The following is a 60,948-nucleotide window of genomic DNA, read 5'->3' on the forward strand; positions in this document are numbered from 1 at the left end:
CGTCCATTTTTGGGAAAAATGTTTAAAAAGGCCTTTTTTACAAGCACACTGAAAAATGGACCAGTGCACGCCCAAAACCTGCGTCTATACTACCGCAGGCCGTTTTTCAGCGCACCTTAGTAAAAGGACCCTTAAATGACTAATATATACCTTAACATATATATGTTATATTTTAATTATATTACATCATAAAAACACACATACATCTATACCAAATGTTCAATATATCCCTATGGACTCTCACCTAAAAGATCTCATTCACATCATAGAAATACTCACACCTCCTAACTACTATTTATTTATATTTTGCTCACACCCTTTTCAGCAGTAGCTCAAGGTGAGTTACATTCAGGTACACTGGATATTTCTCTGTCCCAGGAGGGCTCACAATCTATTATCGTTTATCATCTACTGTATTTATTTATTTACTATACCGTTACTTATTGCATAGCAAAGCAGAACGGTTTACAAAAGAAATGTTACAAAATCTTGAAAATAATGTTCATTTAGGAACTCCATTAAAAGATAGGAAAGAAGACAACTGTCTCATTCAAGATGGTAGATCAAAACAAAACATATAATTAGCATTCATACGTCAAACACAGAGACAATCATTGTACCTCAGATTCCTGTGCAATCAGTTTACTGAGATACTGCATCATTCGATGGTAAAAGCCAAAAAAGGTTCACTAAAGTGCATGGAAGAAAGTGAATCTTCTTTTTATCTTTGGCTATTGAGTGCATGGAACGGAGGAAAATTTCATAGAGGTGATATCGATGTAACTTGATTTGTTATCAACTAAATCATCATCAACCAGTCTCAGCATTTTTTCCCATGGATTAGAGTTGAATATGGATGATTATAACACAGTGACGTCAGCGATGATATGACAGCAATGGGGATATTGGCATGAGATCATTGGAAGAATTACTGGAAAAGACATTGGTGTGAGAACATTGACTGTTTTGTTGTGACTATTTTAGTTGTAAGAAGTTTTTAAAGAGTTTCATCCGCTTCAGTTAATGAGGGCTATATATGTATGGAAATTGACATTTTAATTGCTTTTGTAGAACACCAGATAAGATAATAAAAGATAGAGGGGCCCTTTTACTAAGCCGCATAGGTGCCTGTGCGCGCCCAATGTGCGCCAAAATGGAGTTACCATCCGGTTACCGCATGGCCCTTGTCGTAATTTCATTTTTGGTGCAAATCTGCTACACGCGTCTGAAAAATAATTTGTATTTTCTGACGCACATCAGCTACACATGTCAAGTGGCATTCTACATGCGTAAGTCATTACCACTCTAACACGTGAGACCTTACCACTAAGTCAATGGCTGGTGGTAAGGTCTCAGACTCAAAATGGACACACGTCCATTTTCGGCAAAAAGTTTTACAGGCACGCTGAAAAATGGATCTGCGTGCACCCAAAACCTGCACCTATGCTACCGCAGGCCATTTTTCAGCGCACCTTAGTAAAAGGGCCCTAGAATGATTCTAATCAAACTGGTTAGTATTGCAGTAAATAATGTAATAGTAGTTAGGAGGTATGTGTATTTCTATGATGCGATTGGGATCTTTTAGGGGAGAGTCCATAGGGATATAGTGAACATTTGGTTTAGATGTATGTGTGTTTTTATGATGTGATATGATTAAAATATAGATTGTATATGTTAAGGTATATATTAGTCATTTTGTGGGAAGTATATTGGACATTGACTAATGTTAATAGAGACAGCCCTTAAATCTATTTAAGATACATATTCATTAGGGATATCCTGTAAACCAGACTCGTTAGTGGGAGCGAAGACCAAGGATTCTAGTGGGCCCTAAAACTTTTCTATAACCACTCTCACCACCGCCAGTAAGATGTTATTTCTCCAATGAAGACCAATGAGGCTTCCATTGAGATACTTCCATAAGTGATGGAATGTAGAATTTGATAACTCCTTTTTGTCAATTTCAGGATATTCTAATTTTTCTGTAGGCGTATGGACAGTAGAGTAATTACAGAATGAAACTGCAAAGGTGTAAATTTTTTTTTTCAAAATCTGTTTGATGAAGAAATGGCCCATTATGCGTTCTTTGAGGTCTGAAAGTGCAAAACGACTGGACATTTTGGTAGTACGGTGGGTTATGCGATATGCAAAGACAAAACAGGCTGCTTTTTCAGTAGCCAGTCTACTGTTACGGAATCATTTGCCAGAGTATTCACATCTGTGTGTAAATTTGACACCGTTTGAAAAGTATTTGAGAACATATTCATTTCTTCCTGCCTTTTCTGATTAAGAAGTATGGCCAGTATTGATTCTGGGGTGCAACAATGTGCTTTTTGGAGTTATGTATGTGTTTTATAATCCTCTTTTTGTGTTGGTTTTATGCTTGGTATTACTGTACTCTGCTTAGCTGTAGCCAGACTAAAAATGTATAAAAATAAATAAATGAATAAATAAATAATCAGATACAAAGAATATACCCAGACAGCCACAGTGATTCTAACAAACAACATACACATTAAACACACACTTTTATACCTATTTACAGCTTAAGGCACTAGACTGGTTCTCTAAGGGGTCCTTTCACCAAACCACGGTAAAACGTGGTCTGCGGTAGTGTGGGCATGTGTTTTTGGTGCACACTGGGCCATTTTTTTTTACCATGGCTAGGAAATAAAGGCTTTTTTTTTTTTCAATGGAGGCAGTAAATGGCCCGGCACTAGAATTAAAGGTAGCATGCGGCTATGTATTGCCTGAGCCCTTACCACTACCCATTGACCTAGTGATAAGGGCTCAAGCCCTACATGCACTGTACTCATGCAGCATGTGCCAACGTGGACGCACTGCCGATTACAGCTGGGAATGCCCTCATGGTAGTAAATAGAAAAATATTTTCTACCACGGGAAACAGCGTGCGCCAACTTCAAAATTACTGCCAGGTGGACGCGCTAACCGGGTGGTAATGTCAATTTGGCACACTCTACACTTTCAGTAGCCCTACTGCCAGTTTGTAAAAGGGCCCCTAAATTTGGATGTTAATAGATGAAAAGAGGAATCAGAACTAACATTTAAAATGGAACAAGCAGGACGTGGGGAAAAAACAAACAAACAAACCCTATCCCCATCTCGCTTTGATACAAAGAAGAAAAAAAAACTATGAAAGCCTCTTGGACCTGGTGGTGTACTGGCATAAGGAAGCTGGGTGTGAAATTACTATAATCCATATCCAAAAAATGTTTAAGAATGCTGATTTATCACTAGCCAGTGCTCCAATGACAGATGCAATTTTAAAATATGTCGTAACGCTAAGGAGGCCATTGTAAATTGGTTGTACAGCATCTTCACATGTAAATGACAATTTTGTGATGTCCCTATTTGCACATGTAAATGCCATGAGAAGCAGAATTTTAAAAGGGCTGTGGTTTGAGAAGTCCAAAAATATATAGGTGTATCCCCATTGGCTTTGCACTTCATCTGAGGCACACAGAAGTGTCAGCAATCTGCAAGTTTTGGCCAGAGATTTAGAAGAGTGATTGAGCAAGCAATTATGTCTAACTCTCTGATATTTAGAATGTCCTTGAAAATGTGTTTTTGTTTTTTTTTTTAAATCCTTTTATTTATATAAAAATTTCTAATCCACACCATTTACAATTCTGGGCAGAGTACAAAAATCATCAATAAGCAAATACCATACAATAATTAAAATTAAATACATAACTCACAAAAATAACACAAAAACATAATCCATATTAATACAAACAGAAAAAATATGATCTAAGAACAACAGTTAATAGCAGAGACTCTTTCCCTGAGGAAGTATTAAACACTCACTGAGACAATAAGCAACCTATGAACAACAGTTAATATCAAAGACTCTTATCCTGAAGAAATATTGAATGCTCACTGAAACAATGACATCTTAAAAACCTTTTTAAGATCATTCAAATTACTCGTAGCTCTCATTTCTTGAGGTAAGGAATTCCACAGGTTAGGCCCTATAGTATGGAAGATCGAATTTCTATACTCATCAAGATACACCCTCTTAAATGATGGATCTCAAAGATCTTGAGGGCAGATGCACATACAAAATGGAAGTAATCAGAGGAGAAATTTTATTTGTCAAAATTAAAAAAAAAAACAATAACAGGATGTTATACTGTATTCTATATTCAACTGGAAGCCAGTATAAATGGATAATTTATGGCTTTTTGATTGACTGCTCTTATATATGGAATTGTACAGAATATGATAGTTCTACATGTAAGGACCAATACATACATGAGTAGGTAATGAATAACCATCATGGGCCATATATAAGCACCTGTGCTTAAACTTATAAGTCACTTACTGCCCTTTAACAAAGACATGCTAGCGTGTTTAGCATGCGCTAAATGTTAGAGATGCCCATATATTCCTATGGGCATCTCTAGCATTTAGCGCGTGCTAATCATTAGCGTGCACTAAAAACACTAGCGCACCTTTCTGAAAGACCCCATTAGGAACCCTATGGTAAAGTGAAGCAGGCAAAGCCGAGCACACAGGGGGTTAAGGTGAACAAAATAATATTTATTTACCCCCCCCCCCGCCCCATTTACTAAGCCGTATGGCAATTCCTACACAGCCCATTCAAGGTGAATGGGGCGTGTCGGCTTTAGTGCATAACAGCCGCTAGCGCAGCTTAGTAAACAGGGGGGGGGGGGGTTAGTATCCTATAGACTCCCTCACAGGCCCTTTTACTAAAGCTTAGCGCATGCTAACGGACATAAATAAATGCTGCATATCCTCTTTTATACCTATGCCTGCGTTGGACTTACCGCCGCTCTGTAAAAGGGCCCCAGATCGAGGAAACATTCTAAACGTTATGGAATTAGAAAGACTAGATGCTACATGGACAGCTCGAAAAGAATATAGATGCTTCCAGACATGGAAATCTGTTTTCGAAATCTTGACTAATGAGAAAAGGGCAACTAACAGAAGCTATTTGGCTCAGTAGATCTAGATAATAGTTAGGGGGATATTTATTAACAAGTAGCATATGCTAAAGCCATTATCACCTGTTCTTTAACGCTGTTATCATCTGTTGTCTAAGATGGGGCCCATTTTAAGCAACCGCCCTGTGCTTGGTGTATGTGTTGTTGAGGAGACAGTGTGAATGGGGGTTGTAAGTTGCAGGACTGTCCTGAGCTCTAGCCATGTGTGACTTGCCCACTGGTGCCCCCCATCCCTGTCCTGACCTCCTGCTTCGCCACTGCCAATTGGATGAGCCTCTCCATATGTGTGACCTGCTGTGGAGGAAGCAGCTTTCCTACAGCTCTTGGCATGACACAGGTAAGTGGGATGATTCAACAGAATGACTTGTGGCAGGAAAGTTCGAGGAGCCGCAGGGGAGCGGATTGAACAAGAAAGTGCTCTAAGTGTGACACAATTCAATCAGTCTAAATACTTCTGTTATGGAAATACAACCTTGTTATAGTTGTGACTGTTACTTGTTGCTGTGGTGTGCATTTCATACTTTGCAAATAAAAGTTAAAAGAAAAAAAAATATGGGATACAGACAGAGGATCCCTTGTTGCAAGGAAGTGAGGAGAAAGTCACAAGTCAGCTGCGGTCTGTGATATTGTACCAGGAGTTCAGCCATGTTGTCTGCTCTGAGGTTCTGCATTCTGGTTTGTTTGTTTTTTTGTAATATTCTGTTCCCATATTAGCAGTTCAATTAAGGAGATGGTAGACTATTTAAGGACATTTGGATTTAGTTCACAGCTCATGGTTAGTTATATTCAGGTACAGTCATAGGCTTTGGAATGGGCTGGGCCATCGTGGCACCAGTTTTTTCCCAACACAGCATCAGCAAATAGAGGAGTCATAGTAACATACATTCATAGTAGATGACGGCAGAAAAAGACCTGCACGGTCCATCCAATCTGCCCAACAAGATAACTCATATGTGCTACTTTTTGTGTATACCCTACCTTGATTTGTATCTGTCTTTTTCAGGGCACAGACCATATTTTATTAATACGCATAGGTGCCTATGCGTGTACAATGCACGTCAAATTAGAACTACCGGCAGGCTACCACGTGTCCTGGGTGGTAATTCTAATTTCTACGCGTGTCTAAAATGTGTGGCAGAAAATAATTCTATTTTCTACTGCTTCGCGCTAACCGGGTGGTAATCGGCAATGTACGCGCACTGACAAGTACCGCCCAGTTAACGCGTGAGACCTTACCGCTATGTCAATGGGTGACGGTAACGTGTCAGGCCCAAAATTAAGGCGCGTTGATTGTTATTTTGCCACACGTCCATTTTCGGCAAAAAAAAAGGCCTTTTTTGCATGTGCACTGAAAAATGGACCTGTGCGCATCCAATACATATGTCCACACCAGCACAGGCCATTTTTCAGCAGACCTTAGTAAAAGGGCCCCAGAGAGCTTGAGAATACTGCCAGAAATTGATTTTTTTTGGCCCCTCCAAGCAGTGGCGTAGCTACAGATGGGCCTGGGTGGGCCAGGGCCCACCCACTTTGGACTCAGGCCCACCCAAAATTGTGACACTTGCTGTGGCTGATGGGGATCCCCAAACCTTGCCATGCTGAAAATTTTCTCTCCTTGGGCAGCCAGCGCTCTTCCAAGTGTCAGCCAGCAGCACTTGCCTTGAGCTGACACAGACTGGCCCTTCTGCACATGCTCAGTTTTCGCACATGCAAAAGTACTGAGCATGCACGGCCTGCCTGCCTGCCAGCAGCAGCATCAGTTTGCGGCAAGTGCTGCCGGCTGCCGTTTGGAAGAGTGCTGGCTGCTTGAGGAGGAGGAAGAAATCTTCAGCTGACAGGATTTTGCGATGCCCGCCAGCTCAAGCATTTAATATTTGGGGGTTTTGGGCAGGGAGGGGTAGAGAAAGGAGCAAACTGGAGGGGGACCGGGGGAGGCGGTGAATTCCATGCCCGCCCACCTTGGGCTCTGGCCCACCCAAAATTGGCCATCTAGCTACGCCCCTGCCTCCAAGTAAAAAAGGTGCTCCACTACCCCTGGATATAGCAACATTTCCCTGTCCCTGAGAATCCTTATAATCTAAGTTTGTAGCCAAGGCAGGAATTCCCAACCCAGTCCTCAGGACACACATAGCCAGTCAGGTTTTTAGAATGTTCACAATGAATATGCATGAGATAGATTTGCATACCGTGGTTGTACTACATGCAGATCCATTGTGGATATCCTGAAAACTTGGCTAGCTGGATTTGTCCTTAGGCCTGGGTTCAGAGCCCCTGACCTTAGGCAACAGAGAGATAATTTACTTGCGCAGCATTGGGATTTGAACCCTGGTTTCCTGCTCTGACCATTAAACTACTCCTTTACCCTTTATGTACCTTGAAACCTCTATGAAAACATAATTAGTTTTAAAATTACATAAAACAGTGGTTCCCAAACCTGGTCTTGGAAGCACCCCAGCCAGTCAGGTGTTTTAGGATATCCACAATGAATATTCATGAGACAGATTTGCATGCAGTGGTGGCAGTGCATGCAAATCTCTCTCATGAATATTCATTGTGGATATCCTAAAAAACTTGACTGGCTGGGGTGCCTCCAGGACCAGGTTTGGGAACCACTGACATAAAATGAAATAAAAAGGATAACACAGAGGATCAACAAGCTGGCTAACAATAAAAGAGGGGATCCCTTTTCATTTCAGCAAGTTGTTCTGGCCCCGATGCTCAAAAGTAAACGCAGGCGCTAGAGGCCATTAGCGCTGTACTAGAGCCCACATTTACATGTGCCAGGGGCGTAGCAGGACCTCGGCGGGAGGAGGGTCCAGAGCCCGAGGTGGGGGTGCACAGTTTAGCCTGCCACTTCCGACCCTCCCCCGTCGCCGCCACTGCCGCCAGGTACCTTTGCTGGCAGGGGTCCCGAACCCCCTGCCAGCTGAAGTCTTCTTCAGCGCCGGTCTCCGGCGCCTTCGCTGATCTGTTTCTGACTCCTGACGTCCTGCATGCACGTCCTGCAAGGGGCTACATACAGGACGTGCACGCAGGACGTCAGGACTGACAAAAACAGATCAGCGAAGGCGCCGGAGACCGGTGCTGAAGAAGACTTCAGCTGGCAGGGGGTCCCAAAGGTACCTGGCGGCGGCGGGGGAGGGTCGGCGGCAGCGGGAGGGGGGATCGAAAGTGGCAGGGGAGGGTCTGCGGTGGGGGGAGTTGGGGTCAAAAGTAGAGGGGGCCAGGGCTAAATCTGTGGGGGCCCATGCCCCCGTGGCCCACCTAGCTGTGCCCCTGAGTCCTGAGCAGAATGTTCAAAGGGGTCTAGCGCAGGAAGCAACAAGTGCACCAGGCATGCAAATGTAGCCAAGCTCATATAAATTAGGTCATTTTGTATTCCTCCCCCAATGTTCTGAAAAGAGCATCCGAAACAAAACTGCCTTACCGCTGTGAAAAATAACACCAGGTCGGATGCTCATGCTTCTCTCATGCTTCTTTCTGCAAAATCTGCTGGGCTTGATTGCTTTTGGAAGCAGAAAGAAGCCCGTGCAAGCCCTTAAGCGCTGGTCGTGAGAAACAGCAGACCCAAGTGAAAATATACATTGGCATCTGTTTCCTGCGTTGAAATTTAAAGCATCCATGCTAAAAAAAAAAAAAATTGAAAATACCCAAAGTGAAAGAACGCTTTGGAGTCTGTTTCCTGCATCTGAATAATTAAAAATGCTTATATTTAGGCCACAGAAAACATGCCAATGTGTGCTTCATGGTCGGGTTTCAGCAGGCGCATGCGCACAGGAGCTGAGTTCACCACAAAACTCCTCTGCGCATGCACCAAGCAAAATCCTCCCGCCGAACTCGCTAATGCTGAATGCTATGAGCAAGCCTATAATTGCATCTCATTAGCATTGAGCATTAGGGCATTGTTCTTCTGGTCTCTTCCAGCGGTATTTTTACGGTGCTATTCAGAACAGCGCTGGAGTTTTGAGCATCAGGGCCTCTGTGCTTCAGAAGAGGTGTCCAGTTGCATAAATAAAAATGTGCCATCTCTCAGACTGAGAACACAGAACACGGGCAGCAAGGGAAATGCAAGCTGGAAGTCGGAAAACAGCCATACAAACTAGAAAAAAAGAGCATAGCCTGAAGTGGCAGGTCCGCACCCTGTCTCCTCCTGTACCAGAAAAAAAGACTTGTAGCAAACCCTCTAGCACAGGCCTTCAGCCAAGGCCAGATCTCCCTCCCTCCCTCCTCATCACAAAGCAGAGGCAAGAATTCTCAGGATGGAATCAGAGAGAGAGAGAAAAGTTTACTGCAGGTTAAACACTAACTATGAAAGGATATATTTTCATTTAAATACCACGAGTGAGATTTATCATAAAGACCTCCCAGATCAGGCACACCCTCATGTTAAAGCACTGGTAAGTGAAATGGCTGCAGCTCTACCTTCTACCCTCAACTTCCCCAACCAGGGCATTAATTGCCAGCAAATGCCCTCCCTGTTGGTCATCATTATTTGCTCCTGGCATTAAAAGTCTCATCATTTTGCTCACTTAATTAGTTTTGCAGACTAGGACTGAAAACCACAGATGCCGTATTTTATTACATATGTCACGAACCAGGAAAAGTAATTTCCCTTGACCTTTATTCACCATTTCGTTTTTTTATCTCCTTGTCTCAGAGAAACAACCTTGAAGGGGATGTTTCTGTCTTTTGTATTTACTGTCTTTCTACTTTCTCCTTTTGCAGTTAAAATTTTTAACCTCGCCATTTTCCTTCCCTTATTGGATTGAATGATTTATGTGCCTCTGTCAACCACGGCCTCATAAGGTAATTGAACCCAGGCCCTCCCCCTCGCCCTCTTGCTTTCATTCCTTCTTCCATACAAAATTGAGCACCACAGTTATTTTAGACTTTCCCCCCTCATTCTATAATCTTGCACACACATTTTCATGCTTAGCACGCGGGTAATAGAATAGTACCAGTTACGAACATAAGTTAATTGGCAAATTAGGGGCTCATTGGCACTAGCAACTAATAATCATTAATTGCAGTTCATTGGCACTAATTTGAAGTTGCATGCATAACTGAACGTAGTGTGCTATTCTAGAGACTTAGGGGCACTTTTGCTAAAGGGTTGGTGCACGCCAATAGGTTTGCAATATGCCAATCTGGAACTACTGCTGGGCTACTGCAGCAGCCCAGTGGTAATTCTGCCCCCAGCGTGCGCCATTTTCAGCGCTACAGAAATTAAGTTCTGTATTTTTACGGTAATTGGTGCTGCCCGGTTAGCGCAGGAGCCCTTACCTCAACCTCAGTGGGTGGTGGTAAGTGCTCCCCCCTGATATGGCCACATGACAAGTGTGAACTTACCATGTGGCCATTTCTTTTTTCAGCCTTTTTACCCTCTACGGTAAAAGGGGCCTTTTTGTGTGCCCAAGGCCCCCTTTTACTGCAGCTTGGTAAAAGTGCCCTTACCCCTGGATTCTACATATTTATTTATTTAGATTTTGCTTACACCTTTTTCAGTAGTAGCTCAAGGTGAGTTGCATTCAGGTACACGGGATATTTCTCTGTCCCAGGAGGGCTCACAATCTAAGTTTGTACCTGAGGCAATGGAGGGTTAAGTGACTTGCCCAAGATCACAAGGAGCAGCAGTGGGATTTGAACTGGCCACCTCTGGATTGCAAGACTGGTGCTCTAATCACTAGGCCACTCCTCCACCTAGAGTAACTCTAGGCATATTCTATTACTATGCACATAGATTAATTGTGTTAACAAGCTGTTAAGCATTGATAGCACTTAACAAGCAATAACGAGCACATACATTGCTAAGCGTATTCTGTAATGCACTGCGCCTAAATTCTAACATGTGCAGGCAAAAAGGGGCATGGAAATGGGCATTTTGTGGGCATTCCAAAATCTACGCACGTTGTTATAAAATATGGGCCAGTGCACATAAATCTACATGCAGGGATTTACGCCAGCTTTTCATTGGTGTAAATAGATGCGCATAGATTTAGTGGCATGAACTACACCTAAGCATATTCTAAATACTGCATGTAGATTTACGAACAGAATTTAGAATACACTTAGGCATAATTACCTAACATGTGTTAATTTTAGGTGCCATATATCGAATCGGGCCCTTAGTGCAAAAGCCATACAACTAGATTCTATAAATGGCATCTAAAAAAATCGGTGCCAGAAGAAATAGCACTTAGCACTATTCTATAAACCATGCTTACAGTCAAGCGCAGTTTATAGAATAGCGCCGGGACTCATGACCATTTACACCATTGAAAATCTGGTTTAAATCCCCACGTGTAAATTAGGTACAGATCCCCTAAATTCTATAACAATACACATAAATTAGAGAATGTCCCCGCCCCGCCCATGCTCCTCCCATGGCCACACCCCTTTTGGGGATCTGTGCACTAGAATTTATGCACACCTCTTTATAGAATACGCCTAAAAAGATGCACACGTAAGTTCTATTTATTGCCAATCAGTGACATAATTGGTTGCTTTTGCCCATTTATCAGCGCTGATTGGCTCATTCTTCAATGAAGTTGCACATGCAAATTATGCACACGCCCAAATTTACATGAGCAACTCAAAGCACCATATATAGAATCTGGGGGATTGTGTGTAACTGTAAAGGGGGGGGGGTGCACGTGGGAGTGGCAGGGGGGGGTCAGGACATGTCCAACGCTTACTAAGATTCTAGAATACTATCAGTTATGTTCAACTGCAACAGTTACCAGACACAAAGGACCTTCAAGGTTAGGGCGTCAACTTAGAAGTTTATTGATTAGACCCACAAATCAAGTGATGTAAATGTATAAATAAATAGGAGTATAAATATTAATAATAAATAAATACATAAAATAACAACTGCAATAGTCATTGTCATTTAAACCAGCCATTGACATGACATATTTGTCAATATTGAATACACACCTACTGCCGGATTCTAATGTAGCATGCCTAGAGTTCCATGCCAAATTCTAAGCGTATTCCATAAGAATGTACGTAATTTAATTAGCTTAACAAGCTAATCAGCATTGCTAACATCGGTTAATAAGCAATAATGAGCACTAATTGGCAATAAATAGAATTTACTTGCTAAGTATATTTAGTAATGTACTGCGCCTAAATTCTAATGCATGCAGTTCAAAAGGGGCATGGTCAAGAGCAGGGAATTGGGCATTTTGTGGGTGCTTCAAACTTTACGCGTATTGTTATAGAATTTGGCACTCTCAGCCTAAATCTACGTGCTGGGATTTACACCATGTTTTCATTGGTGTAAATGGAAGCACGTAGATTTAGGAGCTAAGATGTCAACTAAGTGTATTCTATATACCGCGCCTAAATGTAGGCACCACTTATAGAATACGCTTGGCCTGAATTGTTTTCCACGTGGATATTTTGGACACCATATATAGAATCTGACCCTTAGTGCGCAGCATCCTAGCACCTAAATTTCAGCAACCTTTCCCCCAGATTCTATATATATGGCGTCCAAAATTGCGCACTGAAATTTCCATAATTGTGCACACAGCTTAATTGACAAATGAGCAGTTAATTGGCAATAATTTGCCCTCTAACAATCAATTATTGGTGCTAATTGGCTACAATTAAAATTTGTGCCTACATCTTGCTAGTCAGAATTCCATAAAGATGCGTGCGTAAATTTTCTGTGCAGATCTGAAAAGGAGGTGTGGTCATGGGAGGGACACGGGCAGATCAGGGGCGTTCCTAGAAATTGCACAGTGTTATAAAATATGGCAGATTGCGCCTCACATCCAAAATTGGGCATGGGTCCTGGAGCTAAGCGCTATTCTATAAACATTCAGTTTTCAGTTTTTTTGGCGTCCAAATTTGGTCACCAATTACAAAATCCAGAACCTCTGTGTATAAAGGGAGCAATTCTACATATAAAGTGGCTCATTAAAGGCATCATTAATTGTCAGGTGCCTGAGGGACCCTTTTACAAAGGTGCGGGAGGGCCTACACGTGTACAGCATGCGCCAAATTGGCACTACCGCCCGGCTAATGCATGAGCCAGGCGGAAATTCTGAATTTGGTGCGCGCTGAATCCTGCGGTAGACAATAATTTTATATTTTCTCCACAGGCCGCTTACCCGGCAGTAAACAGCAGCTGGCACGCGCTGCGTAAGACCTTACCACTAGGTCAATGGGTGGCAGTAAGGTCTCAGGCCAAAAATGGACATGCTGGTTTCAGTTTTAATGCACATACATTTTCTGGCCCCTTAACCCATTAGTGCCCCATGTTCCCATAATAAGCTCCCATATGGGAACATTGGGTACTAATGGGTTAAAAAAAGGCCCTTTTCCCTAGATGCACTAAAAAATGACCTAGGATGCACAGGCCACTTTTTACTGCTTAGTAAAAGGACCCCACTATGTGCCCTCCATAGTATTTTATAAGGTTATATAGAACGTAAGCTGTCATTATTTAGAGTAGTTCAATATATGTTTGCATTTTATTTAAGAGTTTACAGACTATGTGAATATATTTTGAGCCTACTCTTTTTGGTTTCAGTGGACATCTAAGGATGTAACAAAACTTGGCCATGTTGGAGGATGTTCTCACTGTGTTAGAAGCTGCTTCAAGTTAAGTGGTGCTGGTCACAAATTTTTATAAATTCATATAGTTCTAAAAAAAAAAAAGAAAAAAAAAGTTTAAACTACTAGATCGATGAAGGTTTGCACAACATTGCCTAAAATGGTTGGATAGCGATGCTGTTGCTGTGAACTCTGATGAGCCTAATACCATCATTATGAAAATCAGTGAAAGTACTATAGGATTTTCAAGTGATAATTCTATAAAAGTTGCCATAAATTGTGCGCAGTTTAATTGAATAATGAGACATAGTGCCAATAACTGGCTTTTTAACAAGCAATTATCGACGCTAATTGGAATTAATTAAGATGCACATGCGTACATTTAGGAACGCGATCCGTGCCTAAATTTTACATGTGTCCCAAAACCGGGGGCATGGAAATGGGAGGGTCATGGTTTGTAATTTATTTCAGGTTGAGGTTTAAGATTAAGTTGGTAATATCAAACATCACCTGGTTTTGGAGATGATGTGGTTATAGTATGATGGTGATGGTATGAAAGTTATGTAGTAAATCTGTTAGATTTGAGTGTTAATTGTCATCTGCTATTGTCTGTGTATATGTGTTTTATCGTAAGCCACACAGAACATAAGGCAGAAGAGCAACATCTAAATTAAATAATCACATTTTGGTTGCTGCTGTAATATTTCCTGTTGTGGGGACGGGGTGGCAAGACAACTGTTTTCGGTTCCTATGTTATGAATCTCGGCCTGAACAGAGCCTCTCTTCATAAATCCCTTGACACACTGCCAGCCTCCTGGTGGACCTTACCATCTAACTGGGGTGTGTCTCACTAGTATCTATAAATATATTGGCTCCATTTAACCACTGAACAATCAACAGAGGGTCTTAAACATATGCCTCATACCCTCACTGCTTACAGAAGACAACTTACGACCCAGAACTCATTGTGTCAGCTCAAAAATAGTGCTCTGATTCTGGATACTCGGTGACTCACCACTGTCTCACAGAAGATTAGAGAGTCACGGCTTTAACAGGGGCCCGCACATGTTTTTTTTGATAATTCATTTTATCTTGTAACATTTAATTTCAGTGTAGAAACATCAACTGTCTTCACGGTCATCTGGACAGAGTCTGAACCGAGTGGGAGGAGGGAGTAAGAAGCGGTGAGACTGCTGCTCCTGATCAGCTCAGTTATATAAATTCATCTAGTTTCTGAAGAAAGGGCAGCAACAGCCTCTGTTTTGGAAACAACTTTAAAGCAGGGCTTGTTTTCTGTTTGTTATAGGTTCTAACCTGCTTCTATTAACTGAGCCTGAGCTGAAGATTTGAGGCCCAGCCAACTCCTAGGGTCAGTGGTCTGCCCAGATATTCGATGCTGGGCTGTTTCTGGTGATCGGCATTGAATATCCAGGTGTTTTTCTGGCCGGTTTAAATTAAACCAGCCAAGCCGATATTCATCACTGGCAGGTTAAGTTTAAACTGGACAAAGATATTCCTGCTACTTCAGTGGCCTAATTTGATCGCCAAACTTAGCAGAGGATGCACTGAGTATTGCTGGATAGCTGGTTAAGTATTATTTAATTATTCTGGAGCAGTTCCTGGCTGGTTAAATGGATTTAAGTATTCCGAGGAGGGGGGGGGGGGGGGGGTTGTACATACACTCCTCTGCTGCTCTTCCTTCCCATTTGCCCTGTGATGAGTTTAAAAATACCCCTTGAACACATTCAGTTACAACTTACTGCCATTAAACTAATATTAATTGTTTGGTTAAACAGCAGCCAGGTGCTCCAAAATGTATCTCCTATATTCATAGCAAGATATATTTTTTTAACCTTGCAGCATATCATGTGCGAAAAGTCAGCTAGGACCATTATTATATTGTGCATGGGGAGGGGAGGGGAGAATGAGAGAACCATTACAAGAGGCCAGATAAATTGTCAACAATCGGAGCAGAAGTTTCACATTATTCATTGTGAAAGTGAAATCCAGCGCTCTGTTTTTTTTTTTTTTGTTGCAGCCGGCAGCACTGGCTGTGCTGGTTGCAGCTGGGCTGCCAGTTGGCATCTTTTCAAGTCATCTGTATCATTCGTTTGCTTCTGTGTTTGGATATCAGGAATCAGAGTGACACTGCACACAGAAGAGGGGTGTGCCTGATGGCCTGGCACTGCCACATTGGGAGGATGCCTGGGTTAAATTCTTGGACTCAGCTTCTGCTCTTCAGGTCTGCAGGGGATGGAAATGCTGCCGAGATGGCACTCAGCCGCCAGAAGCCAGGAACTGAAATCATTTTACCTCAGCAAGATAACCGAGTTGTAACAAATCGTATTTCCATCATTTACAATGTATTGTAAGCCACACTGAGCCCGCAAAAAGGTGGGAAAATGTGGGATACAAATGCAATAAAAATAAATAAAATAAAGATAGGAAATTAGGGGGCAGTGATTTGAAGTCTCTGCAAAGAGTCAAAATGGGTGAAAATTGACAGGTCACAATTAAGCTTGCCAACCCACTCCAGGTTATCTGGACAAGTTGATCCAGATCCAGTTATGGTTTTGCCCTATTGATGAATTTGTAGCTCTGATTATCTAAGGTTGGGCTTCTCAACCCAGTCATCAGGGCACACCATCCCTTCTGGTTTTCAGGATATTCATCATGAATATGTGTGAGATAGACTGGAATGCACTTTCTCTTTGGTATGCAACTTTTTCACATAAGAACATAAGAATAACCATACTGGGTCAGACCAATGGTCCATCTAGCCCAGTATCCTGCTGGCCCAACAGTGACCAATCCAGGTCACAGGTACCTGGCAGAAACCCAAATAGTAGTAACATTCTGCATATTCATTGTGGATATTCAATAAACCCAATGGAACTTGGTGTGCCCTGAGGACTGGGTTGAGAAGACCTGATCTAAGGGAAATCAATGGGACAGTCAAAACTACATATCCATGCATGCAATGGAGCAAACCCAGGACTGAATCAGTCTGTTTGGCTGAACTGGGATGAATTAGCAACCCTACACTGATTAGCATGAGATACTGAGGGAGAGGGAGAGCAGTGATAAAGAAAAGAGCATCCCTCTCACTCTACATGGTGATGAGAGCTAATTCCACCCTCCTGTCATAAATCACGCTGCTTCTGAAATGTAATCTTACTGGAGAGAAAAAAAATATTGCAAAAGCAAGAATCAGCAAGTTGGAATGCTGTAACTCGTCAAACGAGCTTCTAGTACAATCTGCTGGTGGTTGGTTTCATGGCGTGTCCTCATGTTTTGGTGTTTTCTGAAAGATTAACCATTCCACCTTACTCATGTTTTATTTATTTATGTTACATTTGTACCCCGCGCTTTCCCACTCATGGCAGGCTCAATGCAGCTTACATATTGTATACAGGTACTTATTTGTACCTGGAGCAATGAAGGGTTAAGTGATTTGCCCAGAGTCACAAGGAGCTGCCTGTGCCTAAGGTGGGAATTGAACTCAGTTCCTCAGTTCCCCAGGACCAAAATCCACCACCCTAACCACTAGGCCACTCCTCATAACATTCCTCTTGCATCCCCTCTCAGTTGTCTCTTTTCCAAGTTGAAGAGCCCTAATGGGAGTAATTTTCTAAGAGGGCACATATGGCTGCCCAAGTTTTGAAGAACTCTTTTCCACGAGGAAAAGAGGCTTTCTACAGTTACCCCAGTCTCTTTAGCCTTTCTTCATAGGGGAAGTGTTCCATCTATTTTAAGATTTTGGTCACTTTCCCTCAAATTCTATATATGGCGCTTTAACTTGTGTGGACAAATTGCACGCACAACTTAATTAACAAGCCAATCAGCGCCAATAATTGTTACATAATAACCAATTAGCAGCACTAATTGGCTTTAATTAGAATGTACGTGCACAACTTTCTAGGCTTTTTCTACAACGTGGTACATATAAATTCTAGTGTGTGCAGTTGAAAAGGGGGCATGGCCATTGGCGTCGAATGGGCAGGTTGTGGGCATTTCAAATACTTTTGCGCACTATTATGGAATACACCTGATCTGCGCCTAACTTAGGTGCAAATATTTAGGCCTGGTTTTAGGTGGCTGAAATGGGTGCGTGCGCCTAAATTTTAGTCACAAGAATGGCACATCAGCATATTCTATAAACTATGCCTAACTTTAAGCATAGTTTATAGAATCACGCTAACTGGCGTTTTTAGTGCGCATTAAAAATAGGCGTGCGCTAAACGCTAAAGATGCCGATGTATTCCTATGAGCGTGTTTAGTTAGCATTTTGCAATTGCTTATTTTTAATGTGCGCTAAAAACTACTACTACTACTACTACTTATCATTTCTATAGCGCTACAAGGCATACGCAGCGCTGTAAACCATACACAAAAAGACAGTCCCTGCTCAAAGAGCTCACAATCTAGATAAGACAGGCAGACAGACAGAACAATTAAGGGTAAAGTAATAAAGAGGTGAGGATAAAAGGACAGGGCAAGTGAGCAGTGGTTAGGAGTCAAAAGCAGTGGTAAAGAGATGGGCTTGAAATTTGGACTTGAAAACAGCCAAAGAGGGGGCTAGACGTACAGGCTCAGGAAGTTTATTCCAGGCGTGAGGTGCAGCAAGATAAAAGGAACAGAGTCTGGAATTAGCAGTAGAGGAGAAGGGGACAGATAAGAGAGATTTATCAACAGAACAGAGTACCTGAGGGGTGGGGCGTAGGGAGAAACAAGAGTGGAGAGGTACTGGGGAATGCCAGCGCGCCTACATAAAACACCCCCACAATGCTCAAGATGTGGTCATACCAAGGACCTATACAGAGACATAATGGTATTCTTAGTTTTGCTCTCCATCCCTTTGTGAACAATCCCTAACATTCTATTTGCATTATTCACATTGCCCAGCATTCGGAGAATGTCAACGTATTACACACAATGACTCCTACATCTTTTTGTTGGTGATGACTCCTAAATCAGGACTCAGCGTTTTAAATTTATATGTGGGATTATCTTCCCCTATGTGCATCACTCTGCACTTGTCCACATTAAATTTCAACAGCCGTTTAGATACCCAGCTTCCTAATCTCACCAGATCCTTCTGTAATTCATCACAATCTTCTGACTCTGAATAATATTGTGTCATCTCTCAATGTCATCAGCTCATTTGTTGCTCCTTTCTCCAGATCATGTATGAATATGTTAAATGGCACAGGTCCTAGTAAAGACCCCTGGGGCAATGCCACTATTGACTCTTCTCCATTTGGGAAAACTAACCATTTATCCTACTCTCTGTTTCCTGTCTTTTAGTCTGTTTCCAATCCACAACAGGGCATTGCTCCTATCCCATAAAAGCTAATTTCTTGAGCTGTCTCTTTTGAGTGACTGTTGTCAGTACCTTCTGAAAATACAAAGACACTATGGGCTAGATTCAGTATATGGTGATGGAAAAATTGTCACTAAACAGTCTTTATTTGGATAGCGCATAGCGTCGGAATCCACATCCAACTTTGGGTGTGAGGATTTACACCAACTGAAACCAGGTGTTTATCCTGGCATGCAATTAGGTGTGGATCCCCTGAATTCTATAACACTGAATGCATTTTAAGGGATCGCCCCTGACCTGCCAATGTCCCTCTCAAGGAGCCGACTCTGTGGGTGCTGTGGGTGCTTGAGCACCCCCAATATTGAGAAAATTCCTTGTATGTATCCAAGGAAGGGTTATTTCCACTGGGCTTAGCACCCCCAATAATTTTGAAAAGTTGGCTCCTATGCCTCTCATCATTACACCCTCTTTCAGATCCACGCTGAAACACTTAGGTGCTATTGCATACTGTAACTGGTAGGTCGATGATCAAAAGCAAACGCAGGTGCTAGAGGCTGATAGTACCATACTAGCACCTGCATTTGCTATGCCCCCCATGATCAGAGCCCCCGAGAACATGAAACAATGCGCTCACAGGCTTGGAACGCAACTAGCATGCAAATGCATGCTAAACCTATTCCTCCCCGATGATCAGCAACCAGCGCACCAAACATTGGCCTGCTGGCTGTGGCAAACCCTACACCAGCTTGGAGCTGCCGTTAGGGTTTGCAGACCATTGGGGAAGAATGGTGAGCCCTGTCCAGCATGCATTTGCATGCTAGTAGGCCCCCCATTCCCCCCCAATGCAGCAGCTCCCCCTCCCCGCAGGAGCAGGAACCTTGACTCAACACCCCCCCCCCCCAGCAATGGGGGCCGGAGGTCCGGCAGACCTGCAGTCCCCCCGACCCCCCTGACACAGGTTCAGGGGGGCTGAAGATCCAATGGGTCTCCAGGCCCCCCTAATCCCCCTCCCCCCCCCGGCATCCCCTCTGATGAATGGAGTCCTGCTGGCCCAGTGGGCCACGAATCGATTCCCCCCCCTCCACCCCACTCCTGGTGGTCTTGGCAGCCATTCCCCACACCCCTACCTTCGGTGGAGGAGGGAGGTGGCCTCCCTCCTCTTCCATTGGCACCGCCTCGAAAATGGTGGCACCCGGCCCTGCTCGTGCTGTTGTTGGTTTCAAAATAGTGCTGGTGATACCTAATGGGAGTCTCATCATCTCATGGTACTGCCAATAGGGGTCAAGTTGTCATATAAAGGCATTATAGCAGCTTGTCCCCTAGAGGTAATATCATGAGACTATCACATTTTGAACCTGGCGCCAGCAAGGGACAAAGTGATTGGGGATTGCTTCTGCCTCGACCCCATGAGACACCATGAATTACTAAAAGTAGGCCCTGAAAGGTCCTACAGGAGGGTTGAGGTGCTTTGGGTTATTGAAGGGGGCTTTGAGATTGGGGCATTGGGAGACTGTATTTGGGTGGCAGTATCGAGAGATGATCTTTGGGGCAGGGGGCATCATGGGTTGTAGTCAGGTGGTGGTGGATCAGGAGGGGGTTTTGGGATACAGGAGCATCAGAAAGGTGGGATGTATTTGGGTGGTGGAGGGGCATCGGGGGGGGGGGGGGGTGATGGGTGCATTCACAGTTTGGCCTGCTCCTTTAAGAAGCAGCTGAGAGCATTACACCATGGCTTTGTAGCAGGATACTGCTGGGATGGAAAAATATCCCTGACTTTTTGCTAGCTGCATTATTCAATTTACATAGTAATGAGCTTTATTGCATGCATTTGCATCTTATTACTGTGTATCTCATAGTACCTAATATTAGATGATACGTGTTATTGCCCTTTAAGAGACATTAAGAGACAAATAAGGTGTAATAAAACTATAACACATGTTAATAACTACGCCTTTAAACTTTTCTGCTGTTACCTGAGCACTCCTTTTACCCATTCATCATCTAGCAGTCCAACCAACTCCCCCACAGGCTTTTTGTTTCAAATGCACTTTAAAAAAGTTCTTAGTATTAGTTCTTGCCTTCATAGCAAGCTTCTTTTCAATTCCTCTCCTGCACTGGCTTATTACTTTTTAACATCTAACCAGTGCTTGTTCCCATTCGTATTTTCTTCATTAGGATCTGTTTTCCATTTTCTGAAAGACACCCTTTTGGTTTTTACTGCTTTTTCCACCTCACCCTTAAACCAAGCGGACAGTCGGTTGTTTTTGTTATTACCTTTTTTAATGCATGGAATACATTTTATCTAGATTTTCAAAAACAGCCTTTTAAAATCATATCTAAGGGCCCAATGCACAAATCTTACCGGGATGGTAACGTTTGCTTTAGACTGGTTGTAGCCAGTCTAAAGCAAACGTTATTTAGCGAGGAATGCACAAAGAGGTTTTCTATGTGCCCTTAGCAGCCACCAACAACCCAGCTCCAAAGTGCCTAGTTTTAACAAGCTAGATTTTATGGCAGCTCTTGAGCTGTCAGAGAGGAGGGCAACACAGACAGGCAGCTGCAAAGGCTGCCTGCTTGTGCTCCCTACCGCTCCCCTTCCGACCATCCCCCACTCCCACAGCCAAAAAAATCCCTGGTGGTCCAGTGGAACGCCACCTGACACCCCCCCCCCCCCCCCCCCCCAGTGCCTGTATGTCCCCCAGAACAAGAAAATCCCTATTGGTTCAGTGGACCCCTTTTCGAGCCACCCCTCCTCTCCTCTCCCTTCCCCACCCCATACCTTAAAAAGTTGGAGGCAAGAACAAAACCTCCTCCCTCCTGTCTCGGGCCTCAAAATGGTGATGCCCAGCCCCTGCCCAGTGCATCTTGGGATGCACTGGGAGGGGGACTAAGAACCATATAAGGAGTTTTTCCTTATATTCTCCTTATTTACAATTAGCGTGCGCTAAATGCTAAGAAGCCCATAGGAATAAAATGGGCTTCTTAGCATTTAGCACATGCTAATTGTTAGCGCGTGCTAAATCCATTAGCGAACCTTAGTAAAAGGAGCCCTTTATATTTTGCAAATTTGGAGGGCTAAAACATGCAGAAGGAAATTTGAATTACACATTATTTCACTCCAGTGGCGTAGGAAGGGGGAGCGGTGGGGCGGTCCGCCCCGGGTGCACGCCGCTGGGGGGGTGTCGGCTCCGCTGGTTCCCTGCTCCCTCTGCCCCTGGGGCAGAGAGAACAGGGAACCAGTGGAGCCGACGCAGCTCCCAGCGACATGCACTCGGGGCGGTTTGGCTCTCCCGCCCATCCCTCACCGCTTTCCCTTGTAAGTACGCGCTCTGGAGGGGGGTGCGCTACAGAGTGGGGAGAGTGTGCCGTGCTGCACCTGGGGGGGGTACGCAGCGGCGACCCGCCCCGGGTGTCAGCTGACCTCACTACGGCACTGTTTCACTCTCATCTGAATTTTCTATTTCCAGGATTCAGACCCTGCCTCTTACCTGGTCTGATCACCTTCTGGTCACCTGCTTTATTTCTCCTACTGCCTCCCTTCTGTCTTCATCTTCTTCCAAGCCGGATCAACCTAAAGCTTCCCGGTTTCTTTATCATGACCCAGACAAGGTCACACCACTTTCTTCTTTATTTCCACCCAACGTTTTGTACCTCCCTCTTGAAGAGAAAGCATCAGACTAGAACTCAATTCTCTCCACCTTCTTTATCAACTCCTTTGCTTCTGTGACCTGTTCTCATCCTAAACAATCTCCCTGGTTCCACCATGGATTGTTACTTCTCAAGTACCAGCTCTGGAGGGCTGAGCATGCTTGGCACAGACACTGCCCTAACAGCTCTGCACAGCTCTTTAGATCTTGTCAGAATCTTGTAATAGGAAACTTAAAGATGCAAAACACTCTTATTTTTCTAATCCGATCTCCAAATCATCAAGTTCTACCAAAGCGCTCTTTTCGTTCTTCTTTCAACTTATAACTAGTCCCTTCTAGGGACTCCCAGCTGTCTCCTTCTGCTGATTGCCTAGCAAATTACTTTTCCTCCAAAGTATACTTATTACTTAATTACTTGTCTTTCAACTCACCTCCTTCCCCTTCTATTCCTGCTTCTCATCCTTCTCTACTATCGGCAACATGCCCTTCAGTCTGGAACATCTTCTCCCTCCCTTCTGTTTCACAGATCACACTTTTCCTACGCTCCATGCAGCTTACAACATGTTCCTTAGATTCAGTTCCTTCGAAATGGTTCACTTTCCCAGCTTATGGACTTCTGTCTCTTAGTCTCCATTTAATATCACGTGGAGGGGCATAATCAAACGGGGCGCCCAAGTTTTCATGAGGACGTCCTCACAGGATGGCCCAGTGAAGGAGCGGGGAAGCCCATATTATCGAAACAAGATGGGCATCCATCTTTCATTTCGATAATACAGTCGAGGACGCCCAAATCTCAACATTTAGGTCGACTTTAGAGATGGTTGACCTAAATGTTGAGATGGTCAGCCTTAGAGATGGTTGTCCCCGGTTTTCGGCCATAATGGAAACCAAGGATGCCAATCTCAAAAACGACCAAATCCAAGCCCTTTGGAAGTGGGAGGAGCCAGAATTCGTAGTGCACTGGTCCCCCTGACATGCCAGGACACCAACCGGTTTCCCTAGGGGGCACTGCAGTGGACTTCACAAATTGCTCCCAGGTGCATAGCTCCCTTACCTTGGGTGCTGAGCCCCCCCCCCAAAAAAAACCCCCAAAACCCACTCCCCACAACTGTACACCACTACCATAGCCCTAAGGGGGTGAAGGGGGACACCTACATGTGGGTACAGTGGGATTCAGGGGGGGTTTGGAGGGCTCACATTTACCACCACAAGTGTAACAGGTAGAGGGGGATGGGCCTGGGTCTGCCTGGCTGAAGTGCACTGCACCCACTAAAACTGCTCCAGGGTCCTGCATACTGCTGTCATGGAGCTGGGTATGACATTTCAGGCTGGCAAAAAAAAAAAAAAAATTTAAGAGTGGGAGGGGGTTGGTGACCACTGGGGGAGTAAGGGGAGGTCATCCCCGATTCCCTCCGGTGGTCATCTGGTCAGTTCAGGCACCTTTTTGAGGCTTGCTCACAAGAAAAAATGGACCAAGTAAAGTCGGCCAAGTGCTTGTCAGGGACGCCCTTCTTTTTTCCATTATCGGCCGAGGACGCCCATCTCCTAATCACGCCCCAGTCCCGCCTTCGCTATAGTGCTGACACGTCCCCGTGAGCTTTGGTTGTCCCTGCGACGGGAAGCAGTTGAGGACGCCCAAAATTGGCTTTCGATTATACCGATTTGGGCGACCCTGAGAGAAGGATGCCCATCTCCTGATTTGTGTCGGAAGATGGGCGCTCTTCTCTTTTGAAAATAAGCCTGATAGCCTCAACACTGGTGTAGTTCCCCTTCTTTGGAAGAAAGCCATTGTTACTCCTCTTCTGAAAAAAACTTCCCCTGACCCTTCTTGCCCATCCAATTTCTGTCCCGTCTCTAACCGGGTCTTCATATCTAAACTATGCAAAAAAAAAATCATCTTTGACCAGTGACTTCTTACACCCTCACCAGACTGGTTTCAGAGACCACTGTGACCACATTCCTTAGTGAGCTTCGCACTATCCTTGATAGGGACCAAATTGCTTTAGCTGTTTCACTAGATCTGCCTGCTGCATTTGACTTGGTTAATCATTCAATTCTTCTCTACCATCTCTGGCTTGGTACTCAGTTGTTTTACCTCCTCTCTCTCAAATTGCTCATTTATTGTTAAGACCTCCTCTTCCATTTCCTCTGAGCATTCTTTGGCATGCGGGGTACCCGAGGGCTCCGTGCTCTCTCCACTGCTCTTTAATATGTATCTGAGTCCTTTAGACACTCTAACTCAGGATTATAACATCCATTTTTTTCTTTTATGCAGATGACATTTTGCTAATTTTTCCAACTTACCATATATCTCTTGACCTCGCACAGCTTCAAACCTGTTTAGAAGCACTGGCACTCAGGCAGAATTGGTGTGTAGAGCCTGAGTTCTTTCATTAAAATTGGGGTCCATGGGCTCTTACTGCTTACAAAATAGGTGTCGGCAAGTGTTCCTGTGGTAATTTTTTTAAATGGCCACGTGCTAACAGTAATATTAGTACATGATCATTAATGGAAAATATGCTGAGAAGTTCTGAGAGAAGAGGACATTTCTGTGGGCAAGTGACATTATTTTATTCTGTCCTTGGAAACTTAAAGATTGGGTTTAAAAGAGGAATTGTAGGAATTGTAGATATTAATAAACACAGAATTAAAAAAAAAAAACTTTATTATGTAGTCTCCATACCCTTTTCCCCGTAGTTTTAAAACTTAAAATTTCTGACACAGTAGGGCCTAGTTCAGTCTTAGAAAATAAAAATAAAAGACAGAGAAGCATTATTAACTAGCTTCCATAGTGTGCAATTCTTTTTCCCATAGTTTTAAACTGAAACTTTCTCTAGAGATAGAAATTTAACAGTCAAGTGTATAAAAAAGATTGTAGCAAGGTTTATTTTCTGTTCTTGCTTGCTTGCTGGAGAGGTAGCACTGCTACTGACCTTAATTAGGTGTTAATTAAGGTGTGACGAAGTAGAATATTTGTAAAGGTTACCTAGGGCAACCTGAATACTGGGCTAGTTTCAAAGGGTTGTTTAAAACAGTCTCCTTAGAATCCAAACTAGATAGAGAGGAAAGGTCCCAATTAACTTTCTTTCTAAGAAGTTCTGAGAGAAGAGGACATTTCTGTGGGTGACATTATTTTATTCTGTGTTTGGTAATTTAAAGATTGGGTTTAAAAGAGGAATTGTAGAATATTGATAAACACACAATAAAGAAAAAAAAAGAAGAAGCAAACTTTATTAGCTAGTCTCCAAACCCTTTCCCCCATAGTTTTAAAACTTAAATTTTCTGCCACAGCATTAACAGTTCCTTACAAATCTAAAACCCTCCTCCCTGCACCATTGCCTCATCCACATATTGAGACTCCGGAGCGCTGGCAGTCTCTTCTGTGTGGAACGGATAGCACTTCAGAAAATCCTACCATAGAGGATCAAAAGCTTAAAATTGGCTTCCAGAACCCCTCTCCCACATTTTCCTATATCATTAGTACCCACATGTACCAAGACAGCCAGCTCCTCCCCAGCACTATCTAAAATCCTATCTAGGTGACAGGTGAGGTGCTATGTGTTCCACGCGCTGGGCCCAAGAGACAGGCACAGCTCCGTAGTCTCAAAGCGTGGATGAGGCAATGGTGTAGGGAGGAGGGTTTTAGATTTGCAAGGAACTGGGCAACATTCTGGGGAAGGGGGAGCCTATTCCGGAAGGATGGGCTCCACTTTAACCAGGGTGGGTCCAGGCTGCTAGCATCGGCATTTTAAAAGGAGATAAGAGCAGATTTTAACCTAGAACTCAGGGGGAGGCCAACAGTGTAACAGGTAGGGGGGGATGGGACTGGGTCCACCTGGCTGACGTCCACTGCACCCACTAACAATTGCTCCAGGGACCTGCATACTGCTGTGATGGCATTTGCTGTATGGCATTTGAGGCTGGCATACAGGCTGGAAAAAAAAGTTGTTAAAGTTGTTTTTTTTTTGTGGGAGGGGGTTAGTGACCACTGGGGGAGTCAGGGGTGGTGATCCCCGATTTCCTCCGGTGGTCATCTGGTCATTTAGGGCACTTTTTTGGGACTTGTTCGTGAAAAAAAAGGGTAAAAAAAAAGTGACCTAAATTCTCACTAAAAGCGGCCTTTTTTTTTCGATTATCGGCCAAAGGCACCCATCTCTGCTCGGCCGATAAACACGCCCCCGTCCCACCTTCACCACACCTCCGACACGCTCCTGTCAACTTTGTTTGTTCCCGCGACAGATTGCAGTTGCAGGCGCCTAAAATCGGCTTTCAATTATACCGATTTGGGCGCCTATCTCCCGATTTCGGTCGAAATATGGGCGCCCATCACTTTTGAAAATAAGGCTGATAGTAAACATTTTTGTAGGTATATTAAAAGCAAGAAGCCGGCAAAAGAATTGGTTGGACTGCTAGATGACTGAGGGGTAAAAGAGGCAATCAGGGAAGGCAAAGCCATAGCAGAGAGATTAAATTAATTATTTGCTTCTGTCTCCACCGAGGAAGATTTGGGTGAGATATTAGTGCCAGAAATGGTATTCAAAGCTGATGATTCAGAGAAATTGAATGAAATCTCTATAAACCTGGAGGATGTAATGGCACAATTTGACAAATTGAAGATTAGCAAATCTCCTGGACTGGATGGTATTCATCTGCGAGTACTGATAGAATTCAAAAATGAACTTGTGGAACTATTGTTAGTAATATGTAATTTATCTTTAAAATCAAGCATGGTTCCAGAAGATTGGAGGGTGGCCAACGTAACGCCGATTTTTAAAAAACGTTCCAGAGGTGATCTGGGAAATTATAGACCGCTGAGCCTGACGTCGGTGCCAGGCAAAATGGTACAGACTATTATACAGAACAAAATTACTGAGCGTATTCAAAAGCATGGATTAATGAAACAAAGCCAATATAGATTTAGTGAAGGGAAATCTTGCCTTACCAATCAATTACATTTCTTTGAAGGGATGAACAAACATGTGGATAAAGGTGAGCCGATCAATATTGTGTATCTGGATTTTCAAAAGGCGTTTGACAAAGTACCTCATGAAAGACTCCATGGGAAATTGGAAAGTCATGGGATAGGAGGTAGTGTCCTATTGTGGATTAAAGGATAGAAAACTAGGAGTAGGGTGGAGGAGTGGCCTAGTGGTTAGGATGGTAGACTTTGGTCCTGAGGAACTGAGTTCGATTCCCAGCACAGGCAGCTCCTTGTGACTCTGGGCAAGTCACTTAACCCTCCATTGCCTGCCACATTGAGCCTGCCATGAGTGGGAAAAGTGCAGGGTACAAATGTAACAAAAAAAAAAAAAAAGTCAGTATTCTCAATGAAGAAGGGCAGATAGTGAGGTTCCCCAGGGGTCTGTGCTGGTACCGCTGCCTTTTAACATATTTACAAATGATCTAGAGATGGGAGTAACTAGTGAGGTCATTAAATTTGCTGAAGACACAAAGTTATTCAGAGTTGTTAAATCGCAAGAGGATTGTGAAAAATTACAAGAGGACCTTATGAGACTGGGAGACTGGGCATCTAAATGGCAGATGGCATTTAATGTGAGCAAGTGCAAAGTGATGCATGTGGGAAAGCGGAATCCGAAGTATAGTTTTATAATGCAAGGTTCCACGTTAGGAGTCACCGACCAGGAAAGGGATCTAGGCATCATCGTTGATGATACATTGAAACCCTCTGCTCAGTGTGCGACGTCGGCTAAGAAAACAAATAGGATGTTAGGTATTATTAGGAAAGGAATGGAAAACAAAAATGAGGATATTATAATGTCCTTTGTATCGCTCCATGGTGCGACCGCACCTCGAATACTGTTTGCAATTCTTGTCACCGCATCTCAAAAAAGATATAGTGGAATTAGAAAAGGTACAGAGAAGGGCGACAAAAATGATGACGGGGATGGGATGACTTCCCTATGAGGAAAGGCTAAAGCTAGGCTAGGGCTCTTCAGCTTGGAGAAATGATGGCTGAGGGGAGATATGAGAGAGGTGTATAAAATAATGAGTGGAGTGGAACAGGTAGACCTGAATCGCTTGTTTACTCTTTCCAAAAATACTAGGACTAGGGGGCACGTAATGAAGCTAGAAAGTAGTACATTTAAAACGAAAAAGAGAAAATATTTCTTCACTCAACGTGTAATTAAACTCTGGAAGTCATTGTTAGAAAATGTAATAAAAGCAATTAGCTTAGCTGGGTTTAAAAAAGGTTTGGATGGCTTCCTAAAGGAAAAGTCCATAGACCATTACCAAAATGGACTTAGGGAAAATCCACTGCTTATTTCTAGGATATAATACTTAGATTAGTGGACATCTTCTTGTGTATCAGTACTTACTAATGGGAAGGTCTCATATAGTCGTGGGGGGGGGGGTCCTCTTTTCTCTTTCTCTATTTACCGCCAATGATGGCATACCCGCTATTACGACAAGTATAATCATAGACCTCCCCTGTCTCCTCCCTTTTTCTCTTGTGTCGTTCCGTTTCTTATAACTTCTTTATTTATATTTTTTTCTTTTACTTAATTCATTTAACTCAATTGTAAGTACATGGGAAGAGCAAACTCCTAAACTCAATCTTAACTTTTCATGTACTGTACACCCTTCTGCTGGGATCGAGCTTTAAATATTTACTTAAGCTATGCTTCTTTTGTTAGAATAAAGCATAACTTAGCTTAATTATTCCAGTGCAGATGTATCCCCGACAGGTGCCTGTTTCGCTCAATTCGGCTTTTTCAAGGGGTTGATCTTACATGGGCAGCATGTCAGCCTTTCCTCTCTTTAGCGGTAAATAGAGAAAGAGAAAAGAGGACCCCCACGACTATATGAGACCTTCCCATTAGTAAGTACTGATACACAAGAAGATGTCCACTAATCTAAGTATTATATAGTAGATATGACCATAGTGGAATTTTGCAATATAGTTTGATCATATTTCTAGGATAAGCAGCATAAAAGATACATGTGACGTGGATTGGTCAGTGTTGGAAAACAGGATGCTGGGCTTGATGGACCTTCGGTCTGTCCCACTATGGCAATACTTACGTACTTCTTCGAAGCAATTTAAGCAGGCAGAAGTCCCTGTTGCCTGGTTAAATCACTTATCACCAGCCAAATGGTGATATTCGTTGGCACTTAACTGGACAGTGATGCTGAATATCTCCACAGACTGCCCCAAAAAAAGTGAGCAGGTCAGGTGCAGTACAGGGGAGAGCATTGGGGAGAAGCCAGGGGTTATGCGGATGCCTGCAGTATTCAGTACTGGGACCTGCATAGCTGAGCAGGTCCATTTAGGACAGCTAAATTCACCTGCCTAGCTTTGTGGACCCCGGCACTGGATGTCAGCCAGGACCCACATATCTGACTTTAAATGTCACAGTGTTGTTGTTCTCCTTCCTACCCCCCTCCTTCCTACCTCTTCCCCACCACCCAGTCTACCAGAATCAAAGCCCTCATTCCCCTCCTGGAACAAGTCCTCCACCAACCCCCCTGAGGTCTAAGTAGGCCTTCTGATGGTCCTAGTGAGGGTGCTGGAAGAAGGAGTGAAGCCCCCTCGCCCCTGCCCCTTGCAGCTGCCGTTTGCAAATGACTGCCGCGACCTCTTGTGACAAGTAACGTGAGCTGCCACGATAGGTTACGGCAGCCATTTGCAGACAGCAGTCATATGGGGCAGGAGCAAGGGGGCTTCACTCCTGCCTCCAATAGGTCCACCAGGGGGCCTACCTAGACCTGGGGGGGAGGAGGTAGGGATGGGGAGGGCTTGTTCTGTGGTGGGGGGGGGGGGGTGGAGGGCTTTGAGTCTGGCAGGCTGGAAGGAGGGAGTAGGAAAGAGGAGAACTGGGGGGGGGGGGGCTGGAAGGGGGATCGGGGATTCTTATAAGTTAAAAACTAGTTATACAGGTCCCGCATAACTGTCTTATGTGTGCCTTGGAGCTGGTGCCAAAGCCCATGGATTATATATATATATATATATATTCCCATTGTAAAATGGATGGGGAGGGGGACCCACAATTTTTTGGTCCTCACAAAATACACCTCTTGAAACCTCTGGGTTCCTGCCATCCACAAGTGTAATGTAAACAGCAACATTCTGAAACAGGCATTTACACAAGTAGACAATCTACAGGAAGAAAAACTATTTCCATGTGCAGATGCTTCTGAAATGATTTTTTTTTTTTTTTGTCTCAAGCGTCAGATAGCGTGGAAGGTACGGTGATTCACAGTAGCTGTGCTGATCATCATGTACTGAAGAAAAACTGGTGTGGAAAGTCTTTAGACAGAGAACGTGCTTGTCATACTTGTTTATCGATGGTTTCGCCTTCAGAAAAAAAAAAAAGTGCACTCTCAGTTCTAAATTGCTCCTAGCTCATGTTTCCCAGTGCAGTTCAGCAGCTCGTATTGCCACACATCAGTCACTGTACTATTACCTAAGCACACACTCGGGTCATGGAAACACAGCACGGTACTAACGGCAAGCCTGAGGAATGTCTCGAACAGATAAAGTACAGATAAGCCAGGGTTTACACTCTCCCCTCCCCCACCACATTCTGCAGGAGTCACACTGACAAGAGTTCAAGTCCCTCGAATGAAATGAATCTTTCAATGCATGTAGAATAGTTTGCAAAAAAAAACAAACACACATTTAAAAGGAGTACATTAGAAGCTCCCAGAAATAGGCGAACTCGGGAAAAAGAATTTGCAAGATTGGATCAGGTTTGGAGTGGGAGTGTAAGTTACTGCCAAGTTCAAACACTCCCCTATCATCCGTTGTCTGCACACCCATCCCCATAGGAGCCGACTCTGTGGGTGCTTGAGCACCCCCAATATTGAGAAAAATCCTTGTGTCAAGGGAGGGGTTATTTCCATTGGGTTTAGCACCCCCCAATAATTTTGAAAAGTTGGCTCCTATGCCCATCCCAAAACAGTCGACTTGCTGCACTTTGCTGATCGGAGAGGGAAGGGGGGGGGGAGAAGAAAAAGTCCCCCCCCCCCTCTCCCGGGAAAGGGAAATAGCTGGTGCCCCTGACCGCCTCGCCTTGAGCTCCACTACCATAAATCACTCCTTTCCAGCGAAGCTGTCATCCTCTGTCTTCCGCCACACTCCCCCTCCCCCTCCTCCCCAGCCACGTCTGAGAAACGTCAGAGGGGGGCGGAGGAAAGGAGGAGGAGGAGGAAGAGCCATCACCGGCTGCCTCTCTGTCACCGCCTGCGTCAGAGGCTCCGGACTTTTCCACTGACGGCTGAGGCAGCAGCAGCGGCTCCAGAGCAGGGGAGGAAGCCGCTCCGCTTCGGGCACCATGCGGGGCTAGCGGCGACACTCAGCCGAGGCAGCACTCGGGCATTCGTGGAGGGGCAGGTAGGTGTTTCGGATCGCCGCTGGCGGAGGGAAGAGGTGGGTGGGGGGAGCGGGATCAGGGCAGCAGCCGATCTGCCAACTTTGCTGGCCGTCGTGTTGCAGAGAGTAGCTGCTGCACCTGTGCGGGGCCCTACGAGTCCCGGATCGCCGGGGTGCGCGAGGGGGGGGGGGGGCGACTTGCAACTGCGTGTGTGCACCAGGACGGCGGCGAGCAGCATCACGGAAGGAACGGGGGCAAAGGCCAGCCGGGGCTGCCTCTGGGCACTCGCAGCCGACCTGAATTACGTGGCCGCCGCTCTTGGTGCATAATTGCTGATTTGCTTGGAAATTAAGGCGATCGGTAAAAAATGAAAAAAAAAAAAAAGGTGTCTTTTTTTTTTTTCTCTCTCTCTCACTCGCTCTTTCTTGGGGTGATCTGGAGCAGGAAGACCAGCTTTCAAATCAAATTTTATGACGACTTGCACGTTTAAGAATGTTGAGAGGGGGAGAAAAAAAAAAAGTGTAATCGGATTTCTTGGTTACTTTCCAAGTTTGTTTTCCTCGTCCAGATTGTGGGGGTCTGTATGCTGAAGCTACATGAATAGGTGATAATGACTGGCTTTTCTCAGGATTGGAGTAACTTCTAATTGTCTCGCCGTCTGACAGTCTGTTGTACCCTTCTTTAGTTAATGCCTGCACTTAGCAAACCATATTCTTTTAGGGTTTTTTTTTTGTTGTTGTCTTCTTGGACAGATCTGCTGCGAACGACTGTAAAGTGATTAATTAAGCCGCCAGGGTCCAGAAGTCCAGGAGATAATGATCTCTCTCTCTCTCTCTCTTGACTACTGGCTTCATGCTGGGACTCTCTCTTGTGAAGAGAGTGCTAACAGTTCCCTCTGGGCACATTAGCCAGAAAATTTTGTGCGAGGCCTGCCAAGAGGGGGACACCCCGACTTTATTTTAACAGCCTGGAAAGATAACTTGAGTGTTTTCCATTCCCTCACGTAAACTAGTCCACACATCTCCTCCCACACGTTCCGAGGCTTTTGGATATGTTGGGCTTTAAAAATATATATATACTGTGATTAGTGTGCCAGTGACTCATGGAGGCACACCTCCCTTGCATTCCTTCAGAACGACCAAGGAAAATATTATCCAGTCTCCAATCAAACAGGGAACCACCTAGCAGCAGGGAAAACGGGATCAGGTTGTACTTTCCATTTGTGGATTCTTTTCTCCCCATTACAGTAGTTTATGAGCTTGAGAAACATTCTAAATGGGAAAGTAGCCCTCGCCTCCGTTGGCATGTTTGCCCCTACGGAAATGGTGCAGCGTAAATATTTTAGGGAGGAGTTGAAATTAGATTTTTTTTTTTGTTCTTATTACATTTTTAAAAGTACCCTGATTAAAAGGAGGCGTGTGAAGTTTTTGACGTTACCATATAGAGATCCCTGTGGGAATTTGCAGAACAGGCAGAATGATCTGTTTTTATTGTTGGAGCGCCACCTGCTGGCTAGAAGCGTGATCTGCTGGGGCTTCCCAGTGCCAAACCTTGCAAGATGGATTGGAATCATTATGATTTGCAACCAGTGGTTTTTGTGAACTGTCCAAATCGGATTTTTTTCTCACCAGTCGACTTTCTGCACTTTACTGTTGTTTGTTTGTTTTTTAATTTCAGTCTTCAGCTTCCTGAGGAGTTGCGATTGAGTTTGTACTACTGAACAGGCTATTGCAATTGTATGTAAATGCAATATCAAACAAAGGATTAGATGAAATAGAACACCGTGTTGTGTTCCACAGCTAATCAATTCCAAAGGCATACAGTTTCATCAGCACCTAAGGAACTATTACATTTTCAAACGAAGAATAATGGTATGGTGGGTGCCAGAATGTATAAAATTCCATTAAATTCTCACAGGTCGTTGAACTTTGATGCATAACATCTGTATAAAACAACTTGTCTCATAAACGAATTTTGTCAAGTCTGTTTTTATAGGTTTTTTTTGGGGGGGGAGGGGGGTTATTGTAGACTGCAAAGAAGGTCTCCTGGACACAGTGTTTATTTAGACTTTAGATCTGACACAGGATATATAGCTGCTGGCAAGAACTTCTTTGATATAATTTATTGTCTGGAGAAGTCTGCAGTGTGTTGGAGAGGGGAGGTAACATTCTTATCCCTGCCACAAGACAAATGTGAGGGTCTAGGGTGAATTATTCATACGGTGCCCTCAAAAATAGGATTTGCCTAGACAAGGCGTGCACTTTGTGTTTTTCAGATCTGCTGGACTAAGTTTCCTGTCTGGGTAGGCCCCACATCATAACTCCTTGGTCATACAGGAAGACAGTTTAGTGTGCCTCTGCCAGAGAGAGTGCAGGCTTGAAGCTGTCAGTGAGAGAAATGGTTAGGGGGAATGGAAGGCCAAGGCATTAAAAACACTCTGCCTCTGGATGGGATCCAATGAGTACGCCAAGAATTTGTTGGACTCTTGTTGAGGGTGCAATGTTTTACCTTTTTTTTTTGTTTTTTGTTAAACTGCTCCCTCCACCCTGTGCTTGTATAAAGATTGCATTTTTAGCTCTCAGTTTAATTCTGTATTAGATGAGGAGTTTGTTTTATTTCTGTTGAAAGAGTAATGCGATGAAATCTACAAACAAGATGGATTAAGAAAGGAGAATACATGAGAACACACACTTTTCCAACTTTAGAGATTGCTGGCATTACTGCTTCTGGGTTTTAATATCTATATTGCGGTTAATTAGCAATTGTCTGAAGGTCTAAGGGTGTTTTATGTCCTAGAGAGCTGTTTTTTTTTTGTTTTGTTTTTCTTCAAGAATGCACAGGTTGTTTTAAATGCAGGTACACTAATTGTACAAAATCCATTTAATAACTGTCTCAAATAGGTGTGAAAATGTAAAGGGAGTGAATTTCCCCAAGTTTTATGCATTTGGTAAGGCTCCAGGTGTTGATTTCAAAGACGTTTATCTTGTTGGGCAGACTGGTGGACCCTACAGGTCTTTATCTGCCGTCATTTACTATGTTACTACGACCTTACATTTGAAGGAAAAAGGGTTTTCATTTTAGCTCAGTCAGTTACATTACAAGGACCCCTGAGAGCTCTGCTCTTACAGGACACTTGTGGCTTTGTGATGAAATTTAAGAAACTTCTCAAAACACAGTTGTTTGTGGCTGCATTTTATTGAGTTTTTGGAATACAACATAAATTGAACTGTGATTTTGTATTAAAAAAGTGTCTGTTAATATTCTATATAATATGATTATGTTCTTTTGTAAACCATTTAGTCAATTAAATGGTATATAAGTTTTTTTTTAAAATACATAGATATAAAATTATTTTGTTATATAAAAAGGACACTAACACTGCAAAGTTGTTAACTGGCCACCTGCCCACGCTTTGCAGAAATGCAAGAGTTTGCCAGACATGAATAAACTTGTTCGCCCTTCCACGCCCCCTCTCCTGCCTCACATGAGCTTCCCCCTCTCTCTTGACAGAACTTTGAGTTGCAAATGCAGCATAGTACCTTGCAGAAGTCTATGAGGCTTATTTTCAAAGCACTTAGCCTCCCAAAGTTCCATAGAAACCTATGGAACTTAGCCTCCCAAAGTGCTTTGAAAATATGCCTCTATATGTACAGCATGTCCCTAAACTGCTCAGATATTTTGCAAAATTATAACGCAAGCTGTCATGGGAGCACTTACCGCCACCCATTTTGTAGGTGGTAAGGACTCCTGTGATATTCATGCACTAAACAGATAATGCATGAACACCCACTCTCTGCCCCTGAAATGCCCCCTAAAAAAATCCCCCCCTCCCAAAAAAAAAAAAATTTGTGTGCACATATCCCAGATCTATTGTGGAACACCGTGTATCCTGCATTAGGCATGTTTTTTTGCTGTGTTAGGTGTGTGTTAGCACCTAACACAACTTAGTAAAAGGACCCTTTGGTGTCAATTTTAGCCTTATTGCAGGGTTAGTGAGAGATGAAAAAAAAGCTACCTGTGCTAAATGTTCATAGTCTTGCCAGTTAGTAACAGAGGTCTTTCTGATAACTAGTGGTTGGAGTTTAGTGTAGTTGTTCAAGCGGCCTCTGTCTTTGGAGTGCACGGGACAGTGAAAGAGTGTAGGCTGTGAGCCAGAGCCTAAAGTGTGGCAGTGAAGTTTACAGAATGACATTGTTACAGATTGGAAAGCCATGCTCCTAGCATTTTTTTTTTTGTTACATTTGTACCCCGCGCTTTCCCACTCATGGCAGGCTCAATGCGGCGGGCAATGGAGGGTTAAGTGACTTGCCCAGAGTCACAAGGAGCTGCCTGTGCCGGGAATCAAACTCAGTTCCCCAGGACCAAAGTCCACCACCCTAACCACTAGGCCACTTCTCCACTCCACATCTGTGGCCCATTGAAGGCAGGAAAATGTTTAGCCCATCTTTTGCAGCGCAGGTATCTGGGATATTGGCCTATCATAGGACAGTATATCGTTTCCCAGCATGCTTTATTCTTGGGTCACTGAACCAACAAGTCTTCAGTGAATAACACATTCAGGCAGGGCTTCCCCAGATGGGGTCACAACCTGGGTGGGCTCTTCATAGGGTGCATCATTATTCTTCTCTTTCTTGGGGGGAGAGGGAAATCACATAGTTGTGCTTGACAGCGATCATGGGGTCATGACCACAAAAAGATTGATAAGCACTGCATTAAGACTTAGAGAGAACCATATTGGGGCCTACTGACTAAAGTGCATTAAGGGCCCCATTCTAGCAGCAGTGGCCAAGTTTGCACTTGCTGTGCAGCTATTTTTTTTGGGGGGGGGGACACATCACTATCCATTGAGGTGGTGGTAAGGTCTCCCCCGCTAACCCAGTGGTAATGTTTTATAAAATATTTCTGCCTAGAGTTAGGCGAGGTTTATAGAATACACATACGCCAGTCCCCGTGACTAAAATTTAGGTGCGATCATTTACATCAACTAAAACCTGGTGTAAATGCCCCCCACCCACCTAACTTGGGTGCGGATCGGACGTATTCTATAACAGCTCGCACAATTTTTTTTAGAATGCCCACCCGTGCCCTGCCCCCTTTTGAGATCTGCACTTCAGAATTTATATGCACCACTTTACAGAATATGCTTAGAAAGCTGTGCGTCTAAAATTCTAATTAGTGACAGTAATTGCTTGTTATTGCCCAGTTATCAGGTCCGATTGGCTTGTTAATCAATTAAGTTGCATGAATAATTTGGCCACACTGCCAAATTTGCACTCGCAACTTTAGTTGCCATGGATAGAATTCTCCCCTAGCTGTGTAACGTGGGAATTTGTGCATGCTCACTATGAATGTATTGTGTTAATGTAGCGTCTCCCAACTGTTAACGTGTGCAAATTCCTGCATTGCAGTATGTAATGTACTTTAGTAAATAGGTGACTTGTGCAGAACAGGTATGAAGGCACTTTCCACTTACTATAAGCATAGCAGAAAAATCCAGAAACAATGGACCACGTAGAGGATGGAATCTGTTGTGTTGTACCTGTGTTGTGGACACATCTTATGTTCCCCTCTTTTGCAGTATGTTAGGCCCTCTTTAAGACATTTACATTAGGTGAGATCCTCCACACTCTCTTAACTTTTATTTTTAAATAATCATGTTTTAGCATTGATGGACTAGAGTGGAAGTATTATTCCTGCAGTAGAAGTCATGGATTATAGACTCTAAAGTAGCTTTGTAACATTTCTCTGAGTACATAATCGAATCGGGGGGGGGGGGGGGGGGGGGGGGGAATCCCTGATTCTTTGGCTGATTCAAGGAAAGCCAGTCCTTCCTTTTCAAGCAGAAATATTACTGTTCATAAATGGCATTAAAGTACAGATTCCTCGGATTCCACCAACAGGAAACCATTTGCATAAATGCCCCTCTTTTTCCAGAATCTTTTTTTTTCTTTCTTTCAAAAGCAAAACTTTTCCAAGTTTGATGCTCAGAAAGAGAGCGGGAGGAGGAGGAATGCACATCTGTGTTAGATATTTGTTCTGAACTCTTCCCAGGGTAGTGGGAGTCGCGGTGCCAGAGCGAATTCCTGCGGGTTTCATCCAGCGTGTTATGTACTTGTTCAGAAAGCTGTTTTCAGTAAAACAGATGAGCGAGCCACCCCTGCCAAGAACAGAATGTCTTTTCTGGCAACCAAAGGCCGGACAGGATTTTTTTATTTCAGGTTATGGAGAAGGTATTTTAAGAAAGCATAAACCACCCTTCTTTTCTGTTCATTTGGAGGTTCTACTTGTTTTATTGAAGCGCTAGATGTTACAGAAATAGCATGCAGCAAGTTCCCCCCCCCCCCCCCCCCCCAAAAAAAAAAATGTCTATGTATTTGCACATTGTTGTACATTTTTTGAAGTTGAACATTGAATAATATAGGAAGGTGTTTTTTTTTTTTTTTCAGCCAATGATGAGGAACAGATGGTATTGACCACTTTTATACCCTGTTTCCCCGAAAGTAAGACATCCCCCGAAAATAAGACCTAGTAGAGGTTTTCCTGAATTGGTAGATATAAGGCCTCCCCCGAAAGTAAGACCTAGCAAATTTTTGTTTCAAAGCAGGGCCGCCGAGAGCCGGACAAGGCCGCCCCCGGGCCCCCCCCCCCCCCCCCACCCAAGGTTGCCGGGCCCCCCTCCACCCACCCTCCGTCACTCCCGGAACTAACCTTAAACGCCTCCTTTCACCTTCGCTGCAAGCAGCAGCAGGGCAGACCTCTCCTTCCTTCTGTGCCCCGCCCTCGCGGACGTTACGTCAGGCGAGGGCGGGACACGGAAGGAAGGAGTGGCCTGCCCTGCTGCTGCTTGCTGCGAAGGTGAAAGGAGGCATTTAAGGTTAGTTCCGGGAGTGACGGCGGGCGGGCCAACCCCGATGTTTCCCCGAAAAATAAGACAGCCCCTGAAAATAAGACCTAGCGCATTTTGGGGGGCAAAAATTAATATGACAGTGTCTTATTTTCGGGGAAACACGGTAGGTCATTTTGATCACTCTTAGCTCTGGTCTGGAGCTCCTTGAGGCTTTTTCCTTCCTTTAAACATAAGCGTGCTTCATTTTCACATGTACTTGTTTGCCTTTGCAGTGGGTCATCTTTCTTGTTCATATTTTAGTTTTTTGATCAAATTGACTCCACACCCACCTTGCATGTTATGTATCGCAAACTACAGAAACATAAAAGCTACAGATAAGAGCTGTAATTCTATTCAGGATGCACTGAAGGCAGTTTTAAGGTTTGCCTTATGGAATGTACACTTTAAGGTTACATCTGGGTGCTGTGACCTATTGCTTCCCTTCTTCCCTTCGGCAAGAAGGCTTGGACTGCCCTGAGCTCCTAGGGCTTTTTAGAATGACAGTTCAGTGGGAGGGGATGCACTTACAAGGTCCCTTCCCCAGCTCACACATGGGGGTGGGGGGGGCATGGTTTCAGTGCATCAGTCTGAGCAGCTCCAGACTGTGTCAGGCAAGAGCAAGGAAACCTGCCTGCCTTCCTCTTCCTGTCAGCATCCATGTGACAGCCTGAATTACTGCCATAAACCGAGACATCTCTTCTGTACCGGCAGCACCCAAACCCCTCAAGTGGACATTAGGGATGGGCAGCCAGATCATTTTTGTATATATATTTTTTTCCCAGGCTTTTCCGTGTCAGAATGCATGTCATTATGAGGGTGCACGCTTTACTATCAAGCACACATGTGCATACTTATCAGCCAACAATATTTCATCGCAAATAGCCCATCCGAAGTGGAGATTTTCATTGAGACGAATGCTCGATAAACCACTTCCTTGAGAACCCATAGGCTGTATGTGTGATTCAAGTGTTGGAAGACTGATCTGTTTGACCTTACTGTTTGGCTGGTTTTACGGACTCTGTAAAGGTTGCTTGTTTCTCCACCTCTGTGGTTTCTTTTTGTGATGAATGGAATGTGCCGTGTCTCCTCCCAGCTTTTTGTGGCCAGGGGGAACTGAGTGCATTTCTTTCCTTGGTTGGATGCACACCTGACAACCTTTTTTTTTTTTTTTTAAGATATCACAGTTGGCTACCAGCAGAATGACCCTTGTGGTCTGGGGTTAGTTTTGAGGCTAACACATTTTGGGAGCAGCCTGAAGCTGTGAAGGCCTGAGTCTGGGGTAACCCTTCAACTCCGATCAGCAGTCACAGCACTGGGCTGCTGCCCTTGTAGCCCACTTTTCTGACAAACCCTTTAATCAAAATTAACATGTATCCTCCCAAAGAAATTTTGAAAGAGTAAGAGTTAACTAGATTCCTCATAATAATAATAATTATTATTAGCATTTGTGCAGCGCTGAACACCTGATACAAAGAGACAGTCCCTGCTCAAAAGAGCTTACAATCTAAGTAATACAGACAAGACAGTTATGGGTGAGATGCTTATTGTTTTGTGACCTCTCCTGCTATCTGTTTGGTCTTAGTTCCTAGCAGTTCTATTTCATTTTGCTTTAATTTTTTTTTTTTTTTTTGCCATACCTGCCCTCAGGTGGGCTATTTATACAGTAATTTTCCTTTACACTGGTCCTGCGGCGAGAACCAGTACCACCATAAAGTTGATTTTATTTTTCATTCTCTCCACCTGCCCCTTTAACAGGAAGATTTCTCTGGAGGGCCCTGTGCAGATGTGGTTTGACATCTGCCTCTTGAACCTGATTATGTAGAGAAGGAGTTTAGTTTGATCCTTGGATGCCCCCTAGGCATCTCATTTCAGGCATCCTAAGGGTGGCAGACCATGCCAGATGTCATATGCAGAAACTGGGTGGGCCTCCTCCTCCCCTACCCCCCCCCCCCCCCCCAGATTGGTTTCCTGTCACCTGTGATGACAGAGAGTGAAGTTATGAGTGTTTTAACACTGTTGTGGTGGTAAAACACACATGCAGTTCCTGCTGGGAAATGAGAGAACCTTTGGCTAGGTGTTGTGACAGGAAAACTGAACCTCTAGAGCAGATGCTGTTCCATTTCTTTGTGTTGTGGGTGCAGGCGGAAAACAAACTGTTTGTTACCTGATTTGTATTTGTACAGAGTGGCGTACAGTTCCGCTGATTTATGTAGACTTTTTGGGGGTACTAAATGCATAGTGTGCACTTCATACATTGTCTGCTCTGTTTCATGTTGCATTTATGTGGCTTGGTTTGTTCATTCTGTGAAACTGCAAAGGTGCTTTGAAAGTCGAAGGCATAACCGAATACAAAAAAGAGTCCACCTTCCACATTGCTCCCCCTTTCGGTGCATGAGTGGCCCTTGTGCCATTCTCCCAGCTTCTGCAAAGAGAGGGGGGAAGCTGGGTGGCACTGGCAGGCAGTATATGTGCAGTCCAGAGAGCTGTTACTGTGCCCCTGTTTGCTCCAGATGAGCCAAGAAAACCAGCAGTGCCGGGCAGTTCAGCTCCATGACACTCTGGCGCTGTGGAAGCAGGATGCGAGGCAGCTGTTGGGATGCTGTGCACAGACCTAGAGAATTCCTCGCTCTCCTGGAATGAGGAATAAGCTTCCTTTGGTGCCTTTCCTGTTAGGTGTGTTGGGACTTTTAACTTTATTGTAACCTAAGGCCTGTTTCATTTCATCAAGGCATTTTTATACCTTTTTTTAGGCCTATGCATTTTTTGATCAATCAACCATCCTGTAAAAAGCTTTTTAGTTGGCAGACTTTAATCAGACCTCCAGGATGCACTGTGTAACCATCTTCTACGTGGTTTGGGGGGTGGTGTGGGGATCCATTACGCACCACTCTGAGGTTAAAATTAAGCCATGGATCAGTCAGGATGGCTCAGCTGTCGCTGAGGTCACACATGCCACAGCTTAGTGACCTCAGCCGAGCACTGTGACGCTTGCCCTAAAACCACCTCCTCGGCCTAAAATAGCAACAAACAGCGCACTGGAAGTGACAGTACACACAGAGCTGTATGTATCCCTTCAGAGAGAGGTGCTGGTTGAAGATATTTTTTTATCTAGATTGTAATCCCAGTTTTGTGCTTCCTAATCTTCTTCGTTGCATCTGGACAGGTGGTGCAAAAGCCTGGTTTTCGTTACATGTTGCCTGAAACTTTGCAGTTCACATTTCACTTAAGAAATTACTGTTGACTAGGAGATGGTGATTGGGGAAATGGGTGGGTGAGTGGGGGGGGGGGGGGGGGGTCTTGGCACACCCCTGTTGTGTGCACTGTATACAGCCTTTAACGAACTAGGTGGCAGAGGGCTGCCATCGCCTCTGACAGGTGACATCATGACCAACCCAGTGATTAAGTGCTTTTCCCATGACTAGTGAGTCGGAGGGCCCTTACTAAAAAGTCAATGTAGAGATAGTTTTCTCTTTGTCTCTTAGGTTGAGGGCATTCATTGTTCTGCTCATGTACAATCTTTTTTGTGTATTTCAACGATTGTATTTCACATAATCTGTAATTGACAACTGAAAACATAATTTAAAAGAAAAAGTGCTTTTTCCTATTTCTTTGGCCATCCTCCTGGTTAGCTGTCCCTGCCCCCTCCCAGCAGGGAAGTTAGTTCTTCTAACTTACATCCACCCACTCGGAGGAAGTTTCCAAACTTTCAGTGGAAATCTTTCTATGCCGTCATGAATCTTTTCCTCTTTGGTTTGTTGTAGACACACACACAGATATACACAGTGGTCTGAGTCACCCTGAGTCATTCTTCCAGTAATGCCTTTGCCGTGATGCCTGTCTCATCTTATATGCCATGCACCCGTAGGAAGGGCAGAAGAGACAGAAAGTTGCCTTGCTTGTAAAAGTCACGTTACGTGGAGTCCGGGAAGGGCACAAGGCACTCCTAGAAATATATCTGCTTGTAGCCGAGAGGTTAGAGTAGGACTGATCGGCTGGCAGTGGAGCTAGTGATGCAAGCGGCAGAAAATGTCCGGGGGGACAGGGGGGCGGCTAGCTTCTCCAGCTGAGAAGTGAAAACCTTATTCTGTGGTTGCCGGGCTGAAGGCGGGCTGCTTCTCATCTAAAATTGGACTGTACGACCAGCAGCCCCACCTGATGCCTTGGCTTTCTTTGGCCTAGTACTTTTAAAACCTCTACGGGAAGATGAGGTTGGTTTTGTGGTAGAATTGGCAGCTTCCAATGGATTTGTGCTTCAGCGTTTCCTTTAATCAGAGCCTCAGACTCCGCTATCCTCAGGGGACTGGCAAGTGTAGCTCCTTCTGCTGATTGCTCTCTGTAGACTGCCTTAACCTGTCTATTTCCTAATTAGCAAAAAGCTGGGACTGTGAATGAGGAGAGAGGCTGGGTAAGATGTGCAAGGAAAGTCATTATTGACTGTCTTATTTTAGAGTTGTGTGTGTACATGCGTCTCTCTCTCTGTCATATGTGAGTGTATCAAGAATTTATTGCAACCCAGTAATTAGCTAATATGACTTTTTTTTTTTTTTAAATTCAGGTAGCTGTAAAAAAGAAATGCTTGCTGCTTGATATTAGAGGGTTGCAGTATAGGCCTCGCAGTGTAAATCGGTGTATTCTGTGCTCTGAGAAGCCCAAATGCTGGTATGGTTACTAATTTCTGCTCTGCCGCCTTTTTTTTTTCTTCACTTGTTGGCAGGTCTCCAAAGATCCAACCATGAGTGGGGTATTGAAAAGGAAATATGACGATCTCCAGGACGAATCAACCTCCTCTCCTTCCTCCTCTTCTTCCTCCCCTTTCTCCTCCCCCGGGTCCTCCTCTGGCTGGGAATCTGAGGAAGAAAACTCCACTTCAGAAAGCAGATCCCGTACCGCCTTAATCCCCACTGATTTCGCCTGTGAGTATCCTGCATCGCTGCTTCTTAGATTGTGTATACCCTCACACACATTAAAAAACACAGAATTATAACATGATCTGAGAGGGCCCTTGTAATGATTTTCTAAAACACCTGTGGAGCTGCTGTCACATATTGTTCCTGAGATTTATGCATCGTGTGTGCCGGCCTTTGCTCTAAGGACGCGTTCTGGCTTCTTACAAGGTAAGGCAGGCCAGTCCTTGCACGGAGAAACCACAGACTGTGATATTGTGTGTTGGTGGCTTTCAGTGCAAGAGTTAACCGGAGCCGCTTCAGGAGCTGTCACCTGAGTAAGCAGGTAGTCTGAGAGAGGGGTCCAAACGCATAACAAAAACGCACAGTGGTTTAGTAATTTTTTGACTGATATTGCCAGTATGGTTACTTTGTCTGGCAGTGTGACCTTGAAGGTCGTCCAAGAAGCCTGTGTGCTAAGGGTCTTTTTGGGCTCTACATTATCTTTTGAGACACAAATTAATTATGTAGTAAAAAAAAAGTGTTTAAGTTAAGGCAGCTTAGATCTATACACTCCCAATTATCATGAAAAGGATTTTGCTCTGGTTGAACAGACTACGACTTTATCAGTGCTTGATAATTGCAATTCTGTTTACCTCGGTTTACCTCGGAAATTGTTATCTAGATTGCAGTTACTCCAAAACACAGCTGCAAGGCTGATTTTTCGACGCATCAGTTATGATAGTGTGACTCCTTTGTTGAAGTTTTGTCACTGGCTGCCTTTATGTGCTACAGTATTATTTAAAGTGTTATGTTGTTTTCATAAGGGGAGGTTCTTTTACTAAGCAACAGTAAGCCCAACAGAGGCTTACCACTGGCTAAACCTGAAGTACCACCAGGCTACTGCAGCAGCCTGGTGGTAGTTCTCGCCCCCCCAGTATGCGCCGGTGTTTACCTGGCGGTAATCTGGCAGTGCCACATGCTGCTCATTTATCACTGGGTTACTGCAGGAGCCCTTATTGCTCTCCCCCCCCCCCCCCCCCCCCCAAATAAGAAATGGCCCTGCAGCAAGTGCTTCACTTGTCGCACAGCCATTTCTTTAAAACAAAACAGTCTTTTACCCACTGCGGTAAAAGGGGGCATCAGCGCCTGTCAAAAACACATGCTGATTCCAGCGCAGGCCCCCCCTTTTTTTGCTGCAATTTAGTAAAAGGACCCCAAAGTGACATATGGTGTTGCTCCTAATTGGTATGTATTGCTGTTTTTATTTTTTATATTTCTTTTAAGTAAAGATGTAATATTGTACATTTTGTATCTCTTCTACTCTTTAAACCGCCTAGAACCATTTGCTTGGATTAAGCGGCATAGAAATGTAAGATAAGATGTGAAGAACCAGTTTTAATAAAAGATCTGACAAGGGCCTTGTTCGGTGGAACGCCTGTGTCAGGAGCCTTCACATCCCATCTTGAGGCTCATTGTGCCTCTTTGAGTAAGTAGAGCAGACGGACAACCAGTGTGTGACCCATGAGATGATGCCCAGGCTGGTGCCAGCGATAGATACTATTGCAGTCTGTTCTCTTAGCAGCTGTCCATGTGCTGCTGGAGGAAGAAATATCTGTTCAGATGCCATGGAGGCAGTGCAAGTGAATAAATTAACAGAACCTGGATCTTCAGGACTGGGGGGCACAGGAGGCTTCCTGTTTGGGCTGCGTGAAGTGTCAGGCAGATTGGTTGCCCTGAAACCTCTGACACTGGGCTGAAAAGAGATCTCTTGTTTAGTAGTTGCCTTTTGGGCACATGAAGTAGTGAAGCTTCATATGTTAATGTACCATTAACATATTGCTAGGCCTCTAAAGTCAAGCTGATTCGTACTTTTCCAGAAGCACTGAACCTGTCCGTATGTTTTATTTTGAGCCATGTTAAGTAGTTAGAAACTGTTAGAGGCCTGTGAAGAAATGGAGGTGTTCCAAAGCCCAGAAGAGTTGATTGATGGCGTGTGTCATGGGGGACCCATGGGAAGACACAGGAGAAAAGAGCAAGCTATTGCAATGAGGTAGTATCTTCGAAGTGGGTTAATTCTGCACATACCGTGACAGGAATGAACCTTGTGTTGGACATGATCTGGCTCTCAAATTTATTGCTGATTGAGATGACCTGGCAGAGTCGGCGGTGAGGCGCTGGAAGTAGTGCTTGGGGAAAAAGAGTATACTTAGCTGCCTAAAACAAAATTCAGAGGTGAGGGCAGTGAGGACGACTTGCTACACCTCCTGAATCTGATGTGAATAAGATTTATGGGCAAAGCTTCTGCCATCCCACCATGGCCACACATTTTGAGAGATTTGCCATTTCAGCATGGTGAAAGTACACTTAATTCCCTTTTAAAACAATAAAATGGATACAGAAGTAGCAGTTATTCATGTTGTAGGCCTTTGCCCCATTTTAACAACTTCAGCAAGGCCCTAGCAAACCATCCCCATTGTGTGCACCTGAGTAAACACAGGGAATCCTTCCATGGGCTTCCACCGGACCCATTCGATTTCCCGCCTGGATATTTGCCTCCAGCACATTCAGAATTCCTTGACAGTTATCTGTAAACAAGATTTGGTCTTGGGCAGTTGATTTCTTAGCTCACCCACATGGGGTTATCTGAAGGGCAGACTTCCTCAGAATAGACTTGGGAACCTCTTCAAGTTAAACCAGTCATTTCACCCAGGTGCTGGTAATTTACTGTCGATGCTTTTCCATTTCTACTCAAATATACAGATTTCTGTGTGTATGGGTATAATGAGAGGGAGATTTATATGAATCTATATTAATAAAAGAAGTGATTTGGGGCAATAGGGAATAGTGTCTTTTGGCCTCACTCCCCCCCTCCCCCCAACTTGTTACATATAAAGCATGATTCAGGGCTAATTTACCTTTACCTAGGTATGTAGGTCTATACGAGAGGTTCTCAATCCAGTCCTTAGGGCACACCTAGCTAGTCAGGTTTTCATGATATCCAAAATAAGCATGAAATGCAGTTCATGCAAATCTTGTGGCTATCATGAAAACCTGAGGCCCTGATGCTCAAAACTCCGCCACTGTTCCAAATAGCACTCTTAAAAATTCCGCCGGATCAGCAAAGAACACCTAATACTCAGTGCAAATGAGATGCAAATATAGGCGTGCTCATAGCGTTGAGTACTAGGGAGTTCAGCAGGAGGATTGTGCATGGTGCATGTACAGAAGAGCCCCGCAGTAAGCTTGGCTCCTGTGTGCATGCACCTGGTAAAACCTGGACGTGCAGCACACATTGGAATCTGTTTTTCTGCGGCCTAAATACAGGTGTGTTTAATTTGTTTTTTAGCATGGACACTTTAAATTTAGATGCAGGAACAAGACACCCAACGTGTGCTTTCGCTTGGGTCTGCCGTTTCTCACGCCCAGCACTTAAGAGCATACACAGGCTTTCTTCTACTTCCAAAAGCAGTCAAAACCGGCAGATTTTGCAGAACGAATTACGTGAGAATCTTGAGATAGTCTCTTTTCCAACACCCTAATGCCTGCTCTGACCTGGCGTTATTTTTTGCAGCGGTAAGGACGTTTCGTTTTTGGCGCTCTTTTCTGAGCATTGAGGAGGAATACAAAATGACCTCGTTAACATGAGCTTGACTACATTATCATGCAACTTGTGTTGTCTGTGCGCTCATTTGTTCCCGTGTTCCGAGCCTCTGAACATTTTGCATGGGTAAATGCCGGTGCTAGTACGGTGCTATGGCCTCTAGTGCCTGCGTTTACTTTTGAGCGTCGGGGCCTAACTGACTAAGTGTATCCCGAGGACAACTAAACCCTACTTTCGTAAACTTGACCAGTAAGAATATACAGTCCAGTAGTGACTTCCTATTACCACCTTAAATGGAGGCCATCGGCCTAGTGAAATATCTGTGTATATATTGTGCAGCACAGGAAACGTGACTTCTCATTGAATTCTTTGACTGGGTGATTGGAGACTTGAATCATGGATGTGCTGTAGACGTAATCTACTTAGATTTCAGCAAAGCTTTTGACACGGTTCCCCACAGGAGGCTCTTGAATAAACTTGACAGGCTGAAGATAGGACCCAACATGGAACTGGATTAGGAACTGGTTGACGGACAGACGCCAGAGGGTGGTGGTAAATGGAATTCACTCGGATAAGGGAAAGGTGAGCAGTGGAGTGCCTTAGGGATCAGTGCTTGGGCCGATTCTGTTCAATATATTTGTGAGTGACATTGCTGAAGGGTTAGAAGGTAAAGTTTGCCTTTTTGCGGATGATACCAAAATTTGTAACAGAGTGGACACCCCGGAGGGAGTGGAAAACATGAAAAAGGATCTGCAGAAGCTAGAAGAATGGTCTAAGGTTTGGCAATTAAAATTCAATGCAAAGAAATGCAAAGTGATGCACTTAGGGAGTAGAAATCCACGGGAGATGTATGTGTTAGGCGGTGAGAGTCTGATATGTACAGACAGGGAGCGGGATCTTGGAGTGATAGTATCTGAGGATCTGAAGGCGATGAAACAGTGTGACAAGGAAGGCGGTGGCCATAGCCAGAAGGTTGCTACACTGTATAGAGAGAGGTGTGACCAGCAGAAGAAAGGAGGTGTTGATGCCCCTGTACAAGTCGTTGGTGAGGCCCCACCTGGAGTATTGTGTTCAGTTTTGGAGGCCTTATCTTGCTAAGGATGTAAAAAGAATTGAAGCAGTGCAAAGAAAAGCTACAAAAATGGTATGGGATTTGCGTTACAAGACGTATGAGGAGAGACTTGCTGACCTGAATATGTATAACCTGGAGGAAAGGAGAAATAGGTGATATGATATAGACGTTCAAATATTTGAAAGGTATTAATCCGCAAACGAACCTTTTCCGTAGATGGGAAGGCAGTAGAACTAGAGGACATGTAATGAGATTGAAGGGGGGCAGACTCAAGAAAAATGTCAGGAAGTATTTTTTCACGGAGAGAGTGGTGGATACTTGGAATGCCCTCCCGCGGGAGGTGGTGGAGATTAAAACGGTAACGGAATTCAAAAATGCGTGGGATAAACATAAGGGAATCCTGTTCAGAAGGAATGGATCCTTAGAAGCTTAGCAGAGATTGGGTGGCAGCACCGGTGGTGGGAGGCGGGGCCATTGGATGGGAGGTGGGGCTAGTGCTGGGCAGACTTCTACAGTCTGTGCCCTGAAAATGGCAGATACAAATCAAGGTCAGGTATACACATTAAATAGCACATATGAGTTTATCGTGTTGGGCAGACTGGATGGACCGTACAGGTCTTTTTCTGCCGTCATCTACTATGTTACTATGTTCTCCATGGCTTTATAACATGCACATCTACCTCTGGATTCTATAAAGGGCACTCAGATTTGCAAGCCCAGATTTAGGCATGATCCTGAAATGCAGGTGTAACAAAACAGGGTAATGAGTCAATTAACAGCATTAATGGGTGCTAACAATCAGTTAGTGATGTTAATTGGCACCAGTTTGGATTTGCGCGTCCATCATGCTACGCCTTATTCTGCAAAACTGTGTGCCCAAATCCCATAGTATGCAACCCAAAGGGGATGTGGCCATGGGAGGGGCCTGGGCGGGACAGGTGAGTTCTGGAAATTTGTGCGCGGTGTTATAGAATACCACAGATGCATGTCCAAATTTGGGCACCGGGGAATTACACCTGGTTTCAGCAGGCATAAGTCCTGGTGTGGGAATCCCCACTCCGCATTATTATATAAAGGGCATTCAACCTGGTGGGCCCTTACAGAATAGAGAAAAATGTTATCCTTTTATTCAGAAAATGACCTGACATGGGCCGTGTTTCGGCGTACAAACGCCTGCCTCAGGGCTCAAAGAGATCCTATAGGTATACTGATAAACATATGATATCAATCAAACAATCAGGATGTATTTCCCAGAATATGGTGATTGTCCGTACAAGCTTTAAAACGCAGTCTGTACAAAAAACTGTCAAAAATCCAACTGCGTTTTAAAGCTTGTACGGACAATCACCATATTCTGGGAAATACATCCTGATTGTTTGATTGATCTCATATGTTTATCAGTATACCTATAGGATCTCTTTGACCCCTGAGGCACGCGTTTTTTTGCCGAAACACAGCCCGTGTCGGGTCATTTTCTGAATAAAAGGATAACATTTTTCTCTACCCTGAAGGCCCAGTGTTTGCTTTTTTTTGTGTTACCCTCTCTTCTGTGACTTTGGGCCCTTATAGAATAACACTGGATGCCCATGTGATCTGATCTGTAGTGAATCTTGACACAAGCATATTTGAAATGACCTTCTCTTTTTTTTATTATGAGTCTATATCGGCAAAAGGAGCACTGAGAAATAGAAACTGTTTCCTCTAGTCAGTTTTAGTTTGGCAAAAAAATGCTAAATTGTGGCAGCGCTGTACTGAATAAGTTTCGGAGTGTTTCCTAAGTGGGTACTGTTATATTAGGGAATGTTTTGGGGTTCTTAGCTTGGGTAGGGGAGGATGGAATTGGAGTATTGGATGTTATCCTTTCTAAGATGGCCTGGGGTCATAAGAGTCCAGGCACAGGCCATCTTAGTTGTCAAAGGGTTAAGGTGGGGGGGGGGGGGGGGGAGGGGGTGAAAACTTGAACGGAAAATGGAGTTGTGAGGTGGGAGGGTTATTGTAAGCAATACAAAAAAGGGATCATGTGTTACATAGTTTTTGCTGTCAGATGTTTTTGCTTATTATTCGGTCATGCTTGCTTGCTTGTTATGTAACTGCTTGATGTGTTTGCCTAGACTTGTTGTTTAGTTGTATGCTTTTGGGTTTTCTTTGATCCTGAATAAAAAACGTTAAAACTTTAAAAAAGGTTAATTAAATTGTGACTTTGCACGTTGCTAACTTGAAATGATTTCTAGTTACCAAACTTTAAGTTGCATATTTGTAATGTTAATAATGTGTATGTGAGCTGTTTTAATACTATAAGGTAATTTAAGTTGAAGGCACAGTAAGCCGAAAACAAAACCGCGCCTTGTAGCGGTTCTGAAATTTCCTTTCCGTTGATGGGAAAAGCAGCACGTTTTTCCAGTTCTGACATGTTGTTTATATACGCCTTTTCTCTTTGACTCCTCAGGCCACTCCATCCTGAAGAAAGCGAAGCGAGTGAAAAGGAACACTGTGGAATTTGACCGAGTCACTGTGTTTTACTTCCCCCGCTGCCAGGGCTTCACCAGCGTGCCCAGCCGTGGGGGCTGTACCTTGGGGATGCTGCGCACACACAGCTACTGCAGGGAGTTCACGCTGGAGGAGCATGTGCTGGAGCAGGAGAGGACTCACAGGGAGAAGCTCAAGGAGCGGCTCAAGGAGGAGAAGCTGGAAGCGCGGAAGTGGAAGGTGGGTGTGAGCTAGCTTGCTTCCTGAGACACCTCGGAAGGGAGTGGTCAATATTCACCTCGATAGCACCATCTTTATTCTTTGGAAGCACATTTCTTTTGTGGTTTTGCAAGTTGGAAAACCTAGTGTAAGGCAAAGACGGGAATGTCTTGACGTGCTTCGAAGACTGTGGTTAGTTCCACCAGTGTGGCGTAGAATTTGCATGTCTTGGTGCTGAGCACTAGCTTATTATAATTCAGTGTATATTATCCAGTGGTCCCCAAAACTGGTCCTGGACACACTCCACACTCCAACCAGTCAAGTTTTTGGGATATTGACAAGGAGTATTCACAAAAGAGATTTGCATGCAGTAGAGGCAGTGCATGCAAATCTCTCTCATGAATATTCATTATGGGTATCCAGAAAACCTGACTGGCTGGGGTGCCTCCAGGACCAGGTTTGGGAACCACAGTTTGCCTTGCCTAGATGCCAGTCCTCTGGGATTCTCCTAGCCAGTCAGGTTTTCAGGGCGCCCATGATGTGCGTGTGTTACCTTCCTTGTATGGAAATCTATATCACACACATTCATAATGGATATCCTGAAAACCTGACTGGCTAGGTGCATCCTGAAGACTGGATTGAGAACCCCTGGTATAAACAGAGAGAGAGGGTGCATGCCTTTTTGGGGTCTTGCTAGGGGCTAAGCAAAATGTAGTCTTTTATACTGCTTGTGACTTAAGTCATTTTGGATTTAGGAGGCTCTTCCATGACATTATCTCGGACATTCTCTTAGCTTTTTCTCCATATAGTGCCTAAACTAGGGATGTAAAATATTAAACATTATCCGTTTTAATGTTTTGGCTCCCATGCAACAGCAGGAGCTGCACTGTGGAGCCCCGGGGGTGGGGAGCATGTGGTGGAGGCCAGCTCTGCCTGCTGCAGGGACAGAGGAAGCCGTGGCATTGCTAGACTGTGGTTACATTGGTGGAGTCATGATGGTGTTGAAGCTTCTGCCTCACAGCGGCCTCTGGGCTCTGGTTCCCAACCCACTCCAGTACTGTCTTCTCCAGTTTCCTAAGCTTGGCTGGCAATGGTTAAACGTTTAACCATTATTGTGGTAGTTTAAAAGAGAGTTCTTAAAATTATATGTGTATAGATATATCCAGTGTGAGGAAAGGAAACCCTCATCAGCAGAGGTATATAGAGCTCTTGAGTCCCAGAGAGCAGGGTCTTAGAAAGTGACCAGTCTAACTGCTCTGTATGTATTTCAGACCCAAAAGTTCCCTGAATAATTTATTTGTATACGTCTGCTACACCATATGCATGAAGAAAAACTAGGATAGTTTAATCATTTCAAACGGTGGCTGGCATACTCTTGGCTGGGGCCAGAGTAAGGTGTTGTTCCAAGCACCATATTTTAGAGGGTGCTCAGAAGGTGCCGAGGTCAAGGTCAGATTATAGAACCCTTAGATGTTACTGGAGGACTTACCTCGCGCTGGTCCTCGGCGGATCTCTGACCCTTCTGTGCCCTGTAACCTTCTCTTTTATAGAACTTTGAGGGCCTGTCATGCTGCTACACCAGGAGCAATATACCCAGTTCTATTCCGAGCTTTGCTCCGTCCTCTCAGAGAAATGCATAGTAGCACAGTAGTTGGTCTGGTTGCCTTGTTCAGCTGTGTATGCTGCCCTTACAGTATAGGTTTTGTGACTGCCAACTAAAGGCCCACTGTTGAGATGATTATGTTGCATTTCACTGTATTTGATTTGTTACACTGTTTCATTTGATTTTTATTTTGTTTTATGATTGTATGTGTTGGTTTTTGTTACCCATCTTGGTTAAGCTGGGCTGCAACTGAGTGAGCATAATAGCCAGTTAATGGAACATGCCTCCATCGGGATGCATTTCATCTTTGACTTCCTTCCTGTCTTTATTTTCTGAACAGTTAACCATGAACGGTACTAGGGAGTCTGAAGAGGCCAGTCGACTAACCACGGACGACATTTCTGATGATGATATAGATGTGAATGGAGTTGAAATGGAGGACAGCTTCTTTCTTCATCCCTACCCTGCCAAGAAAAGACGCGCTTTGCTGAAGGGAATGGGTGTCAAAAAGATTGACAAGGAGGAAAAGCGGGAACTGAACAGCATTCGCCTGTCCCGAGAGGACTGTGGCTGTAGTTGCCAGGAGATCTGTGAACCGGAGACGTGCAGCTGCAGCTTGGCAGGCATCAAATGCCAGGTACGTGCAGAGACCCACCTTCCTTCTTAGCTCCTCTGCTGTTTGTGCTTGCAAAATGAGGGATCCTTTTGCAAGTCGCTAAAGTTTAGTGAGGGCTGCCTTTGCGCATCGGGCCCCGAGTTGCTGCAGAGCTGGGGAGCTCTGAGCTGTGTGCTGACACCTAGTGGCCAGATGTAGATTTAGCTCGGCTAAACGTGTTATGATTGGCTCAGAGACTTCTAGGTTTCTCGGCTGAATGAAGGACGTCCAAAAAGGCAGTTTTTATTATTGGGGGGGGGGGAGGACGTCCAAAAGGGCCGTCTTTTTGGATGGACGTCCTCAACTGCACTCTCCTGCTAGGATCGAGCCGCATCTGAGCCTTCCTGCAGCAGGCCGTGGAGGGGGTGAGCGGCGCGGCGTCTTCCTTTCCCGAGCAGCGCAGGGACGGCCACAGGCATAGCGAAGGTGCCATAACTTTAAAAAAAAAATTTTTAAGTCCCTCATGAGGACTTGGGACACGCAGCTTGTTCTTTGTTTTTTTTTTTTTTTACATGGGTGTTAGGTGCTTTTTGGACGTGCTTGGCTGCTCTACGCATGCTCAACCGGCCGACTGGTTACCAATGGAATAGAGAATACAAGTGAGCTACAACGAGCAGCTCATTTGCATTCCTTTTCCTTGATGCATGCCTGTTCCTTACCGATTCGCTAAGAGAATCGGTAAGGGAAGGGCTTTAACTATTTTTTAGTGCATCTTGGCCTAAGGCTGTTGTGTATTTGAATGGTCTCTTGTTGAAGGTCAGAGGGAATTCCCACCCCCGCTCAAATCCTCCATTCTTCTCCCCTCGAGAGCCTGAGTCAGCAGGCATTCAGCCCTGTGACATCTGTATACTTTTGGAGCTAAAGAAAGCTTGAACGTATACAGTAGCATAGGTGGAAGGGGGAAGACTTTTATTCCTAAAGGGCCTTACCCAAAGGCCCGTGATCCCTCAAAATACAGTTGGAGAATTGAATAGCACTGACATTTCAGCATGGCTGTGTGCTTTGCTTCCTGACAGCCAAAGATATGGAGAACAGTTATGTCAAACTAAGTGTTTCCTTAAACATTTAAGACCTTGTGTATCTTTGAGCAAAAATCCACAATTAGTAAAACATCACAGTCAATTCTTAATATTTGTTATATATTGCTCTACTTTGCAATCCGTGCATGACTTTATTAGCCACAGTATATTATTACTACTATTTAATTTAGATGCAGCTCGCACCTTTTTCGGTGGTAGCTTATTGTGAGTTACATTCGAGTACAGTAGGTATTTTTCTGTCCCTGGCAGTCTCATAATGCAAAGTTTTTGTACCTGAGGCAGTGGAGGGTTAAGTGGCTTGTCCAAGATCACAAGGAACAGCTGTGGAATTCGAACTGCTCCCCTGGTTGTCAGTTAGTTGTTCTAACCACTAGGCCACTCCATAAGCATTACACCTAGTGGAGGCCTTTAATGCAGCATCAGAAACTTGAACAGGTCGATGAAAATGATAAAGGGGATGGGATGACTTCCCTATGAGGAAAGGCTAAAGCGGCTAGGGCTCTTCAGCTTGGAGAAAAGACAGCTGAAGGGGAGATATGATAAAGGTCTACAAAATAATGAGTGGAGTGGAATGGGTAGATGTGATGCGCCTGTTTACTCTTTCCAAAAAATACTAGGACTAGGGGGCATGCAATGAAGCCACAAAGTAGTAAATTCAGAATGAATCAGAGAAACTTTTTCTTCACTCAACGTGTCATTAAACTCTGGAATGTGGTAAAGGCGGTTAGCTTAGTGGGGTTTAAAGAAGGTTTGGACGGCTTCCTAAAGGAAAAGTCTATAGACCATTATTAAAATGGACTTGGGGAAAAGCCACTGCTTATTTCTGGGATAAGCAGCATAAAATGTTTTGTACTTTTTTGGGATCTTGCCAGGTATTTGTGACCTGGATTGTCCACTGTTGGAAACAAGATGCTGGGCTTGATGGACCCTTGGTCTGTCCCAGTTTGGCACTACTTATGTACTTATGTATGTGTGGTGTGCTGTCCGTGATTTTTCCTCTGTGACGATCACCTCATGCCTAGGGGCCTATTTCCTACCATCTCTACTTAGCAGCTTCCAGCAGAAGCAGAGCACTCCTATACACAGTGATGTGCTTCAGCCTTACACTGATGTGTGATCAATTCTCATCACACACCTGTGTTTATCATTGTTTTAGAATTTAATGGTTGGGCATACGTGAAGTATGTTACAGCTCATAGCAAAAGGTCGAAGTACTGAATTTTTATATAGGAAGAGCTCACTGGGTAGAAGTCACAACATGCAATTGTAGGAACCAAAAGAAAATGGGGATTTTTTTTTCCAGTAACCTGGTTTTGTGGTTGTCCGGGAAGTCCCACCTACAGGTAAAATGTTGAGATTATGGGTAGAGTTTGACACTGCAATCATGGATGAGGATTCCTTGACTTATGACCTGTCTTCTTGTGCCTGCTATAATACACAGACTCTTTGCCTGTGATCACAGGTTTCATCTTCTACACACACCTACTCTGCAGACGAGCAATTATTATTCTTTGAGTCTGTGGCTTTTGAGGGGGGATTGCTTTATTTTTTTTTTTTGTCATAAATGAAATAGTGTTCATTGGTCAATTTAAATTAACCAGCTTGTATCTCCTTTTTCAGATGGATCACACATCCTTCCCATGTGGTTGCACAAAGGACGGCTGTGGAAATACCGAGGGGAGGATAGAATTCAACCAAGCCCGGGTGCAGACGCACTACATTCACACGATCATGAGGCTTGAGTTGGAAGAGAAGCAGCAGAGCAGTGAGAGGGACGAGGGAGCCACAAATCCAGAGGCAACCTGCCAAGAGCCACTCCAGCCATTCGGGTGCTCAGTAGGGAAGGGTACATTTGAAGACAGGGCAACGCCGCTCACGCCGGCCTTCCAGTTCAACATGGACCTGGAAACCAGTGGGGACAACAGCTGTAGCAGTGACATGACGGACTCATCCACATCCTCGAGTCAGAGCGAGGATTCAGATGAACAGTACGAGGATGTCCTATTGGATAAGTTGCAGTCTGACATCGATGATGACGGCCTAGCTAGAATACTTCACTTCAACGACTCGGAGAATGAGGAAACCAGCAGTGAGTGTCAGGATAACCTCAGCTACTTCCACCCTGAGGACTTTTTCTGCGAAAGCCTAGCCGACCAGTGCATTTCCAATGTCGGAAGACTGGGCTTGGACAGTTACTCTAGTCGTTTGTCGAACATTTCAGAGCGCCTGGATGAAAACGCGAACCTGGATGCCAGCTGCCATCTCGATGGGCTCTCTAGCTACACGTCCTCAGCAGATCCATACTCCAAGAGCTACACGGATCTCAGCCTTTCTGCTGACTCTCTGGACTTCTTTTCATCTTATTCAGACTATAATCTGGGACCCCTGTACAACTCCTTGAAGGAATATGAGAACCTGGACAACTTAGCATTGCATTTCCAATTACCCAATATTTCCAGCTTCCCTCCGTCGGGAGATCCAGGCTCCTGTTTTCTGGAATCCTTGATTGGCTTGTCAGAATCTCTTCCAGAGACCCCAGCCCCATTTACAGACAATCAACTCTTAGAAGATGCCATCATGTCATCTCTTATAGAAACTGTGAAGGTCTAGAAAAGAGGGAGCCGATTTGGGTGGAATAAGAAAAAAAAAACAAACATTTAAATTTGCTTCCTCAGAAAGAGAGAAAACTGAAACGTTTTTGCTTTTTGTTTTTGTTTTTTCTTGTTTTGTTTTTAATGTGAGGTTTACACAAGACACCTCCTTCTCAGTCTTTAGTGAATTAGATGTAACTGCCACTTCAGTCAAAGATTATGCTGTCAGGGGAATTTCATCAAGCAACAGGGCCTCCTCCATCCTACTCATTTTGGCCATGGAAGGGAGAGGGGAAGGGTTTTTTTTTTTTTTTTTGTCAAAAGAGAGACCTTGTCCACTTTTTGACAAAACCACTGGTGGAACTTGGCTGGGACCTGTCGTGATCCTAGTACGACTTTTGTTTGGCAAGAGAGGGCCATCGCAGCTCAGACAAAACAAATGGCCGTCTACCACAACAGAAGCAACTGACATAAACCAAAAAAAAAAAAAAAGAGGGATGGGGATGGGGGGAATGAACGAAAAGTGTATGAATTTATTATTACAAAAACAATATTGAAAAGTTGTTTTGTTTTTAAGATAAACCCAGTCCCTAATTTCACCTGCAACTGTACGCAGTCATCTTCCCCACACTCATTCAGCAAAGCTGCTCCCAGAGTAGATACGAGGTCTTCGCCAAAAACTCTCTGCAACCGCTTTGGAAGCCGCTTTTCTGAATGGGTTTTGGGGAATGATTGTGTACTCGTATAATGTGAAATAAGGGACTCTCTCTATTTTTTCCCATCACTTTTTTTTTTGTGGTTTATGGTAGTTGGCTACTGTCCCAAAAGCACCACACAAACTGCTGCTACCACTGATGAGTGGTGTCCTGGCCAAGATGATCCAGGGCTCCTTATCTCCTCCGACCAGCTGGTCAGTGATAACAAGAGGAGCTTAGCAGAGGGGAAGAGGAAGGAGGTGAGGGGGGTCTTACTTAACTCCCTTCTCTGCTCCCTGTTAATCTTCAGATCTGCCATAAGGAGGAGAATCTGTTGCTTCTACTTAACAGAAGATACACCAAGGGATCCTGTGTGTGTCTTCCTGAAATGGGCGTGGTTTGGAGTGGGGGGAGTGCAGGCCCCACCAACACATTCATACTCGGAAATTGCTGGAAACTGGTTAAAAAATTGTGAAGCTTTTAATTGTCTTTAAAAAAAAAATGTATTTATTGTGGAGGTATTTGGGTAATTGTGGGAGAGGGTGGGATACAAAATGATCTGTATAAGAGGTGGGGGCACTTTACTCTTTGATAAAACATCCAGAGGTTTACAGACCGATCCATACACTATTCTGAATTAACTTCACCTATTTATTACAAAATCCAGATCGATGGGAGTGTTGGAAGCTTGAACTAGCACGGATCTTATTTAATTCGGGAATACCTCAGATGTATTATGTGTACAATCATCTTGTTTTTTTGTTTTACATAATATATCTGTTTTTATTTATTTGTTATACTTAGTACGTTGAAAAGATAAAAGCACTGTGCTTTCGTTAATGGACCTGGAAGTGCAATAAGTCCTGGGTTACACCTCTCTGAAAGATGACACACTTTTCAGAGAGGAAACAACCTTTTAGGCTGGGCACAGACACAGGCCTCTTCCAGGAGCTTTTCATTTTATTTTTCTTTTCTTTTCAAATGCAACACGTATCTTGGTAGTAGAAATTCTTAATGTGTGGACTGATAATTGATGACCATTGCTTTTGATATGGAAGTGAACCCTAAACTATTTCATATGAGTGTGAACTAGTGTATTTAAAAAAAAAAAAAAAGATACTTAATAAATTATTTTATAATTTATTTTTAATTTCTTAAGGATTTGGCCATGAGATCTTAAGGGATCTGATATGGTGCCTGAATATGCAGATAAACAGTGGAAGGTGTAGTACAATGGCCTTCCTGATCCATGGGACTTTCTTGTTAAAATTAAATACATGGAACACTAGAAAGTAACACAGTGTTCGTGCTTCATGTATAAAGCAAGTGTTCCTTACTGCTATTAAGTGCAAAGGGTTTAAAAGTGTGCACCCAGTGAATGCTTCTTTTGGGTTCTATGCATTTCTTCCCTCCATGGTTTCGTAGTCCAGTACACCTTCCCCTCCCCTTCCCTCTCTTTTTTGCTTAGTTCATTAGTCAATGTAATGTTTTGGCCCAATCTTAGATGCTGTAGAGCTAACCTGGCTGACGAAGATGAACCTGTGTTCTTTCTGCTTTTCCTCACAAAACTGAAGCTATTTTGTTACCAACATAGCTTCCGTTGGTGCATGTGGCCAAAAGAGAAACACAAGTTCAGTTTCTTCTCTATATTGCCTCTGCAGTAGCTGAGTATATAATTAAATATACTTGAGCACATAAACTGAGCCATAGCTTGATTTAAAAGCCATGGAGGGAACCTACGGATGTCTCACTTTGTGTGATTAATTTTTTTTTTTTTTACAGGATGTTATGCCAAATGGATACTTAATTAAATATATATAATATATATATACCAGACTATTTATACTGTTTTTATAAGTACATTGATTAATTTAGATAAAATAATTTAAAAATGAAGGTATTGAACTATTTCCTGCTTTTATACTTTTTTTTTTCCCAATAAATTGAAACAGTACAATTTGGAAGCTTTTTAAAAAAAAAATTAAATCCACTAGAATTTTAAAATGGAGGGATAGCCCATTTGTGTGTAATAAAGAAAACCCTTTTCTGTGTAAAAAAAAAAAAAAAAAAAACAACAACAAACCAATTTGTACATGGTAATGTTGCTGGCCTGGGAAGGTTCTAGCAGGGTATTGGTCAGTTATAAGACTAGCGCAGTAGGCTCTTGATGGGAAAACAAGTGGTTAGAGATAGCAAAACGGTTATTCAGACATGAAGAACAGAATCTGTTCTGCTCAAGTTTGTTCTTTATGTACCGAAAGATTTATTATGAAAATAGAAAACCATAATAAATTAGCTAGCATTCTCAGAAGTTAGACAGCTAGTGCAACTAATGACGTGCTGTATTTGGGTTTTCTGTATGTATAAAAATCTGCTGTTTTTTTGATGGGCCGATAATGTTTTCCCCCAAAGTGCTATCGTCCAATCTAGCAATTCAATTGAGCAACAGAAATTAAGTGCGTGCTATGGTGCACCTTTTTGACAAATTACTAGTGATCGGGCATGGTTATGTATTATAGTGGTATACATAAGTGCCTATACCAGTGCTACAGTTGCATGTCGGCCTGGTTTGTATAACAGATGCAAGATCTAACTTGCTGTAAATAAGTCTGAAAATGTATGTTCTGCAGTGTCGGAAGGCTGACAGTTCAGGAGCTATGGGGGAGATGTCTTCATGCCAGCGTGTTACCCACATGAGTCTAGTTCGTCACACATGTAAAGTCATACATACTGGAATGGAATTTTACTCCCCCCCCCCCCCCCCCCCCCCCCCCCCCTCGTGTTCAGTAGTATGCAGTCAGTGGTTCAGAAGAGATTGGGAAGGGGGTTCACTCGCCCAACATTGGGAGCAAAGCACCCGTCTTCCCAGTGTCCCGTCTTTATTTCATATATATAAAGGATGCAGCCATGATATGTTGTTGTGTTTGCAAAAGCTAGGTGTAATTTGCATGCATACCTCTTTTTCCTATATCACCTGATCATATATGTCCATGAGCTCTCTTTTTCATCAAGCACTGCCATTTCCTCCCCTCACCCTCCCCACTGACAGTGTGGCTTGGATCTCTTTCAGGGACAGAAAACTAACAACTTATAGCAGCAGCTTCAGAGAGCATTTTCCATCTCACAGATAGGCTGCAGAGAATACCTTCTCCTGCTTTAGACTTAATCCCGCCCACCCTACCCCTCTACCCACCCACCCCTAGAGTGACATGTCCTATCAACCCACTCATTACTTTACCTCACCCATTTCTATTCTTCTATCACCTTCTCCCACTACTCCAACCAGAGTTACACCTAATCACACTGACCACCCTTCAATATCTTCAGTCCTTCTGTGACTGTTCTCTTGTGCTTGACTGCTTAAATATTTTAA

General features: G+C 43.9%; 1 protein-coding gene across 1 annotated transcript; it reads left to right on the forward strand.

The window, feature by feature from the left end:
- The first annotated feature begins 31,743 nt into the window (after positions 1-31,743).
- CSRNP1 (cysteine and serine rich nuclear protein 1) lies at positions 31,744-59,647 on the forward strand. The gene is made up of 5 exons (XM_030198060.1): positions 31,744-31,881; positions 43,462-43,660; positions 50,753-51,012; positions 52,935-53,231; positions 55,910-59,647. The coding sequence occupies exons 2-5, from the start codon at positions 43,480-43,482 to the stop codon at positions 56,897-56,899; spliced, it is 1,728 nt and encodes a 575-aa protein (XP_030053920.1). The 5' UTR covers positions 31,744-31,881; positions 43,462-43,479; the 3' UTR covers positions 56,900-59,647.
- The last annotated feature ends 1,301 nt before the right edge of the window (positions 59,648-60,948 follow it).

This window comes from Microcaecilia unicolor, chromosome 1 (assembly GCF_901765095.1).
Source record: "Microcaecilia unicolor chromosome 1, aMicUni1.1, whole genome shotgun sequence".
NCBI classification, from domain to species: Eukaryota; Metazoa; Chordata; class Amphibia; order Gymnophiona; family Siphonopidae; genus Microcaecilia; species Microcaecilia unicolor.

What these genes read in the sequence shown, in the direction of transcription:
- CSRNP1 (XM_030198060.1), top strand. Translation starts at nt 43,480, where the DNA reads ATGAGTGGGGTATTGAAAAGGAAATATGACGATCTCCAGGACGAATCA. An exon ending in TGGAAGCGCGGAAGTGGAAG is followed by an intron (nt 51,013 to 52,934) that starts GTGGGTGTGAGC and finishes TTTTCTGAACAG; the next exon opens with TTAACCATGAACGGTACTAG. An exon ending in TGGCAGGCATCAAATGCCAG is followed by an intron (nt 53,232 to 55,909) that starts GTACGTGCAGAG and finishes CTCCTTTTTCAG; the next exon opens with ATGGATCACACATCCTTCCC.